Source organism: Protomyctophum parallelum, assembly GCF_964188405.1.
Source record: "Protomyctophum parallelum genome assembly, chromosome: 7".
NCBI lineage: Eukaryota > Metazoa > Chordata > Actinopteri > Myctophiformes > Myctophidae > Protomyctophum > Protomyctophum parallelum.
Genome location: NC_139705.1, coordinates 47256167 through 47317114, shown reverse-complemented (window position 1 = coordinate 47317114; position 60948 = coordinate 47256167). Strand labels below are relative to the sequence as shown.

The following is a 60948-nucleotide window of genomic DNA, read 5'->3' as shown; positions in this document are numbered from 1 at the left end:
ACAACAAAGAAAAGTTCAAATATATAGCATCCTCTTTCTGGGCATGTCATACATAGGGAAGCATACAGTGAAAGTAGCATATTGTAAGGCATTGTGTGCTTGTAGATCTGCTATTTTCAGCACAGAGATTAAGCATGGAGAGGGGAAATGTTGGGGACCAGAACCCCTGGGGGACCCCAGTCACCAAAGTATAGGCCTATGGGTTTAATAATGATTAATAGGTGATTCCCTAATGACCTAGTCCTGAGGCCCATGGTTCCCAAAGTAGGGTCTGGGGAGGCGGGGACCCCCAGGGGCCCTTGAGGGATTTCCAGGGGCAGGGACAGGGGCCTGGGGTCAGTAGGAACCAAATGGACCCTTATGGGTGTGTAACTCAGAGAGTTTACACACAGAACCAAACGCACCCATAAGGGTCCATTTGGTTCCTTGTGTACGCTCAGAGTTAAATTTACATTGATTGTACAATATAAATTGGGGCACCAGAGATTAAAATGCCATTAAAAGCGGGGTCCGTAGCCTAATGCGTGTGCAACTGTTGGAGTGGTGGTGCTTGAGATGAAAATGGTTGAGAATCACTGCTGCCTAGAACAGTATAATCTTCTCTTATGGGGGGCATATCTTTTCAAATGGGGGTCTGCATGCTAATAAATGTCGATTTAGGGGTCCTTGACATGAAAAGGTTGGAGAACCACTGTCCTAGGCTATATGTCATAAACAGAACCACTGTCCTAGGCTATATGTCATAAACAGAACCACTGTCCTAGGCTATATGTCATAAACAGAACCACTGTCCTAGGCTATATGTCATAAACAGAACCACTGTCCTAGGCTATATGTCATAAACAGAACCACTGTCCTAGGCTATATGTCATAAACAGAACCACTGTCCTAGGCTATATGTCATAAACAGAACCACTGTCCTAGGCTATATGTCATAAACAGAACCACTGTCCTAGGCTATATGTCATAAACATTATGGGGATAGGCCAAGGCAGGCTAATCAGTGGCGTGCACAGATAGACACTAGGGGGTGCTAGAGCACCCCCTGCCCTTTTGGAAATGTGCTCTTTTTCTTCTTAATTTGTAGTGTGTGGACCATGCGGTGACATTGATCAAATCTTGATAAAAAAACGCTTCTACTATATTATTTAGGCCCCCCACAATCTAAAGCTATGTTTCTATTTCAGTGGTTCTTCGATAAATAAATAAAATAGCAGACCTACAAGCTCGTAGCGCGCCACTCGGTGGCGCGCTATGAGCTTGTAGATCTGCTATTTTTCAATAGCTAAAGCACCAAAATGGGTTCCCGCCCCAAAATGCGCTGCACAGTCAAGGTGCCCTTTTTTTTCACTTGAGCACCTGCCCCTCTAAATGTCTGTGCACGCCACTGAGGCTAATAGGAAGAACGAAGAACTTGTACCCAGGTTTGTTAGTAGCAATAACGCAAGGTATATTTACTCTGTTACAATTAAACTACTTTTTTAAGTATTACATTTTTGACTTAAGGAAAAGTATAAAACTATTGGCATAATAAAATAGATAGGCCTACTTATAGCCTATAGCCTATACTTATACTATAGTCCTCCTACAGTACCAAAGTTATACTAAAGTAAATGTACCCGGAATTTGTATTTGAGTACAGTAGCCTACTTAAGAATAAATGTAGGCCTACCAATATTGATACTGGTCAGGGACCAGGGTGCCTATGGATAATTCCGTTAACTAGCCCTTACCCGAGATATTGCCCCACCCATAAATATCTTTAATTGCCGTTCATTAAGAAAAAAATACTTGATGTGATTTTTCGCATTTTCCCATGTAAGTGGATGGGACATTTTTTTATTCACTAATAAATTCATTATTAATTTATACTTTGTTAAATTGGAAAAAGGGCTACGTTAAGACCTCCATATTATTATGGGCAATGCCTGTGTGAGTAGTGGGAGCGATTGGTGCAGGCGGTGAGGAGATACGGCAGTGTTTCTAACTTTCTGACAGACATTCAGACATTAATTCAGACAGACATTGAGATAATTATAGTATATGATGATATGATATGATATGATTATAGTATGATATGATAAATCATAAATGAATGATTAAAGGTATATTCAGTGATTTCACTTAATTCAAATATCACTTATTTTTTTATTTTGTTGTGATAATCCTCCCTACTATAGAGTGTGCTGGCCATATAAGGAGTTCCTCCCTGTCCCCAGTTAACCCCTGGGGGTCAAAAAACCTTAGGTTTCGTTTTTGACTCTCTATCCTGATTGGACGAAAGGCTGGGTCCCACAGCCAAAAACGAAACCTAAGGTTTTTTGAGTGAAATCACTGAATATACCTTTAATGGTGCGAGTAAGCAAAACACGAACAAGAAAAGAGTTCTGCTGCTGTTCTGCCTCTGTCCTCTGGGTGTCGCTGTAAGGTTTCGTGCCAACCTTCTGACAAAAGACATGCAGGAACGTCGCACTCGCTCATTGGTCGCCGTGTGACGGGGTCAAACGACGTTGCGCGTGCGCAGACACTGACAGTCCGTGTTAAGCGTCTTGCTCTCGCCGCAACACTCTGTGTGAAATTGAGACGAGCAGTTTCTTATGTGCACAGTTTAAGGTTAATTATTGTAAGGCTATTCGCGACGTATTGATGCGTTTGTGTGCCGAGGGTATTGCCGCTGCGCTACTTTGTCGCGTCGTTTTTGTCTCCCGCTGGTTAAAACTACACTGAAAGAATGACGAACACGAACAATAATTCCAAGAAGAAAGAGGAAATGCATGTGGTGAATGGAGGGCTGAAACAGTCCACATGGAGCAAAGCCTTTAACAGTACCGCTGTCTGGGAGGAGAAGGTCAGATTATTCATCATGTTTTACTAATCACGTCACATTTTTTGCCCTCAGCCCAAACAGAGAAGTTTTGAACTACATGCACTGTGAAATCCCTAAAGCCATTGTAACGATAGATTTGGTTAAATAACTAAGTGTTAATTAGCTCTATAATTCAAAAGTTAAAGCTCTATAAATTGTTAGTATATACAAAGATATGAGTACTCTAAACACTAGTATACAGTAGTGTTTGCTCAGTAACAGGGGCCTCTCCCCTAATAAACTGATAAACTAGGATTATTTAATAACGAAAAATAACTAGACTAGTATAAACCCCAGATTGCGTTCGGAAAAACGTGTAATTGGATTATAGTCGGCCTACATTGTCAAGGAAGCTTGATTACATGTTTTGATATGACCATTTTCAACCCCCACCCCGCGAGAGCCCAGCAGGGCAGTGGGGCTTGTCTGCATTCTGCTGGCCATTTAAAATGACAATACTGACACAAACATTTATACTGTAATAATGACACTGCTTTGATTGATTGAATACTTTATTTCCAGTTTGCAAAAGGTACAGAGGTACAGTTCTAGCCTAGTACTAGCCCAAACATTTAGAGTTCTACAATAATGCTAAAATGGCTTGTTTCCATTGTCATCAAGACATATAAAGACAATAAATATAATATGACGTCCTATAGAGATCATCAATACTAGGATCAGTAGTTTGCTTAGCTGCAATTTGCAAAACTAGACAAAATAAATATATGTTGAGTTGCAACTTGCAACACAGACCATTGATTTGCCGATAACATCCAAACAGAAAAGTCTGATAAACAATGTTAAATTCGTCAACATTGAAGATGAATGGAAAGCTTGAATTATCCTCTTTCCAAGTTTTTGTTTAATGAAAATCCACCGTAGATAAATAAATGTATGTGCAACGCTATACAGTTAGATACTAGGACTTTTCTGTTTGGATGTATGGGCTGTCAATGGTTGCTGTTGCAATAAAAAACTAGTGTTGCAAATTGTGGCTATAGTTTGCTGTGGTCTTTGGGGGTTTGTCTAATTTGGTAAATGACTGATATTGTATCCTTTTCATTACTAGATAAGTAGATATATTGACTGGTTCTTTCCATGAGGGGAATGTATTCCCCATGGCAGTTAACAGCAAAGACAATAAGAATAGATAACGAGAACACAGCAGGAGAGAAAGATACAAGAGTCACATTAGTCCTTAGTCCACAGGGATAAGAGTAGCAATTACTAGAGTAATTTGACCACCACCAGTGACCACAGCCCAGGAGTGACACCATGTCTGTGACAAGTAGAATTAAGGGCTATTCAAACTGAGTAGTGAGTGCTATAACTAATAATAACTATACAAATATAGCTGTAAATATCATTCTCATTCAAGTGGATGGCAGAGTTCACACCAACTATATACATGTATAATATAAAAAATGTAGTATAGTGTATATATAGTTATCGTTCTAGTCATGAGTGTCAGATTGCCGCTTTAGTGTCATTGTACAGCTTCGTAGCATCCACCAGCTGCTATTAGTATCTTGTTGCTACTCTTCTACTACATTTCGTCTGTACCTGAGTCAGTCCCCGACTCCCAGCCTTTCTTAATCCAGAGCCCTAGTTTCCCAATCCTCGACTCAGCTCCTGAGTAACCTCTGACCCCTGTCCCCATCCCCCCCTCCTCTCACTCTGTTGTGAAGCCTCTCCAGCCGAGGCAAAGGGCAGGTGTTGTTGTCAGGCTGGGTGGTACCGTGGTGGGGTCTGGGTTCACCGGGGGAGGTGCTGGTTATGGTTTTAAGTTTACACATGTTGTTAACGCATGAAAAGCATATCTTATACAATGGTTTTCAGCCCTGTAACAAATTGAAAAGTACACCTTTAGTTAATACACAGTTTGTTTGTAAATACAACAAAGATGTGATTATAATCCATTAGTGGAGATAAAGCCTTGGCCTGGGAAAGAGAGGTCGACAGGTTTTCCCCAACCTTCTTAGATTGTTTCAACGCTCTACCACAACTCACTCCAGTTGGCGGGTCAGCAGTGATTGGCCAAATCACTGCCCATCTAGCTCGCCGCAGCCTACCGCTCCTTGGCTGTGGCTCACCCCTCCAAGAGATGGGTCAAATGCGGAGAACAAATTTCACTGCGGTAACGTGTGTGACAAAATCGTTTCCCCTCCCCATTCATTGAACATTTTGAGAATCTTGAAATCAATAGTCATCCCCACAATATTGTCTCACAATATCGATACATATTGAGCTATTTAGTCATATTTGATTTGGTTCATAATGCCCAGGCCTAATCTCTTGTACCATCAATGTTGGTCGCTAATATCAGTTATTTATATACTTAATGATTAGCTGTGTCAGGAATTAAACTTGGAACCCCAGCCCTAGCAATGGAATTCAACTGACAAATGCAACATTTGGTGAGGGGTGACATGGTAGAATTTTCTATCCACAGAAGGCACGACTTAAAATTTTGGTTTTACTTTTACAAGACAAATCTTGTAACTGAACTATTAACAATTTGACAACTGGCATCCCTATTTTTGCTGATAGGCGATCATTTAAAAAAATGTCAGTGGCTTTAAGGCTAATGTGTGAGTCCATTGGCATGGCAGCCGGAGTGCTCATCTTTCCCCCTAATCTGCATTAAAACTGATCAACATAATTGGATTATTTTTCTTGGTTAGGACTGATCATCATCACACATTACAAAAGCAGCATGAGAAGTTCAGTCATCCGTGAGAGACTGGGAGTAGAACCGTTGCTCCTTCACTTAGAAACCTTAGAAACCTGATGGGAGCATCTCTGGTATGGATTCCCGGTCTCCCTAGACAGGTCCTTGCTGCATGTCCCAATGGGAGGGAGACCCCCTGGCAGCCCGAGGACCAGATGGCCAGACTGGCCTTTGGACGCCTCAGGGTCCCCCAGAAGGAAGTGGCTATTCTTGTTCGGGAAAGGGAAGTCTGGAGCGCTCTGCTGGGACTGTTGCCCCCGCTCTGTATGAGCTGGAGACGTCTAAGGGCAGACTGATGCTTACATACAGTGAATTACAGTAATCGAGCCTTTGACGAGATAAATGCTTGGATTATCCTCTCTAGGTCGGGTCGGGAGAGAGAGGCCTTAATCCCAGGCCAGAAACCTAGTATGTTGGAAAAAGCTGGTTTTCTTTTGACCACGGAGTTGATCTGTTTATCAAACTTAAAATTGTTGCCAAGTATGAAGTATCACACCCAGGTTCTTTACTGAGAAGTGAATGCTAGCGCTGAGAGGGCCCAAGGTGGTAATAGAAGGGACTGACTGTTACTTGATCATGTTTTAACCCGCTTCTTCATTTCTTTTGAACAGGATGAGTTTTTAGATGTGATCTACTGGATCCGGCAAATCATTGCAATAATCCTTGGTGTCATATGGGGCGTGGCACCGCTGAAAGGATTCCTGGGGATAGCCATGTAAGTCGCTGTTGTCTCCATTTTTTAACTTCTTGTATTTTTTCGTAAATTAATACCCTACTTTAGCATATTACAGCATCGCACAAAAGTAGCGGATCTACAAGCTGTAGATCTGCTACTTTTGCTGTTTTTGAATTTGAATCCTAAAAGTAACAGTTTTGGACATAAGAGGTTTAATATCACCCGACAGACGATATTCAGAACAATCATTATCCCCTTCCTCCCCCCTCTTCTGCTGCATTTCATGATTTATTGCTGAGCATAGTTTTTAGATATGTTTGCTACACATTTTATTAGGTGGTGGGATTCATCTTTTGTTAAAATAACATTGAATGAATCAAGAATATAGAGCTTTAGCCTTTTAACTTGAATTGTTTTTTCTGGATCGTATGTCTGTGGGGGGCCAACTAGACATACAATGGCTTAAAGGGAAGAAAAAAAAAGGGGGAAACGTCAGAATATAATTCCCGAAATGGGTTCTGTGAAACCCGAGGTTGTTGGTCCTTGAAGAGGGACTGTAATTCCCAGAGTGTAGTGTGGACTGTACTGTAATTCCCAGAGTGTAGTGTGGACTGTACTGTAATTCCCAGAGTGTAGTGTACAACATTCTTAACGGTTCCATTTGTACACTCACTGGGTGTCCTTTGGAATGAAACAAAGTTTTGAGCATCGTCGTCCCTTTCTCTCTCCCCTGCTAGATTCTGCGTCATCAATGCTGGAGTTCTGTATGTGTACTTCAGCAGCTTCCAGCAGGTCGACGAGGAGGAGTATGGAGGCACGTGGGAGCTCACCAAAGAAGGCTTCATGACTTCTTTCGCGCTGTTTATGGTGAGGAGGACATCTTATTTCATTCATGTCTTTTTAAACAAGAATCGTGATCAAATTAAATCATGACGGCAGTGCCAATGCACACCTCTACCATACTTTGTAAAGTTCAGATGTGATTGTTTTGGGGGAAGTGAAGTTTGAGAACCACATGAATGCACTACTAGACTAGACTAGCGCATAGAAAAGGGGAGAGACTCCCTCATTGGACTGAAATTCCAACAGTAAGCCACTCTGACCTAGTTACTTACAGATGAACCCACTTGCATTCAAAACAGAAGTGAGAATGTTTTACTGGTAGACAACTGGATGAGGCATTTGTTATTATTATTTGCAGGTAAACTTAAAAATTAAAAACATAAAATGACAGTTACAGACAGTGCAAGGGTTCAGATATATCATTAATATACAAGATATTCCAGTCCATTTATGAATGTCCATCAGTTAACATTGGTGTCGTTCTGTTGATTTCTATATTCAGTCCATTTCTCCCATTTTTCAATGAATAGTTCCTCTTGTAGTCTCAATACATTAGTTAGTTTCTCCATTACAAATATCTCCTCCACAATGCTCAGCCACTGCTCACAAGCTGGAGGTTCTGGTTTGTACCATAGCCTTGTAATTGTTTTTTTTACGGATGAGGCATTTTTATGATATTGTGTGTGTGTGTGTCTCGCGCGTGTGTGCGCACACACACTTTTAGAATATCAAAGCTAGGCATTTCCCTTGTTTGTGAGTGATGGTACATTGATTATGTTACTGTTCCTGAGGCTTAGGATGTATTCATATTTTCTATGTATGTATTTTACTCCTGTCTCCATTAGGTGGTGTGGATAATATTTTACACAGCTCTTCATTATGACTGAGGGGAATGAATCCAGCACCAGAGGATACTAAAACATGAACATTTCCGTTGAAGTAACAAAGAAAGAAAAAAAAAAAAAAAATCAAGACAGAAAAGAGCGTAGAACTTCGTGGCGTGGCGATGGAATCCGACACTCCTACACAGGACTTTTTCCAGTGTGCAGTGATGCATTGTGGGACGTGTAGTAAGTTTGATGAATTGCAAGACACTACAAAGACCCATCATGATGACAATGTTCAAAATGCATATATGTGTACAGTACAGTGAAGGCTGCCTTTCAAAGGCACCGTAACATTATATGCTTCTAAATATGTTATAGTTCCTTCCTCCCATTGTTGACCACTGCTTAACCCATTAAGGCCTGCGGCTGATTCTACACATGCCTTCTAAATCAGTAGTTCTCAAACTTTCAAGATTAAAAAATAATAATAATAATAATAATGCAGATGTACAAGCTCACAGCGTGGCACAAAGTGACGAGCTGTGAGCTTGCATGTCTCCTATCTTTGAATAGCCAATGCACAGATATAAGCTCGGCAGTACTAGAAATGTTGGCTCTTGCACAGGGCCTCTGGGGTTGGAATCGCCAGAAGGAAAATAAAAACTTTAAACCCTATTGAAATACGGAAAGCACGGTTCTTCTGTAACCCACAATGCATGCCAGGAACTTCTCTTTGAAGCCATTGAGACCTGAGGCTACGAATCATACAAAGATTCTACAAATAACTTTGGAATCCGTAGTTCCGTAATTCCGTGCCAAGGACCCCCAAAATGTATTTGGCCGCATACCCCCATCTGAAATATTTTGTGCCAGCTGCCAGGTACCCCAGAAGAGAAGATTTGTGTAAAATATTATAAAAACAAACATTTCTTTTAATTGATGCACCGTGAACTTGTATATCTGCTATTTTTGAGAACCACCATTCTAATTCCCAAGAGTTTTCAGACAAAATGCTTTTCCGGTTTTTAATGGGTTAAGAGAGATCATCATCAACAGGGTCCTGTTATGGTTTTGAAATGGTTAACGGTTTCATTGGTTTTTACTTATATTCATCTGTGTTTCCTTCATGATTTGATCACTGCAGGAATAGGACTGTAAAAAATACTCAAAATTGGTCTGGTTGATGAATTATGATGATGAATTATCCAATGCCGACTGCTGGTGAAATGCATATCGTTGCTGTTGGCCAGAAAACTTGGATATTTCAACTTGTTAATGTCCTGTGATTGTTAGTCTTATAAATATTGAACCAATCCATATTTAATCGGGGAATGAGACATTACCCCAGGTGAAGGAGTTTAAGTATCTCAGGGTCTTGTTCACGATTGAGGGGAGGATTGAGAAGGAGATCAGCCGGGGAATCGGAGCAGCAGGGCGGTATTGCAGTCGCTGTACCGCACTGTTGTGACGAAAAGAGAGTTGAGCCAGAAGGCAAAGCTCTCTGTCTACCGAACAATCTTCGTTCCTACTCTCACCTATGGTCATGAAGTGTGGGTCATGAGTCATTCCGAAAGAATAAGGTTGCGAATACAAGCAACTGAAAGGGGTTTTCTTCGACGGGTGGCTGGCATCTCCCTTAGAGATGGGGTGAGAAGTTCAGTCACACGAGAGAGACTCAGAGTAGAGTCGCTGCTTCTTCGCCTGGAAAGGAGCCAGCTTAGGTGGTTCGGGCATCTGGGGGCACCCCTCAATGTCGTAACTCTATGGCTCTGGTGATACTCTATATTAGATCCATTGAAAAGTAATGTTTTTGGAAATTAAATGTTTCCAGTTTCCACCCAACCGCAACGATATGTATTTGGGTTATGATTATGTTAACCAACTGCTACAGTATCTCTACAGACAGTCAGAAACAGTGCAGTGAATGTGACTGTATTGTGCTGAAATCAACATTGTGTGTTTATTACACATTGTCTTCCACATAATACTGCATTGTGTAGTTGATTGGATGTAGGCAATATCCCGGATGAATATTAATGCCTATTGATATTTTTGGTAATACTATTGTATTACTAAGTTCTATATTCTGATGTGTGCTAGTTAACTTTGCCTTATCTAGTGTATAGTGTTTCAACAGTAATGGGTCTCCATGTCTCTCCGGCTGTTTGGTAAAGAAAAAATATATTCAGGTGGGATGCAAATGTCATCCAATCAGTGTCAGCTTGTGTTCCAGTTCCAATTTCACTTGTTTATCCTGTACCCCACATGAGTTCTCTCTCCTGATTGGGTGAAATTGGTAGCCCGACCTGAGAATGTGTTTTGTGTTTACTAAAGAGCTGGAGAGACTAGTGTTACTGAACGAACACTAGCTTTTCAACAGCGCTGTTAATCACCTATCCAGACAGACTAACATTTTTGGGGGAAGGAAACCTGCATATTGATTTGAGGAATCCATGTTCACACAATTCTGCTAAAAAATTTGCCTCATTGTATAATGGTGTCATGCTCCTACGATATGCGATCTACAAGCTCACAATGTGGTGAATTCACCACACTGTGAGCTTTTTAGGCTATGTTCGGTGCACAACACTGTATGTCAAAGTAAAAATCTGTCTTTGAGCTAAATAGTTCTGTGCACTGCCATGACTTGCTATTAGTATGTCGATGTAATTTATCATCAGTGTCATATCTATGTAGAGGATGGCATTAATTTAAAATGTTTGTTTTCATTCACATGTAGCTTCCAAGATCCAAATCTTACCTAATGTTCTGAGATTAATTTAAATATTCTCTGTAAATTCTGTACAATGTCAAAAAGTCCACATTGTATTATGTTGATTTATTTGTACGGTTATATCTTTCTTGATTGATGTAACATAATTCTCAGTATTTTATAGTGAGTATACATTTAAAAGAAAAAAACTGTTCTTGCAAGATGACTAATATTGTTCTATGACTATGGAATCACAAATGGCATTTGAGAGGATTGTATTTTCTGATTGAAATCTTTTGGCAATCACATTAAACATGGGCTTTGTTTAGTCTCCATTTTCAAAGATTCTGTTCACTGTTTATCATTAAACCGTTAGAATACTAAGGACAGGTGTATGTACTTGAATTATATTCACAGTATTTGATCACAGCCATCTTGGTGATTATAGATGGATAGATATCCACCCAATATATATATCATCTCTAAGTGGAAACCTTGGACACATCAGTGTTGTAAATCTGGAATCGTTGGGTGTTTCTGGGTCTTACAACACAGACACCCTCCTGAGTCCTCCAGGCGACCCGACCAGGGCTGATCAGACCCCGGCCTGTGTCCAAGTGGCATGCTACAGCCCCCGCTGTCTTCTGAGAGGCTGAGAGACAGTCAATGGTTGAGATGTTTGGCGACACTAAGAGGCTCCTGGCACTGTGGGGGGCGTCCGGGCCTGTCTCCTTCATCTGACCAGAAGTTGCGTTGTCGTTGCTGCTGCTGAACAGCACATATCTCATATATCAGCTTCGGTACAACTGGCTATACGATTACGAGCAGCCTCAAGCTGCACGGAGGCTGATTTTAAACCCTCCTTGCAAGTTTTACTGCAGTCTGGCTCTGTATCCTCCTCAGGGAGTGGTTTGGGCTGCCAACCCTCTCCACCCCCGATCGCCGTCTCTCTGGCCGTCCTCTGTGTTATCAGATGTCACCACCCTCTTCGTGGCCGTCACCCATCCAAAACGTACTTTTCAGGATTAAAATGTAGAAATAGCTAAAGTAGCAAAAGTAGGCTTAGTAGGGTGTTAATTTATGGGGGAAAAAATATGGAAGTAAGAGGCATAGGTGCCGGGGGGGTTCACACGGGTTCTGAAACGTTTCAAGTTATGGAAGATTCTGGGTTAACCTTTCGTGGTGGAAAAGAGCCTTTACATATACTGTAGTACAGGGGTTTTCAATGTTTTTCAGGCTAAGGAGAGAGAGAGATGAAACAGGGAACCACTACATGTTCTATAAAATTGTGTTGCAGATATGTTTTTCATAGATGGCTTCATAGACTTGTTTGACATCATTGGTGTTCAACCCTCAATACTTGGTAAACTTGACCTTTGGCTTTGGCTCTACACGACTACATAATGCATTGTTGAAATGCAAATTAGTATTCTTTTATTGGTTCCCAGTACTTCCCACCCAATGGCCGGCCCACCCCTCCTCCACACACACACACACACACACACACACACACACAGCATCCTATATAAATGCGCCACGTCTCCGCGTACGTGCGTACGTGTGTACGGTTGTAATGCACGTAACTCGCAGTGTGCCATCATCTCTGACATAGGTGCTGAGTCATCCACAGAGCCATGTTCATGAAGCCATCTGAGACAGCATCCACCTTGGACAGTGAGTGATGGTTCCCTGGGTACCACAGCATCCACCTTGGACAGTGAGTGATGGTTCCCTGGGTACCACAGCACCCGCACCGGGACCCGTAGCACTTTGTAGTAGCTCTGTAGTACTCCATTCCCTGCTTGTTAGGCACGCGCTTGTCATCCTCCCCCAACATGAGCAGTACTGGAGTCTTCACCTGTGCCACGTGTTTAATGGGAGATTTGTTCAGCATCTGTTCCTAGACGGCAGGCTGAGGAAGACAGTCTGTGGTGTATTCAAAACCATACACCAGTCTGGGATGTCTGTACTTCACATCATCGAGGCCATATTAGTGACAGGATTGCGAGCCACACACGCCTTATAGAACCCTGGGTTACTGGCCAATCAGATGAGAAGCAAGGCTTCAAAACCCAGGCCAGGGTATTGAGTGTTGTCTTGGTCTGAGGGAGGGTCAAAGCTCAGGATCTGCCAGCTGATATCGGACCGGCTCTGAGACTCCTCCAGAGTAACCCAGTCCACCTCTTGGGAAGAAGCCCCTCTCGGTGGCAGGAAGCCCACCCTGAGGCTATAGACGGGCGGTTTGGAGACGAGCAGCTGATCACCATCAAGTCTCTCTGCACATTCAGCAGCCACCAGTTACCCACGTCGGTCTTGTGAGATGTGAGCGAGGTGACGCTCCCTGTGGTCATATCTATCACCAGCAGGTCCTCGCGGCTGCGTTGGGGACAGGTGATGAGGACACGCTGGCTGTCGGCAGACCAGCACTGAGGGGACAACTGGGAGCTATAGATACCGACATAACCATCCAGTCCAGGTCTTTTCACCACGTCTACAACCACCAAGGCCTCCTTAGTGTACCAGTCATATATACAGAGCTTGCTACACTGCATGTGGGGACCGTAGACGCCACACTCCAGGTAGGCAATCCTACACTGGTCTGGGCTGAGTCTCGGGGAACACACCGCGCAGATGCCCGACGACAGCCTTTCACATTTCCCTCCTGCGAGATCCACATAGAACAAAGACGACCTCCTGTTGGGGCAGAGCTTGAGGCCGAGTCTGAAAGGCTCGTGCCACCAGCCCACAAAAACCACGCCCGTGGCGTTGGAGCCCAAAACGCCTGTCCCGGTGAAATACTGTCAAGTGTTCCCTCGAGCACAGAGACATTGCCGCCTTCGATGTCCAACACGCATAGCACTGGCCGGCTTTTATTGACGAGGGACTCTCCCCAGTCCTTATAAAAGACAAACTGGTCTCCCTTCGTGGCTGCTTTCTTCTCCATTTTCAAAGTATCCTCCCCGTCTCCAGTGGAGGACCACTCTGGTGACTCTGTCTGGAAAGAAGGACTCGGCCTTCGCTCTCTCCTGCTCTGCCACGTACAGGAGATGGGTCTCGGAATGGGACCATGCCAGGCAGCCGAACAGGTCGTCGCCGTAGACCTTGCCGTGCTTCTTTGAGGCGGTCAGGTTGATGCTCTTTGCCAAGGCGTTCTTACTCCAGATCTCCACAAACTGCTTGTCTTCCCCTCTCAGAGAGACGTCTCTGACCACCGCCTTCATCTCTCCAGAAGGTGAATCTTCACTTAGAAGCAGTTCTTCTGGCCCAGGCCGTAGCGTAACGGTCTGGGCACCGGACTGGTAATCCAGTCGCAGTGTGCCGCGGGTTCGACTCCCGGACCCGACACGGCCTTTACTGCATGTCATCCCCCCATCTCTCTCCCGTTTCCTGTCAGCCTACTGTCTGTCCCTTCAAAAATCAATAAAAGGCGTAAGCCGCAAAAAAACATCTTAAAAAAAAAAAAGCAGTTCTTCTCCCTTCATCTCGGTGCAGCTTCTGGAAGGTACGGACGGAGTAGACCACCGATGGATGTGTCGTCGTGGAACACGACGTACTGTCGGCAGAACTTGATATTGATGTTCCTTGCCAAGTCGCGTTGGCTCCATTCCGTGTAGACGTTGCTGTATTTGCCTCCATACGGAGAGGTGATGGCAGCTCCTACGTCAGAGCTCAGAGAGGGGAAGAGGCTGAGCTCTCTGTAGAGTTTGGAGATGTCCACTGGATTGGTCACGACATCAGGCGAGTCCATGCCGGTTTGTTCACTGTCCGTCAATATGGCAAGCCGGTTAGAGGTATTGCTTATTTTTTTGGTTAAAACGAAAAGGATTTTGTTAAAAGGTTAAAGCACTTATAGGCCGCCGCCTATTGTGAGTAATCATTGTAGTATAGTGTTTGTTAAGCATGCAACAGGGGTCTCCTTGTCTCTCTTTAATGAACAGAAAACACATTTTCAGGTAGGTGACATAATTTCAGCCAATCAAGAGAGAGTAGGCCTACCCATTTATCAGTAGACTCATGTTACTGAACAAACAGATAACATTTTAAAATGTTAAATCACGTATAGGTCTAGCCCTGTAAACATGACTCTCGTATTCCATGGCAGTCATGTTCCAGGGCTAGTATAGGTCTATCATAGCTTTAAACATTTAACAGTTAAACTGGATGATCATTTCAGTTCTTCCTATATCCACAATTTTAATTTCAGATGTCAATGATGTCCGAAGATGCCATGCCTATTTAGGCTTTCGTATTTCAGATATCCACAATAATAATAATAATAATAATATATATTTTTTATATCTTATTAGGGGATATCTTATTGTTAGTAGGTTGGACCAGAGCTAGGTTATTGTTTCTAACTGCTGAAGTCAAAGAGATCCCAAAGTATGACGTCATTCGTCGACGCGAACATGGCACGTGACGTAGAGGGCAAGATGGCGGCTTCCCCCGCCACGATGAAATTTTGGAAGCCGGGTAAGTGTGTCAATATCATACTAAATATCATATCAAACACCTCGCATGGGTGTCCAGTGTCTCCGAGAACGTCTTTGAACGGTAATCGCGTTAGTGGGAGCAACGTAACCGTAGCGTACTGTACGTATAAACTATTCTGACTGTAACGTTAGCTGCGTAAATCCGTATCTGCTGCGGGCTTCATTCATTCTGCAGCCGAGGATTAAATGCACATTATGCACATATTACATGTGATAAGATCAACGCGATGGCCACAATTGAATTGAAACACATGTCCATGGGTTAGCCTAATAAAGTAAAAGTAGCAAACCGTTAGGTATAACTCTTGAGTGTGTACAAATTAATAGCGGTTCCATTTTGTTGTTTTGTTTTAGTTTAAACGTGAAACCAAGATTGGTAATATAGTAACACTGGGGGGTCGTGGTGCAATAAGGAGCAGCATAGCCTATCTATGTTACCAGGATCTCCCTTTTGCAAAACCCAACCTGGTTTATAGTTATTAGGGTTTGGTTGGGTTATGGTTAGGGTGGTTTAATAGTGCCAGTTATGAACTTTTAGATCGGCTATTTCCGAGGGATGTTTGCAATAGCACCTGCCCACTGGAAAGAAATGGGATGCTGCGGTTCCCTTTAACCTATAGCAGTGTTTCTCAATGTGGGGGACACTTGCCTCTGTGAGGGGGTTCCAAATGGACTATACGTGTCTGTAAGAGTGTACAGACCTTTTGTATAAGAGTTATTTAGGTCTTAAGGTTCATGCATACTTTAAGTGATAACCTACTGACCACAGTGGTTGAGGAAAATTATATCATGACGTCACTGAGCCGTGGTGATAAGCGTCTCGCTGACCCCAACACATCTCTGTTTTTACTAACCACCGCTGTGGTTAGGTTAGCAAGTAAACACTGGAGTATGCGTCCCGCTTCATAGGACCAGCAGCAGCAGAAACAGCAGCTAAAATCATCAGCACTACAGAATGACCCAATCTCCATAACATCTACACCACTCGCTGTATGAAAAAAGCCCATAACATCATGGAAGACACCAGCCACCCCGCAAATACCCTGTTCAAACTACTCCCCTCCAAAAAACGCTACCAGAGCATCAAATCTCGTACCACCCGTCTCAGTAACAGTTTTTACCCCCAGGCAGTCAGGCTGCTGAACAGCTGACCTTGAACTGTATTGCACTTCACTTCACTTGCACTTTTCTTTTCCTGTTTTTGTCTTTTCTTGCACTATAGATGTTTGTTTATGTCCTGTGTATGTAAGACTGAGAGTGCTCTGAGCAAAATAAATGTCATTGTATGTATACTCTGTATCTATACAAATGACAAATAAACCTGAACCTGAACCTGACCCTGGGAACATATAGAGTGACCCCATTGTAACGGTATCTTTACCATCATCATCACGGTCAGGGTCTGAGGCACCTGGGATATCAGAGGAACGGGACCTGTCGAGCGAGACCACCGGCTCTCCCATCATCTTCAACCCTCACACCGCCCTGTCCATCGAGAAGCAGAGACAGAAACTCCCCGTCTTCAAGGTTGGTTAGTTAGTTGGCTGGCTGCCGCTTGCCTCGCTTGATGCTGTGACAGACATTACAAATTGAGTTGAAATGATTTGTGCTGCTGCGGCCATATGAAAAGGCGGTGTCACTAATTCCGGATGTCCTAAACTGCTATGTCGGTTCTGAAACCGTTTGCATTGTGTTGTGGTTCCTTCTTCCAGCACAGAAACAACATCTTATACTTGGTGGAAAGCTTCCAGACGGTCATCATTGTGGGAGAGACGGGATGTGGCAAGACAACGCAGATACCTCAGGTTAGTTTAGTAGTACAGCCAGATCCATCTACATACAGGTTAGTAGTACAGCCAGATCCATCTACATACAGGTTAGTAGTACAGCCAGATCCATCTACATACAGGTTCACAATGTGTTGCAATATAGGTTGTCCAATCCATTAGAATTTATTGTGCAATCTGCACCTTTTTTTTGATAAGGTCAAGCAAGGGTAATTGGTGTGCTAGGAATATTTGGGGTCGGCATCGGAGCCAGAACCGCCAAGCACTCGGTTACACAAATTTTGCGTCTTTCTTATATTATGAAATAATGTGGCCAATGTTTCACCAGTTTCTATAGTAGGCTATTTTAGACTTAGATTGAACAGCATTTGAACAGACTTATAGCATGTCATGTAGACAGCACAATAATTGCATTGTATATAGTCATAGCACTTCATAGTACATATGTATAGCATAGTATAGTAAATATGTATAGTTTATATGTATAGTGTCATGTAGATATGTTCTAGTTACGTTCTTAGCTTACGCATGTTTCATGATAAATGCATTTTATATATGTGATGTATTCCCATGCTTTTTTGTTCTTGCCTAAGTCGCTCTGGACTAAGAGCGTCTGCTAAATGCCTAAATTGTATGCACCAGGCTAGATAGCTGCAGCTGATGGTAGCACTGGACTGATATCCTTCATGTAGCCTAAACTCCCAGAGTGATTCAACACGACCTTGTCTTGTTGGAATGCTTTAGTAGCATATTTTTAGCAGGGTTTGGGAACAAATCATCATGTTCTACAGCAACACCACATTAGTCATTCATAATAAACACAAGAGCCCGGACCATCTGATGCTATCTTTATTTCTGTTTCTTCAACCCGTCTCATTTCAGTACCTCCTGGAAGCTGGATGGGCGGCAGAAGGGAAGGTGATCGGGGTCACTCAGCCCCGGCGTGTGGCTGCTATTTCAGTACGTAAATCGGTCCCACTGGAGCAGCAGTGTGACCAAAATGTGTAGTAAACAAAGACCTTGTGAAGTGATGTCCTACACTATTAAAGGGATAGTTCTGATTATTATTATTTTTACTTAAGCTGTATGAAATACTTATGAAATACATGTGATAGAGGGACCAAAAATTAACGAAAGTTGCACTAATATTTTAGAAATGGGTCAACAATACAAATGATGTTAGTTTTGTGGATTGATTTACTTTTAATGCGTGGCCCCCTGTGCCCTCCACAAAATGACCGGAACTACTTAATATTTCCAGAGCAGAACTCCCACCACGGGACTCGGGCAATCAATTAATACAGTTGCAACCACTATATTAATGGCAAGTATTTCATGCAGATTCATACAACCTTCAATGGATTGGTTGGCCAACCAATCTGAAATGTGCACATAGGAATATAGTCAGAGAGTCAGAGACTGAGGAAGCTCATTTATTTGTCTCAATTTCCCAAATTAAATTTGAGCGTGGGTTTTGGCGTACTGCACAACTCGAATGCGACCAAACAACATGGAACGCCAATAAGAATTAAGAAAAGACTTTCCATGCACCTCTTGCCTCGCTGCCTGTCATGTAAAATAATAAACATAATAATAATAATAAACTTGAGGTATGACCTAGTACTATAGATAGATAGATTCTTTATTTCTGTGTCATGCACCAAAGGCGCCCAGCCCACATGGACTTACAGGACACACCATAACATTGCTTCAATATTGCATTGTGTAAAAGAAACATTTTTACACAAACAAAACATTCTGCCTCATTTCCCACGATTTGCATAAAAAGTCTGCCAAAGCAAAAATACCCCTCCCAAAACAAAACTCCAGCTTCTCATAGTCTTCCAACCAGAAAAAGCCAGCACAGATGGTTGTCTTCTTACAAAACAATACATGTCTTAACTCTTCATATAAAGGGCAGTAAAACAAAAAATAATTTCATTTTCAATTTCTTTCAAATCACACACTAGACACACTCTAGTATGAATTTACTAGTAAGTAAATTTATCTCCTTCAATCCACACAACAGGTGGCTAACCGCCTAGCAGAAGAGAGGGGCGCCCTGCTCGGACACGAGGTGGGCTACACCATCCGATTTGATGATTGCTCGGACCCCCAGGCCACCCGGATCAAGGTAGTTACACCTGTCGTAAATAAAATGGTCATCACAATTTGAATACCTCAGGTTTCCTTCTAATCGTGTCTGTTGATGTCAGTTCCTAACAGATGGCATGCTGGTGCGAGAGATGATGTCGGATCCTCTGCTGAAGAAATACAGGTACATGATTTCATTGACATCTTACATACTTCATTGACTGGGGTTCACCAGGGGTCTCTCTTTGGCTCCCTCCTTTTGTCCCTCTATAGTCTATATCAGGGGTCCTCAACTAGAAATGATGAAGGTCCACAAATATTTTTTTGAATAAGACCGAGGTCCGGTCCCATGCGCGGCGTCCATCGGAGAACGGGGCTCTATGCCCGTTTAGTATGGTTAAGCCAAGCTTATACAAATCAGATCCCCTTCCACCCAACCAATAATGGGGTGCAGAGTGCAGGCCCGGAGTGGAACTCCAAATCAGGCCGGGAGTTATACGCCCTGGCAGGCCACACTGTGCGCGCGTAGCGCGCGCCAGAATTTTGGGGGCCCTTGGGGGACATTTTGGGGGCCTTTGCAGCAATTTCACATGAGAAATGTATACCATCTGATGTTATTTATATTATTAACTTAACATTTTTGGGTGGTCCGCAAAGAGGTGGTCCGCGGTCCGGTTGCGGACCGCGGTCCGCCAGTTGAGTACCCCTGGTCTATATGATTGATTGGTTGATTGTTTATTTATTTCCGTGTCCTGCACACAATGTGCCCAACCCTCATGGGTTTATAAGACACCATTTCACAATTGCATTTACAGCATGTTTACATTACATAATTCACGCATTTACAGCATGTTTACATTACATAATTCACGCATTTACAGCATGTTTACATTACATAATTCATTATATTACAACTCAGATTTATACAGAGTACTCCGTCTTCTTTCCCAAGCTTGACAAATAAAGTCTGCCACAACAAAAGTCCCTTTGAAAACGATGCATTGTAAACTTGTAGATCAGCTATAGAGTACCGACGTCAAAATCCCAACAGAGAAATCTTAGATTGCATGTGTATTCCAAAAATAAACAAATCACCCCGGCGATTATGTCGGGTATGTGACTCGTGTTACATTTGCACTTCGGTGCTGTATTTGTGCCAAATGTTTGGCAGTTTTCAACTTGTGTGTACTGTTCACATATTGTATTGTGCCCAGAATAGCTGAAGTTGGGGTTCAGAAGGAACCCTAGCCCTAAAGAAATGGTAGCGGTATTTCACCATTGTGCCCGTTTTGATATGTGATCGGTTTAATTTGCAGTAACTGTAACTGACCCTTGTGATGTTGTCATTCCCAGCGTTTTGATGTTAGACGAGGCACACGAGAGAACCCTGTACACAGACATAGCAATTGGACTGCTGAAAAAGGTGAATTTGACACTTGAATAAGTGACATTACATCTGTTATATCTGTTATATATATATATATATATATATTTTTGTTCTTTAGCTCCCAGTAATATTTTATTTAGGATTCAACGTTTCGACCCCATCGGGTCTTCATTCCTGATGAAGACGCGATGGGGTGGGAATGTTTAATCCTTAATAAAATACTACTGGGAGCTTATAAGAACGCTGTGCGGACATCCTACCTTCTTTCTGTATGTATATCTTTTGTTCAGCACCCGTTAACTTTTTTGAGATGTGCCTGTTTCCATTTTGGGTCTTCTTCAAATCAAATCAAATTTATTTATATAGCACATTTAAAAACAACTCTCATTGTACCAAAGTGCTTCACAAGGCAGAATATAGTGGAGTACAATACAATACAATAAAATGCAATACAATACAATACAATACAGTACAATACAGTACAATTCAGTGCAGAAGACGTCAATAATAGAACAACAGGAAAATAGGACAAAGTAATTTAAAAGGAAAGGTGCAAGATCATGTCGGTGATGCAAAGGCTTGTGAATATAAAAATGTTTTAAGTTGTGATTTAAAAGACTCAACGGAGGGCGCACACCTAACGGCGAGGGGAATGCTGTTCCACAGTGTGGGTCGGTCGCCCCTGAGCCTCTTTTTTTTGTGTGCGGAACCCCTAAGAGACCCCTGTCTGCTGACCTGAGGGTCCTGGTAGAGGGGGGGATAGGATAGGGCCCATTAAGGGCTTTGTATACAAACAGGAGGGTCAATTTTTCATAATGGCCCTTTTTTGTTTCCTCCTTTCACTCAATACTTTGTCCTTCCTGACCGTTCAATAGATCCAGAAGAAACGAAGAGACCTCAGATTGATCGTAGCCTCGGCCACGCTGGATGCCAAGGTGAGAGGGATGTGAGAGTGAGAGTGTGTGTGTGAGGTGAATAAAATGTTATTTTAATGAATCTGTATGGTAGAGAATAGTATAACTAACACAAATTCAGGGATTTGGAGGTGGTGATCTTGTTCCTCTTTTGAGGCATTTAAACGGTGGTGTCTTCACCCTTTGTCAAGTCCCGCCCGTGGTTGTGGCCCTCTTCGCACCCATCGGTGGCCGTTTCGTGGTTGGACAAAAATCCTTTCTCTCCATCCACTGCCATTGAAATAATGTGTTTTTCAAATGCTTCGTATTGATATTCTGTGCATTCAATTCTTGTTTTTAGTTTTTTCCAAAAATTATGTTTTAGCAAATTCAACATAAACAAGGCAGAAAGAGCCTGCTGGTTCGTCAGTCAGGGACCAATCAGAAGGCTGACAAATGGTGTGTTTGTTCGCATAGAGTCGCTCAACAAAGCCTGAAGCACCGCGGTGGATTCAAAGCCTGAAGCACCGCGGTGGATTCAAACTCACAATGTGGGCAGGGACTTTACCACTGCGCCACCTGAGCGTTTATGTATTTCTGCCATTTTATATTCAGTACTTTTATGCTCCAGTAAATTACGCACAATTGTGTATTCGGTAAGAGAAGCAGGGCTCTGTTGCGTTTGGTTTTGAAATAAAACATTGTGGTCTTCTAAATCTACATGATGCTTCTGTCTGGATGCAGAAATTCCAAGAGTTCTTCAACCTGAATGAGACTGATGATCCCAGCAAGGACACCTGTGGGATTCTGACGGTGGAGGGACGGACCTTCCCCGTGGACGTGTTCTACACGGTCAGGTACTGATTCTACCAGAGCCCCGGCCCATGACAGGTCAGGTACTGATTCTACCAGAGACCCGACCCATGACAGGTCAGGTACTGATTCTACCAGAGCCTCGACCCATGACAGGTCAGGTACTGATTCCACCAGAGCCCCGACCCATGACGGTCAGGTACTGATTCTACCAGAGCCCCGACCCATGACAGGTCAGGTACTGATTCCACCAGAGCCTCGACCCATGACAGAGTTAGGTACTGATTCTACCAGAGCCCCGACCCATGACGGTCAGGTACTGATTCTACCAGAGCCCCGACCCATGACAGGTCAGGTACTGATTCCACCAGAGCCTCGACCCATGACAGAGTTAGGTACTGATTCTACCAGAGCCCCGACCCATGACAGGTACTGATTCCACCAGAGCCCCGACCCATGACGGTCAGGTACTGATTCTACCAGAGCCCAGATCCATGACAGAGTTCTGAACAGAGTGCAAAATAATCGATTATTTTCAATTTGAAAAACGTCGTGATTTGAGGAACATCAGGTTTCTGCTCTATGTGAAGTTTATTGAGACAACTTGTAGTGATTAGTGGCACTATAATAATAAAATTGAATTGAATATGATGACATGCCCAAAATAGGGGCACCACCAGGTTGAAAGTGATTCATTCATATTGCCAGATTGCTGTCAATGTCTGTCTGAATGTGTGTCAGAAACACTGTCGTAGCTCCTCACTGCCTGCACCCATCACTCCCACTTGTCACACAGGCATTGACCATAATAATATGGAGGTCTTAACGAAGCCCTTTTCCCCATTTACCACATTCAAAATTAATAATTACTTTATTAGTGCATTAACATTTCCCCATCTACTTACATGGGAAAACGCGCAACCTCACACCTCCGCCCCCCTAGCGACACCTGCATCACAGGCCACCGTTCTCACTGTTACCCCACTGGCATGCTTCCTCTAGCTTCCGCCGCAACACAACAAAACTGGCCTATACAATTCTGCGCCGCCATCTTCCTCCTCCCCCTAGCGACACCTGCATCACAGGTGTGTGTGTGTGTCTCTGCTCTTAGCCCGGTGCCAGATTACGTGAAGGCCACGGTGGAGACCGTGATGAAGATCCATGAGACGGAGGAGGATGGAGACGTCTTGGCCTTCCTCACCGGGCAGGTTAGTGACCCACATTCACATTAATTCCCTACCAACAGCCATCAAAAAGGGCGACTCCCTCCTTCAAAACGGCCATTAATGAAGCACCTTTGATGATCTTGATGAATAGATTTAAATGACTATGTAAAAATGGAGATATGTTTTGCCAAAGGGACTTTTGTTGTGGAAGACTTTATTTGTCAAGCTTGGGAAAGAAGACAGAGTACCCTGTATAAATCAATGAGTTGTAATATAATAATAAATAAATAATGTAAACATGCTGTAAATGCGTGAATTATGTAATGTAAACATGCTGTAAATGCAATTGTGAAATGGTGTCTTATAAACCCATGAGGGTTGGGCACATTGTGTGCAGGACACGGAAATAAATAAACAATCAATCAATCAATAGAATACACACACAGTAGAGGTTTAGTGCCGTCAAACTGTTGTGTGTTTTATTGATGCTGTTGTAGGACGAGGTGGAAAAGGTGGCGTCTCTTCTTCAGGACCAGGCCAGGTCTCTGTCACGCCACGGCATGAAGAAATACCTGCGGGTTCTGCCCATGTACGCCGGTCTGCCTTACGCCGAGCAGATGAAGGTCTTCGAGAGGGCGCCCCATAACTGTCGGAAGGTGAATGTCACGCACTCCATTTGATTTCTTGTGAATAAAGGGCTGGAGTCCACCACACCAATATCCATGATGCTAATTCATGCTTTTAACTCGTTAAAGGCCTGAGGCCCATTCTAAGAATGTCTTCTGAATCTTAACAGTTTTCTGAAAAGCGTGTTGCTGTACAATGTACATGTTGCTTTATCAGTGGTGCTCAAACAGTTACCCCCCCCCCCCCCCAAATGACATGTATTTGGCCGTAGACCTAGCTGACAGCTGCCGCCCCAGTATTCTTGGAGTGGATGGCCCTTTAAATCTGAGATATTGTAAGACTTCGCTTATAGTAAAAGCGATTATAAAAAAATAAATCAACGGTACTACTCGGCACGATAGTGCTGTATTTTATTCATATTTTGGATTATAATGCATAATGTGACGCAATGCATTGTGCTACAGTTAAGCCTTCTTCACAATGCAAACATTAGGTAGAAAGTCAAGTTGCTGTGTTTATCAGTCTAATGGTATTCTCCATTTATAATGCTCTTCATATAAGTTTTGGCCGTTCGGGTGACGCAGTGTTAATAAATGTTTACCTGACCCTCTCTTCACATTCTCAGGTGATCGTGGCCACTAACATCGCGGAGACCTCCATCACCATAAACGGCGTCGTGTTTGTGATCGACTGTGCGTTCGTGAAGCTGCGAGCCTACAACCCTCGCACGGCCATCGAGTCCCTGGTGGTCACGCCCATCTCCAAGGCCTCGGCCAGTCAGAGGACGGGCAGAGGCGGGCGCAACCGCCCCGGCAAGTGTTTCAGACTGTACACAGGTATGTGTGAACTACCAGCGACAGTTGATCTAACTAATTAGTTATAGAAATAAAATGGAATCAGTTTGGGGTTACTGCATTGCCTATTTCTCGCTTCAAATGTTTTTACATGGCTACCGTGTTGGATAGCAGGTGCTCTGAGCTCTGGCAAGAAAACGCCTAGAGCAGGCGTCTCTTCCTAGTTTTTGAGGGGCTCTAGCCCATCCTATATACAGGTTTAATGTTTGTTTTAAAAACGCCATTGTCATCTTGTCCCTAACACAAACATTAAATGCCATTAACAATAAAGAGAATTTAATGTTTGTGTTGCCACTGTTTGTTTTACATCACCTAATCAACATGAATTAGACTTTAATATATTAGCGTCCCTCACTTCACACGGGTGTGATTTTTAAACAGCTGGTGGATGGAAATGACGCTCGCGCACGGCTTCTTGTAGCGTCAGCAAAGAGTTTCCGTTCTTTTGCCGACGCTACAAGTTGAAGCTGTGTGCAAGCGTCATTGGTGGCATGCATTCATCAACATGTCTCTATTAGAGAAATGCTGCATCAGTAAAGCTGCTTTTCCAGTGGAGCGGCACTGCAATCTGTCATGGCTCTCTACACTGTTTCTCTTTCTCCTCGTCTAGCCTGATTTATACTTAGTACAAGCTACAGAGGGAGGTATTACAAGCTACAGAGGGAGGTATTACAAGCTACAGAGGGAGGTATTACAAGCTACAGAGGGAGGTATTACAAGCTACAGAGGGAGGTATTACAAGCTACAGAGGGAGGTATTACAAGCTACAGAGGGAGGTATTACAAGCTACAGAGGGAGGTATTACAAGCTACAGAGGGAGGTATTACAAGCTACAGAGGGAGGTATTACAAGCTACAGAGGGAGGTATTACAAGCTACAGAGGGAGGTATCACAAGCTACAGAGGGAGGTATTACAAGCTACAGAGGGAGGTATTACAAGCTACAGAGGGAGGTATTACAAGCTACAGAGGGAGGTATTACAAGCTACAGAGGGAGGTATCACAAGCTACAGAGGGAGGTATCACAAGCTACAGAGGGAGGTATCACAAGCTACAGAGGGAGGTATTACAAGCTACAGAGGGAGGTATTACAAGCTACAGAGGGAGGTATTACAAGCTACAGAGGGAGGTATTACAAGCTACAGAGGGAGGTATTACAAGCTACAGAGGGAGGTATTACAAGCTACAGAGGGAGGTATTACAAGCTACAGAGGGAGGTATCACAAGCTACAGAGGGAGGTATTACAAGCTACAGAGGGAGGTATTACAAGCTACAGAGGGAGGTATTACAAGCTACAGAGGGAGGTATTACAAGCTACAGAGGGAGGTATTACAAGCTACAGAGGGAGGTATTACAAGCTACAGAGGGAGGTATTACAAGCTACAGAGGGAGGTATCAGGTATTACAAGCTACAGAGGGAGGTATTACAAGCTACAGAGGGAGGTATGCTGTGTGCATACAGTATAGCCCATTGAAGAGTTATTCTGTGTGCATACAGTATAGCCCATTGAAGAGTTATTCTGTGTGCATACAGTACAGCCCATTGAAGAGTTATTCTGTGTGCATACAGTATAGCCCATTGAAGAGTTATTCTGTGTGCATACAGTATAGCCCATTGACTTTCTCTCTGTGTGCATACAGTATAGCCCATTGACTTTCTCTCTGTGTGCATACAGTACAGCCCATTGACTCTCTCTCCCTCGTCCATCAGAGGAGGACTTTGAGAAGCTGCCGGCCACCACGGTGCCAGAGATGCAGCGCACCAACCTGGCGCCGGTCATCCTGCAGCTCAAAGCCCTGGGCATCGACAACGTGCTGCGCTTCAGCTTCCTCTCTGTGAGTACCTGACCCATGCTGGGCAGTAAGTAAGTAGCCTTGCCGAGCCATGAGGCCCATAGGGGCAGGAGCCTATCTCCTGTTTCTGTAGCGTGAGGCAGCTTGATGTACAAGTACACCCCCTGGACATGACGCTAGTATGCTGCAGGGACTTACCCCCAATCCAACCCTTGATGCTGAGTGTCATACAGGGAGGCATTGGGTCCCATTTTTACAGTCTTTGGTATGACCCGGCCGGGGATCGAACCCCGACCTCCCAGTCTCAGGGTGGACACTCTAACCACAAGGCCACTGAGCTGGTCAATGGCGGAGGAAAAAGTACTCACAGTTTTATATCAATACTACAATATAGAAAAACGTTTACGTCCGGAAATTCAAAATGTACAGTAAGAGTAAAAGTACAAAAGTACTTTTTTGGCTTTGAATGTTCGACCCAGAATAGGGGCACTAATAATGATAATTGTCTTTATTGTCTCCTCTGGTATATTCATCTTCACAGTCTGTTCCAACAGAAAAAACACAGAACCACATAGCACAGAACAACAACATATAAATAGGACACAACAGTCCCCAGTATCACTGGGGACTGTTGTGTTCTGTTTTGTTAAGTGCAGCTAATGGCTGAAGGGACAAAACTCTTACTAAAAATTAACCTTATGCCAATTCAAAGTTCTGTCCAGATATAGCACCAGGGGTTAATATGGTTAAAAATAAAGTGGGTTTAACTTTAAAGGCATGTGGCATTATATTTTTAAATTATAAACTTTTTAATTAAATTGCTGTACTTGACATAACCTCCGGTGTTGTAATTGAACAGCCTCCCCCAGCCCAGACGATGGTCCAGGCTCTGGAGCTGCTCTACGCTCTAGGAGGTAAGAAATTACTCATTATTTTTAATATCCCACGATTTTGCAACCCATTTTTCAACCGGTGTCAATTGCCTGAACTGTAATGCTGGGCGCTACTCTCCCTCTGCCAAACTCCCAGTTTGGCAGAGCGATATTTCATATAAAGGCAAAGGTTTAAGCCTCAATCTGCGATTTCTTCACCAGGTTGGTAGTACTGTCTGTAGAACAGCAGGAACAATTTGACTAATACATCACTTTGCATTGTGTTAATTGGGTAGGAAACAGTGCTGGGGCGGCACATTAGGACTTTGCCATACAAACATTTTCAGTTGTGAGATTTTATTTTGTTTTAATCCGTGTGTGTGTGTGTTGGCAGGCCTGGACCAGTATGGCCGGCTGACTGACCCCATGGGCGTGCGGATGGCAGAGTTCCCTCTCAGCCCCATGTTTGCCAAGATGCTCCTGGAGTCGGGGAACTTCGGCTGCTCCAAAGAGATCGTCACCATCGCCGCCATGATGCAGATCCAGAACATCTTTGTCGTGCCGCCCAATCAGAAGAAAGCTGCTGTGAGTTGAAACTGAGGGTTTTGTAAATCTGAAGCAATACTTTGGTACTGGGGAACCATAGTTCTAAATCTGAAGCAATACTTTGGTACTGGGGAACCATAGTTCTAAATCTGAAGCAATACTTTGTTACTGGGGAACCATAGTTCTAAATCTGAAGCAATATGTTGGTACTGGGGAACCATAGTTCTAAATCTGAAGCAATACTTTGGTACTGGGGAACCATAGTTCTAAATCTGAAGCAATACTTTGGTACTGGAGAACCATAGTTCTAAATCTGAAGCAATACTTTGGTACTGGGGAACCATAGTTCTAAATCTGAAGCAATACTTTGGTACTGGGGAACCATAGTTCTAAATCTGAAGCAATACTTTGGTACTGGGGAACCATAGTTCTAAATCTGAAGCAATACTTTGGTACTGGGGAACCATAGTTCTAAATCTGAAGCAATACTTTGGTACTGGGGAACCATAGTTTTAAATCTGAAGCAATACTTTGGTACTGGGGAACCATAGTTCTAAATCTGAAGCAATACTTTGGTACTGGAGAACCATAGTTCTAAATCTGAAGCAATACTTTGGTACTGGGGAACCATAGTTCTAAATCTGAAGCAATACATTGGTACTGGGGAACCATAGTTCTGAATCTGAAGCAATGCATTGGTACTGGGGAACCATAGTTCTGAATCTGAAGCAATGCATTGGTACTGGGGAACCATAGTTCCACCAGGGGTCCAAAATGGACCCCCATGGGTCTGTATAACTCCCAAGAGTGTAGTACAAATATACCCGTTTGTACACTCTCATAGTTAAATGAACACTCAATATTTTACAGTTTAGAGAGGGGACTCGGACGTCCTTGAAACTAATGCATATCAAACTGGGGGTCCTTGGGGAAAAGAAAAAAAGAAGAAATGAAAAAGGTTGAGAATCACTGGTGTGTACATGGTCACAGAGGAGTACTTCATAAAACATAACTACGTGTACATGGTCACAGAGGAGTACTTCATAAAACATAACCACATCTGTGATGTTTGGCTCTGTTGTGTACATGGTCACAGAGGAGTACTAATAAAACATAACCACATCTGTGATGTTTGACTCTGTTGTGTACATGGTCACAGAGGAGTACTAATAAAACATAACCACATCTGTGATGTTTGACTCTGTTGTGTACATCGTCACAGAGGAGTACTTCATAAAACATAACCACATCTGTGATGTTTGACTCTGCAGGCTAGAGAACACAGGAAGTTTGCAGTGGCTGAGGGAGATCATCTCACTATGCTGAACGTGTATGAAGCATTCATCAAGGTATGTGGAAAAAAGCCTTGATATGTGGCTGTGCAATACGGTACACAGGTACATAACAGTAACCTATGACAGAGAATCTCTCTTGTCCTGAGTGTACTGCGTAACACCAGTTAACACCCTGAACGCCTGGGGTTATTTAATCCATTAAATCATAGCGCCCAGTGATTTATAGCTGCGGAGCACTTTTACTGACGGACCGGATGTTATCCCGGATGTGGCTGAAGCAGCTAGATGTAGCCAAAACACTCTAGAGGCGATCGACAACAATGGGAGGTATGATTAATTCTACCGCGACTAGCGACAGGACCGTGGTGGGCCGTCTAACACATAATCTTTGCTTAAAATTGGACGGAATGATTTAGATCAAGAGTTATTAACGTTTTAAGATTTTCGGTCTCGTCGGCTAAACGGGGGGAACATTTTCAATGATGTCATGCTTTCATGCTTGCATGAAACCATAATGGTGCTGTTGGGCAGAACCCAGCTATGTCCAAAATGTTTTTAGAAAATCGGTATGGTGATTTTAAACATTGTCAGATACTTGAATGTGTCCTTGACTCCTTATTATTATATTATCATCACTTCACCCAAATACAGCTAAAGTGGATTCAAGAGCTATTTGACCATTAATGTGGTCATTCTAATAATCATTGATGGAAAAAACAACTATCTCCAATTTATATGTGCAGTACATCAACGGTATGCCAGTGGTCCACTTGGTTACACAATGTTTAGTAGGCCTTGTAGTGGTTGGAGTCCCTGGGTGGTTGTGTTCCATTGGCTAACCTTTGCTATGACCCTTGTCTCTCTCTCTGTTGTCTTCAGCACCAGAAGAGTTCCCAGTGGAGTCAGGAACACTTTCTATTGGCTAACCTTTGACCCTTGTCTCTCTCTCTGTTGTCTTCAGCACCAGAAGAGTTCCCAGTGGAGTCAGGAACACTTTCTATTGGCTAACCTTTGACCCTTGTCTCTCTCTCTGTTGTCTTCAGCACCAGAAGAGTTCCCAGTGGAGTCAGGAACACTTTCTATTGGCTAACCTTTGACCCTTGTCTCTCTCTGTCGTCTTCAGCACCAGAAGAGTTCCCAGTGGTGTCAGGAACACTTTCTATTGGCTAACCTTTGACCCTTGTCTCCCTCTGTTGTCTTCAGCACCAGAAGAGTTCCCAGTGGTGTCAGGAACACTTTCTATTGGCTAACCTTTGCCCCTTGTCTCTCTCTGTTCTCTCCAGCACCAGAAGAGTTCCCAGTGGTGTCAGGAACACTTTCTAAACTACAAGGGTCTCCTGCGAGCTGTGACGGTCAGAGAGCAGCTGCGCCGCCTCATGAACAAGTTCAAAGTGCCGCGTAACACCAGTGAAGGTGTGTGTGTTGTGAATAATTTCAGTCATTGGATTCCATAGAAGTATGTAGAACAGTAGCTCTGGTCCATAGCTTAGAGCTATGTTACTCTCAACTTCCGCCGCTCACATGAATGCAGACCAGCCTCTCCTCTTTAGCGTAAATAAAAAAAACGTTTTTGCTACTCACCAAAACAAAGGCGGGTTGTGTCATTAGAAAGCCTACTTTCCTTAGTAGAGCTATGGACAGAGCTAGTAGAACAGCAGGAACAGTATTACTAAAACGTCATAATTTGACCTATGGTGTAAATTGTTGAGGAAAGCACGCTAGTGTGGAGGACATCTTTCACACAGGATTTAGGACTGAAAATGTGGGATTTATTTTTTGCTTTCATCTGTCCCGTCATGTATTATCATGTGCCGTTCATTAATATTTCTGCCGTTTGTGTTGTCCAGGTGACCCTGATGTGATCCTGAAGTGCATTGCTGTCGGGTTCTTTGCCAACGCGGCCCGCATTCACCATTCAGGATCCTACAGGTATGAGACCTATATATTATTATTATTATTACAGGTAGGAGACCATGGAGAACGGAAGATAGATGATTTGCATTTGTCCGCACAATATTAAACTGTTGTCAGATGTAGGACGATGGCTGATCTAAGCAGTCACACATGGCCCGAATCAGAGCTAGAAGATGTGACGGCACACCTGTTGTGTCAGCCATCACCAAACACACACTCGGACCGGGTATTAAAATACCTTTTTAATACCTCTAAAATATATTTAAAAATGTAATTACAAGGCCATTACTGCATAAAAAATGATAGGTCAAACATTGTCCAAAATGTCAATTACATAAGGAAGAGCCAACGATAATAGCCGATCTACAAGCTCGCAATGCGAGGCGTTGTGATCTTGTAGATGGGCTATTTTCACTATAGTTTTTTTTTATTGGCCTAAAATATTGTCTATAATATAGACACAATATTGTCTATAATATAGACAATATTTTAGGCCAATAAAAAAGAATATAGTACATACATTGACATTCATGAATCCACTTGCTGACCGGTTGGCTGTATTGAGCTTTCTTTTTTTATAGGGGTTTATATGTGAACATACCATTAAAACGGTTTAGTAGCCAAAGACGTCAAGACGTCTAATTGCCTATTAAGTACCGGTAATGGATGCCACGGGCGTAAAGACGTCTTCCCTTGGGAATTCTTTTTTTCCCCCCCTATTCTTAAAAAATATATATATATATTTTTTTCATCTATAGTTTGAAAATTCCTCTAATCTGGTGTACAGGTGATGATGACATGCACATTACATGCATAATATAATTACAAATTATTTCTTTCTCTATAATGGGAGAATTGGCACTCAGAGCCTAAACTGGTGACCCCCAGGTGGCGCTGAAGGAGTTTTAACAGCCTATGTTCCAAGCATTAGTTTTGCACAAAAAACACTCCTTGGGCTAAAAACAGTCAGCACAAATGTGATGAGGTCAGCACATTTTGGGCACATTTGGGCAAGTGCAAGTTCTCCTCAGGGTGGGGTGTTCCCACTCCTCAGGGTGGGGTGTTCCCACTTCAGTTAAAATATGTTTTTTTGGCGGGGTCTCGGTCTGAAAAGTTTGAGAACCTAACTGATGACAACTATGGCGAGCTTGCTGTCTGATTGAAACAGTCACAATGATATGGTCCTGGTCTATAAACCACTGCCTCTCCCTCTCAGTATATTGAAACAGTCACAATGATATGACCCTGGCCTGTAATGATAATGATATTAATTTAATGATAATGATAATGATATGGTCCTGGTCTGTAAACCACTGCCTCTCCCTCTCAGGACTCTACGTGACGACCGTGAGCTCCTCGTCCACCCCAACTCTGTGCTGTTTGGGGAGACCCCTCCAAAATGGTACGTTATTTATTCTGTGTCATGTATGTCACGGATACATGTAAATATGTATTGTATTTCATACAATTCACATACACTATATTGTAGCATTTCATGACAAAATAGTAGTATTTTTATTATTTAACTTTTAACATTTTGGGGGATTTGTAAAATGAAAAATGTTTAATAAAAACTTGGTCATGGGCAGAACACAACTATGTTCGAAGTATTAACTTAAATACCAACTATTCTGTCCTTATCCAGGGTTATCTTCAATGAAGTGGTTCAGACTTCAAAGTACTACATGCGTGATGTGACTGCGGTTGAATCATCGTGGTTGGTTGAATTGGCGCCCCACTTCTACAAGCAGGCTAAGGTAGGCCAGAGAAACGAACACACTCATCCTGTGTTGTTTACTTGTGTTGCACCTCACCTGTCTGTGTCCACGACTGATTTCACTCATTTTAACACAGACAGTTTTCTGAAAAAGCTATGTTTCTGTCAGTGGTTCTTCGATTTTTCAAAAATAGCAGACCTACAAGCTCGTAGCGCGCCACTCGGTGGCGTGCTATGAGCTTGTAGATCTGCTATTTTTCAATAGCTAAAGTGTAACATAATGCTAACACCAAAAGGGGTTCCCGCCCAAAATGGGTTAATTCTATAGAATAACATGTCTTCAATGGAAGCAAGTCGCACAACGAAATTAGACGATCCATGTTCTCAATGCTTTCAAGCTTGTAGATGAGCTATTGTCGCTTATTATATTAAGATTCATTAGAACATTTGAAGTGGTCAAACTAGCTGCTAGCAATATGACCAGAAGCATCCCATCTCTTTGATTTCTTCACCTGGTTGGCAGTATGTAAAACAGCAGGAACAATATTACTAAACCCAACTTTACATATTTTGTTATTCTTTAGGAAACCTTTCAGTTGTGAGATTTGATTTTGTTTTAATCCACGGGCTGCTTATTTTCTTAGCGATCTAAATATTGATTACTTTTTTGGGATGAATGTACCGGTACTTTAAAAATAAATAAAAAATGTAACATTAACGTCCGACATTACAGGAGTTTTCATGTAATGCACAACTTGCCAGTTGGCAGATCTACAAGCTCTATAGCTCGTCACGAGCTTGTAATATAATGGTTATAGTATATAAAATACTTTTGATGGCCCCGGATCCCACTTTGAGAACATCAAAGTGTCTAAAATGACACGGATGCCTAGGATTGAACATGTCTCTTCTTTCTTTCAGCATGGGTCACTGGCCAGCAAGAGATCTCGGATCCTCTAAAGAAGTGGAGCCAGCCCAACACTCACTGCTATCTATGACAGAAAGAAATGGAGAGCACCTCATTTAACACACACTGTGCCCTATCCATCACACTGTATATAAAAAAAGATTGTACACTGTATTTATTTTACATCTCCATCCAAGGGCCCAAGCTTGCTGGAAAGGACACCAGTGAGTGGCACATCGTTGAGCCTCAACTTGGCTAAGTGTAGAATCTGTTCGTCTCAGTTTAATATCCGATTGTTGTTGATGAGCCTGTGCGGATGAAGATGAAGTGATAGTGTGTAGTATATCGACTGATTTAGTTGCAGGCTGCTGTCTCGCACTAAAAAGAGACTAGTCCATAACGACGCCGATGAGAATAACAGCACCGTCCTCCCAAAGTGCAAACTGCAACATCCAGAGGACGGGGGGGGGATTGAGTGGAATGAACTGGCATCAAGCTTGCATCTAACTGCCATTCAGTGGCCACATTACACTTAATGAACAGAATACTCAAGTAGATCATCTTTCTTTCGGTGGGAGACACAATGCACTGTCAAGTCTAAGTCGGGGCTTAAATGCTGATTGGTTCAGCATGTTCCCCACTGGTGTCCATCCTAGCTTTGGCCATACAGTAGTGACCTGTGTACATATCAGAGCAAGGCTGAGATCCAGGGAATGAGCTGGGTTCTCAGCTTCCATTTTTATTTTTTTAATGCTGTAGGTATTTTTGTTGTTCTTCCAGTTGGCATCAGCGTAACTCGGAAAATAAACTGAAGACAAAGTGAAGATGTTATATTTTGAGCGACTTAACGTGGTTTATCTTTCGGTTTTAAAGGTTCAAAGTTTGCTTTATCCCAAATTCGCCTGGGTGCCTTTATGTTTATTAATTGGTTTGCGATATCAACATGTTGGATACAGAAACGAAGCTTCAAATCAGATCTCATACCTTCATTCTGCCCCCCCCTCCTCCCCCCCCCCCCCCCGAGATTTAAGACCTTTTCAGGACTTTTTCTGGAGTGGAAACTGTGTAATGCGGTTTTCTTTGTTTGGAAGATTGTACAGCTGATGAAAACTGTGAAAGAAGCACTTGGGACAGTTTGTCCGATAACTCTTTCTTGCCACTTAACTTCTGACTAGTTCAAAACACAGTGGCCTTTCTACCTCTTGGTGCCAATTCTTTTCTATTAGCCATGATATTTCACATTTCATGTTCATATGGAATGTGCAAATATACCGCGCAAATACAAAGCAGTGCAATCAAAACAACTCACTATACTAATCAAGTGCCATTTTGTTCCTATGATGATGTGAAGCAACAAATGAAACAATAGCGCTCATGTTTTTAGCCATGTCTGTTTGGCCAATCGCGACAGTGGTTATTTTTCCATCACAATCACATTGTCATGCGCATTTCATTAATTAATACTGCCACAATCGTGTATTTGGTATTATAATGAGTCACCATTTTTGCCTCTTCCATTCCATAACGGCAACAATTCCATGCATTTTACATTCCTACGTTTGCCTTTATTTGTATACTTAGTAAATGTTAAGTTGGAGAAGTATTTGGCTCTGAAAACTTCAGAAAGTCTCAGTGAGCAATTGAAAAGGGTGTCATTTTTTATCCATATTAGGACCTGCTTTCATATCGGTAAAGGTTACTGTCCTGACCTTTTTGACTTATGTCTGCATGGTTTCCATAACAGTAGGTTAACTTCAGACCAGTGAAACACGCTAATCAAACTTGAGAAATAACGCCATCAAAATAAGTGCAATCCAATTAAGTCGAGTCTATTAAGTGGAAGCACTCTTGCATGTTAAAATGGTACTCCTAAGGTACACTTTAAGATCACCATGTAGCTTTAAAAAAAAAAATGTAGCCAAACATGTAGCCGCAAAACAAAAGAAGAAATTGTTTACTCCCATTTGTGTTCATACTCCCGAACGTGTGTGCAGAGTAGACAACACTGTCTGTCACGCAATCTGTAGAACTGTAGTTGACTCAACTCCTGAGGAAAGATATCTGTAATCCTTGACATCTCTAAAACACACATCTTCAAATAAAGCCTTATGGTCGTGCACTGAAATACCTGATCCTAGTCTTTTATTCACAGTTGTTCTCAAAGTGGCCGGGGGGATTCGGGAACCTCCACGTTTTGAAATTGTATAGGTCAGCTATTAATGACAATAATGTAGAATATCTTCTCTTCTGGGTGGGTCCCTGAAACAAAATCTTTTAAAATAAATGGGGTGCACCCCAGCCAAAATACATATGAAAGTGGGGCTCCTTGACTTTAAAACGTTTGATAACCACTGGCTTTTAATATTACATTTAATTTAATACATCCAATGTCACTGTCTTGACAGTTGTTTGGTTGTTGTTGTTTTTTTTACCAGAAGGTGGCAGTGTTCAATCATAAATGTGAAGTTTCTCCAGTGTATGTGATGATTTTGGAGGAGTATACTGTATTTTCACTGCAAAAGGCGCCCTATTAAAAATGTCTGTACTTCTGTCTATGGCAGGGGTCTTCAACAGGGGGTCCTCAGAGTTACTACAGGGGGCCCTGCACCAAATCTTTGTGTGATAGCTAGGCTATATTTTATTTTTACATTAACCACTTGAACCCTATAGAATCCCTATTCTGAGAAGACCTTTAGTAAAAAATAGCCAATCTACAAGCTCACATGTGGGTTTGTAGATCTGTTATTTTTGTTAAAGAGGTTTGATGTAGATGGAAAAAAGAGCATGGCAGTTAGAGCCAAAGGTCAAGTTTACTACGTATTGAGTGATTAAGACAAGTGGTTAAATGTGACAAATGTCTGACTGAAATAAACAAAAAACATGAATTTACAAATCTATAAAAAGGTTTAATCTGCAACAATTGTATACAATATATGTAGTGGGGTTCCCTGCTTCATCTCTCAGCTATTAAAGGGGTCCTTGGCCTGACAAATGTTGAAGACTACTGGTCTATGATATTGGTTCCAACACATGACACCATCTTATCTACGCACTAATTCCAGTAAGTCACCTGCCTTGGTGACGGCAGACTGCTGGGCGAGCGCTGGCGCTTTGGAATGGGGGGTCAGTCAGATCAACATATATGGAATGAATTCTGTACTGGCCATATATGGAGTGTGTCTTGAGTGTACAGGGTTTGATGAGGTCAGATCAACATATGGAATGTCAGAACGGGAAGGACGGGTGGGGAAGGATCAATTCAACATAATGGAACAGTCAGAACAGGTGAGCTCCATATATGGAGATATAGGTGATGATGGTTATCCAGGGTTGGTCAGTGTCGTGATCTTCATATACTGTATGGAGATGGCCATATATGGTGGCGTGACGTGTCATGAGGCGTGATCTCACAAGGTGATGCATGAACATATTACATATATGGAGGTGTAATGTCACAAGGCGTGACCGACCATATATGTGGCCCCCACCCACCCTCCCACGAAAAAAATAGAAGAAAACAAAGGATAAGTGGGGAGTGGATATGCGCAGCAAGCCGTGGATATGCACGGCTTGGGATACACTGCCATGTCTTCCTTCTCAGAATGCATTTCTTTCATGTGGATTCCAAGGGATTCGATTTCCCAAAAGTTGCGTAAAACTGATCTGACAGTGCCTGTTCCTCTCCGATGCTGATGTGCATACAGTATAGGCATCCTTTCCTCAGTCAGATTCCAGCTGTGTGAGAGTGAGACCGACCAGACAGGACCAGTGGTTTTCTTAAAGTACCGGTATATTTATTTCCATTAACCTTTGGCATAGAAGACATGTAGTGTTTTTATTTGATTCTGTCACTAAATTGTTTTCGTCCGTCCTCGACTCCCATGCAGCTCGTGCCAGCCAGGAGGTATGGTGGTGATGGTGAGTGCAGTGCAGTCACGTCAAGCAAAGTTACTACCAGTCCAGACAAAAGTAGGCTATAGGCTATTATTGTCCTGATAAAGGATTTTACATGACATTCATTACTTATGATATTCTGTGCGCCTATAGCTGTGCCGCTCAAAACTCTGTTTGGAGAGAGAGCTGACGTCTGTGTGTGTGTGTGTGTGTGTGTGTGTGTGCGTGTGTGTGTGACGTCAGTGCGTGCACAGTGCGTGCATGATGTATTGTGGCGGCGCCGGTAGTGTGTAACCTCGCCCACCAGGTGCTGTGGTGAGGAACTGCACGACACAACACAATGCACTGCACTGCACTGCACTGCACACGTGTGTTCGAACACAAAGCGGGTAGTTGTATAAACTGTGTGTGGACCATTCTCCTGTCCCGCGGATTGACAACTCGAATGTTATGTCACACGCCCACAGGTGAGCAAATTAACGTCACAAAACAAACAAACAAACAGTTGGCCAACTAACGCCAGGGCTCCACTGGGCGCGTTGCGTCACGCGTGCGTGCGTCAAAAAACGAACCGGTTCAATTTTATGGTGACGGAGACGCGACGCAACGCGGGCAGTGGAGCCACCCTCCATTGATTAAAAGGGCACATTCCCGACACTGACGGAGACGCGACGCAAACGCGCCGCAGACGCGCCGCAGACGCGCCCAGTGGAGCCCTGGCGTTAGCTATAGCCTGCATGGGTTCCAGACCACGGCGGAACAGGCTGGTGGAACCCAGAGGCTACAATTTAGCCTTCCGCAAGTAAACATTTTAAAGTTGCTTAATGTAGCCAACTCACGAGCAAACTATTTCATTTAGGCTACTTTTAGCCCTATATTTGCTGCTGCTGCTGGTTTGACAAGATATAGGAACTGATAGGCATAGGCATGCTAGGCTAATAACATTGAATTAACATTGTATTGGCCTAACATGCCTATGCATATCAGTTCCTAGGCCAGTGTCCATGGGGGGGTGCCCTGTGGCCAGGTTAGAGTAATATAGTAAGAGTGGCGACACTAGCGTTGACTCATTGTAACAATGCGTCGCCAAAATGGGGACGCTAAGGTTCAAAATGGTTAAATTAATTTTAAATGTATTTCTTTAGCCGAGCTAATAGCCTGCTGGAAGTATCTGTAATGAAGTGTTTCACACCAAAAGAGGTTCCCGCCCAAAATGGGTGAAACTTTCACCCATTTTGGGCGGGAACCTCTTTTGGTGTTTAAGCATTATGTTATGCTTTAGCTATTGAAAAATAGCAGATCTACAAGCTCATAGCGCGCACTACGAGCTTGTAGGTCTGCTATTTTTTGAAAAATCGTGAAAATGCGGCACAAATCTTTGAATATATATTATTTCAGAAGACTTTTATTTTTCTCGACGTCAGGCCTGTAAAGATGGCATCTACAGTTTAAACTAACATGCTTGGTCATATATGTACTTTGTAGACATCTACAGTTTAAACTAACATGCTTGGTCATATATGTACTTTGTAGACATCCCTGGAAATGCAGAGGAAGAGGATACTACACATCCCTGGAGAGGCGGAGGAAGAGGATACTAGTGAAGTTTCCTGTGACTGTTCCTTATTGGAGGTGAAGAAGGAGGCTCCTCTTTCCTGCACTGCACAGCAAGCAGGTAAGAAGAGAACACAAACTTATACTTACTTCTGTCTTGTTTCTTTCGAGGGTTCTTTCTCCGGTGCATGTGCGGGGCTAATGCTCCGGTTCGGTCTCTATATCCTTTTATTACTCTATGGATAGTTCCAGCCATAGGAGCAATGTTTGGAACTATAGCCCATAGGCACCCGCTTTGTGGCGAGATCAAAGCGTGTCGCTACTCTATACACTCTGGGCCAGGTGATCGAGGTGATTGATCGATTGAATTATTTATTTTACAGATTGGATAATTACAGTACATTTCAAGCACAACTTAATACAAAACTGTTAACTGTGGACGACACCATAAAGCATTACACTTGTTTACAATAGGTACCACCATGTTCAATTCATCATAACATTTAGAGATGTACAAATAAACACTATATAGCCAAATATTCATAGAGGAGGTAAAAAGGGAAAAAAAACATATACAGTGAGGGGGGGGGGAAAGGGGTGGGGATTCAGATTTTACGGGGGCCAGTTTCTAATTGCAGCCGTCCGTAGGTGCCCTTTGAGAGCGGTTTTGAAGGAGTCAAGGGATTTGCATGTCTTAATGACTGTTGGTTCCACATTTTGGTGGCATAGGAGCGAAATTAATTTAGTCCCTTGTTTATGCTGGATCTGGGTTGCACATGGTTTGTTGAACTCCCTCTGGTGTTGTGGGTGTGGATGATGATGTGAATGTGGATGATGGCCATGACATATCATGAATAGCATGCATTGTCATGTTTCTGTCATGTTCCTTCAGGTGTTGTTAATGATAACAATCAAGGCTCTGTTCCATTTAGATTGTGTCAGTGTCATGTCGGCTCAAGTGCTTTTGTGGTGGCCAAGATGGAAAGCCTGGTGACTAAATAATTCGTGCCAACTGCCGCGGACCCCCACATAGATATAGGCCTATAGATTTGGCCGCGGACCCCCACCTGCAAATGTTTTGTGGCAGGGACCCCTCAAAAGAGAAGAAAAAATATTATATTCAAAATGTCAAGATTTATCAAAAATGTTCAAATTAATCTTGTACACACTCGGGACAAAGTGACATGCTGTGAGGTTTTAGTATACCTGCTATTTAGCCAAGGTAGCACATTTTTCTGGGGACCCCCTGGAACCCACTCAAGTACCCCATGGGGGATCCCAGGACCCCACTTTGAGAACCACTGTCATGGCTAACTCATTTGAAGGAGGAAGAAGTGTCCCTTGTCCAATTTGACAGTGTTCTGCTGCTATTCTCAAGAAAACATTTTTAACAACACTAACCTTCAAGTAAATTCATTGTAAAATCCATTTGGTTGTGAATTTGATCTCTATCCATCGCCTCATGTCGCTCACAGCCATAAGCTTTAAATTACAACTCAACTGTGATAAACTATATTTAGTTTAAGAAACAATCTAATTATGTACTTTTCGGTTCAGTTGCGTTCAGTCAGCGTCTTGCTCAAGGACACTTTCGACACTAACCTGCAGAGTCAGAGTGACCCGGCCGGGATTGAACATTGAACAAGTGGCCACTTTTATCTCCTGAGACACTGTGACTACCACTGGACTACTCTGGACTGCTAGGAAATGAATGGTGTAACATTGGAGTGGATTAGTTTGAAAGAGTGTGTCTGAGTGACATTCTTGTTTTGCTCTCCAATCAGTCAGTGATGGTGTGCCCCCCCGAGGGGGGGGGGGGGGGGGGTCCAAGGAGACAGAGAGGTAGACAATCAGACACTAAGGCGAGACGAGTCTATGAGGCTTGGAGAAGAAACGTCTACATCTGAGAGGACTGGACTACATGTTGTCTCAGTATCTCCACAAGGAGGAGCAGTGCAGCAAAGCATTATGGTCATTGTAGGAATTCAGCAATCCAGTCAAACCCTATAGTCAAACACACAGACTACATTATCTTTCTGGCCATATAGGGTGCAAATTTCAGATTGTGCTACACATATCTACTACAAATACTATTAACATTGATTGACTGTAATTTCTCCCCCAGCGGTGAAATGTCCCTTTAACGGTTAGCTCAATCTCATTGTATTTAATGAGAAATGTACGGTATACATTTTATTCCAGGTTTAGCGGCTACTACTGCTTTAAATGTCCCATGCTGCAGTAGCCACTATAGACCGATTCCGTACCGGTTTCATGGTCGCAGCCTACGTATTTCCTGTAGGCGGATCCGCCATAGCTGCGGGGGAGATCAGCACGTCTTTCATTACAGTGAATGTAAAGTGTCTTGTTTTCGTTGGCTCACGTTACGCTAATTGATAACTCTATAACGTTACAAAGATGCCCAAAAAATCGGGACGAACGTGTGCAGTTCATGGCTGCTCCAACAGTAGTGGCAAAATCCAACTCTGGAAAGAAACTGAATGTCAAAAACACAAACCTCTACATCATGAAGATTGTCCATGCCAAAAGCCATACGGTTTGCACAGATTCCCTGGGCGTGCAGAGGACAATGACGTGCGCCAGATGTGGATCAAAAACATCAACATAAAGGACTTTGTTCCCACAAAGAACAGCACGGTAACTTTTGGATACTTTTTGTTAGTTATACCATTAATGCTAGCATGCAGCCCCCATTGAGGAGTGAAATGTTATCTCAACTAGTTCATCATTGTTAGTAAATAAGTCACCTGTGGCTTGACATTATTGTGATTAAATACTAGGCTATTTGGACAAACTATGACAGTCTAATGAACACAAATACTGCAGGACACAGTTGTATGGTAGGGTTCTACACATAAACAAACTTCATGGAAAGTTGGAAACATCTGGGTCTAAATTAGACCCAAGTAGTGAGTCACAACAGTGGCTGAATGTTGACAATCTAGTCTACCCCCTATGAAATGGTGCAAAGCAATGTACGTCCACTCTATGAAATGGCTATGCCACCATTTAGTGGACAGTATTTTCTGAATCAGAATAAATCTTTATCACATCACAAGGTGGGTAAAATTATTAGTTGAGAAGGCGTTTTTGCAGTCAAAATAGAGGCATAAAGTGCATAATATAACTAATTGCATAACATGATACATGAAACCATTTAGTGGACAGTATTTTCTAAATCAGAATAAATCTTTATCACATCACAAGGTGGGTAAAATTATTAGTTGAGAAGGCGTTTTTGCAGTCAAGATAGAGGCATAAAGTGCATAATATAACTAAATTGCATAACATGAAACCATTTAGTGGACAGTATTTTAATGCATTATGAGTTATATCTGGTAGCCTACCAGTATTTACTATTCATCCTAATTATTCTATCTTTAGGTGTGTGGAGTACACTTCCCAGATGGGAGGCCAACAAAAGAACACCCGTATCCAGTTCTGCAACTAGGATATAAACATGTACGTTTGATTCTCCCCTTCAAATTGACAGTTTGATGTGATTGTTTTTGGTTCAACAGATTAGGTTTATTTTGAATAAAACAATAACTTGTAGTGCATCGTTTCTTTTCCTTTCACAGGGGAGAATGACATCTGGTAGAGCCCCCCCTAAGAGAAGAGGCCTTCGGTCATCAAGCAGCAGCAGCACACAAAACGCAACAACATCAACAACAACAGAATTAAACGCAACAACATCAACAACAACAGAATTAAGAGCAGGACCTGAAGACACCAGTGATATCGGAATGGAACATATTGCAGACCACAATTACTTCTGTATCAACTCAAGGGCAAACAGTGCAACACAAACTGATGTCATGCCTCTGAAGCGTGATATTGGAATCCAGTGTCCAGAAATTATTACAGACCACAGCTACTCTACCATAAAGTTAACAAACCGTGCAACACAAACTGATCCTACACCATCATTGTCAGCCTATGACCTAGATGACAAAGATGCAAGGTTTCACACGGGCATAGGTATTGCAAGTTTTTGGCAGCTTTTACATTCCCTCATAGCTTTTCACCCACCTCCAAAGATGACCAGATTAGCAGTCCATGACCAGCTGTTACTCGTTTTAACTAGGCTACGTCTTTGTTTGATGTTCACAGACTTGGCTAAAAGATTTGGAATAAGCAAGACCTCAGCATGTGTGATCTTTTCACTTTGGAGACCAATACTTGCTAGGTTTATGAGGGAAAATGTGATTGCGTGGTTGCCTAGGGATACTCTCAGAAGAATAATGCCATCATGTTTCAGTAAAAATTATCCCAAAGCAACATGCATAATAGACTGTACAGAAATATTTGTCCAAAGGCCAAAACACTTAAGAAAGCGATCCCAAACATTCAGCAACTACAAACATCATAACACTTACAAATTATTATATTGTATTGCCCCCAATGGTTATGTGATGTTCACATCAAAACTATTTGGTGGACGGGCCAGTGACACTTTCATCACAAAGAACAGTGGTCTTCTTGAACTTCTGATTCCTGGTGATCAAATCCTAGCAGACCGTGGGTTCACCATCTCAGATGTGTTGCCTCCAGGGGTGACTCTGGCTCTCCCAGCTTTTACTCGCGGCCTCAAAGAACTTCCTGGGCATGATGTTGTGGCAACACGGCGCCTAGCAAATGTCAGAATCCATGTAGAGCGTGCAATTAGAAGGTTCAAAGGTTTTAAAATGGTCAGTTATGTCATTCAAGGTAGTATAAAACATGTTGATGACATTGTGAGTATTTGTGCTGGGCTATGTAATTTGCAACCCAAGTTAATTCAGACTGAAACTGAGCAACAAGAAACATCTGATATTGAGGAAGAAGAGGAATGTGATGTGGATGAGGATGTAAGCCTAGATGAGCATGACATGACTTGATCCTCTTTACCCCATCGAGGGGCATAGGGCGTCCACCAGAGCTCTCCATCTCAATCTCCTGGGCCTGGGCTTTTGCTTCCTGCCAGCTCATTCCAATGTTCTTTAGGTCTTGGAGAGTCTCTACTCTCCAGGTGTTTCTCAGCCTACCCAGATTCCTATTCCCCTGAGAAAGAGAAAGATGGAAAAAATTATAAACAATTATTATTAATTCTCAGTTTCCCTCCTCATGCACAATAAGTAAAATGTTTATTAGAATACCTGTATCCCTGTATCCTCTTCAAACCACTTTGTTGTCAAAGGCTCCGATGTTTGGTCATGCCTAGTGGCTACCAGCAAAGGTGCCATTCAATTTTCGTTCCACCCAGTTTTGTGGATTTTCTTTTTTGGGCACTTCAGAGGCTACTGATGATTCAGATTTCCTTTAATTTACTCCAAATAAACTACTCTGGCCCTTTGTTTGTGCAGCAATTGTCTCCCTCTCATGTTTCCCACATATCACATTTATTTTCATTACAAAGTTTACATTTGTGTTGAGCTCATGACATGCTCATGACATGGTGAGTTTTTCATTTGCTTTGTTTTGTGGCTGTGCAGTCAACACGTTATGCAAAAGAGTTCCAGGTATTTTGGATAGACCAGCCATCTCAGGGGATTGCATCCGTCTCAAAAGCTGTTACTTTCATCGAGGTCCCTGGTCTGGCCCCCTGATGTTGTCAACTGCATCAGGCCTCACATTGTCACATTGTCATCTGTGCATGCTGTGCCTGTGTGGCTGGCCGCATCTTTGATTTTGTACAGTATCCCTGCTGAATGACTGCAGCTCTTCCCTTAAGTTGGTTGGCCTAGCAGTCGCAGTTCACATCCACCACTTTGCCATCCCTCCTCTGCAAAGTTACTTCAACATGATGGTACATGATAATGTCCTGTGAGTAACACAGGTCCTTTCAGAACTGTGCTCATCATTTGGTAGCATGTGGAGTATCTTGTCAAAGTCAGGGGCCAGATAACAGTGATTGGCTTGATTGGGCACCCTCTGGGTGCACACCCTGTAGGTGCATAAATTGATTCCCTTGGCGTCTGGCTGGTGTTTGGCTGCTGCTACCATACCAGTCTTTATCTGCTTGGTTTACCAAAACCTAACTCGGTCGGTTGTGACAGCCAGCGACTAACAGAATGAGTACCTGGATTGACGACGTCAGACAGTGGCCTCCAGTTACTGATAAAGGTAATTAATTGATGGCAATCGCCAATCAGTGCTTAAACCACTGTCTTATTATTACACTGTCTAGTAGACTAGACTAGCTTTGACTATTTTCCTACACCATCTCTTTGCCAGAAAGTCACCATGGCATGCATGCGGTTAAGTTAGTATTTATCCCAATGCTGGGGTGGTTAACTTGTGTTTACTGTTTGTTGTTTGTTTGCATAATAAAAATTATGAAATGCAAATCTTAATGATCTAAGACTGTGTATTTCCTAATCATTACAGATAAGTGGTATTAATCCTATTAAAAAAACAAATGTTTTTATTTATTTTTATGATAGGTATTCAAGAATATTTCCTTCACCGACTGGCATGTGATGAACAACCCAATGCCAACTACAGGTCCCTGATAGAGGGTCAAAATTACCTGAGCTCCGGATGGGTTGGCCAGATACTCCACAGGCTACCAGATGAGGAGCACATACTCTTGAAAGGACCTGTTCGCTACTCACAGGACATTAAACAGTACCATCATGTTGAACTGACCTTGCAGAGGAGGGATGGCAAAGTGGTGGATGTGAACTGTGACTGCATGGCCAACCAAGGGAAGAGCTGCAGTCATTCAGCAGGGATACTGTACAAAATCAAAGATGCTGCCAGTCAGGGGTTCACAGGCACAGCAAGCACCGATGAGGCTTGTGTCTGGAACAGTTCCACGTGTGACAATGTGATGCCTGATACAGTCGAGAACATCAGGGGGCCAGACCAGGGACCTCGGAAAAAAATGAAAATAAAGTCAACAGCATTTGAGAAAGATGCAGATGTCATTCAGCACCTCACATCCCCTGAGATGGCTGGTCTATCCAACATACCTGGTACCCTTTTGCATGATCTGTTGACTGCACAGCCACAAACCAAAGAGGTTATTGATAAACTGCCCACATGTCACGAGCAATGTGCTCAACAAAAATGTCAACTTTGCAACTGTATTTTTGAAAGACATGTGTTATGTGGGAAACGTGAGAGGGAGAGAATTCTTGTACAATCCAAGGGCCAGAATAATCAATTTTGGCTAGATCAACGAAAAATAAGAATCACAAGTAGTGAGGCCTCTCAAGTGCCCAAAAAGGTTGACCCACAAAACTGGGTGGAACGAAAATTGAATGGCACCTTTGCCGGAAATACAGCCACTAGGCATGGCCAAACATCCGAGCCTTTGGCAAGAAAGTGGTTTGAGGAGACCACAGGAATAACTGTGGAGTGTACAGGACTTGTTGTACATGAAGAGGAAAACTGGCTTGGTGCCAGCCTTGATGGTATTATAGATGCCGATACCATCATTGAAATTAAATGTCCTACAGCCAAAAAACTTGTGGCACACAATGGCAGTCTGCTAAAAATGATTGACTCTAACAAGTACGATGTGAGGCATAAGGATGGAAAATATATTCTGAGGGAAACGGCATCAGGATTAGGGTACTATTACCAGGTACAAGTGGCGATGCATTGTGCTAAAAAAAAAAATTGTAAATTCATTGTCTGGACTCCAAATGAGCAGATCATTGCAGATGTCCCATACAATGAAGAGTGGATTACAGAGAAAATCAGCCACCTGAAGGACGTGTATTTTCAGCACTTACTTCCAGCAATATCCACAAGGATAGCCCACGGGGTAATGAAAGTGGATGGACTAAAGTAAACTAGCCCTCTTTTGAATTTAATGAGTTTCAGTTGAGAAAATGTTTTCTGTTTTTTCTTTATTGCTCTGTAAAGCACTTTGCGCTGCATTAATGTCATCAAAGAATCCAAAAGATGCTATATTAAGTATATTATTAAGTAAAATAAATATTTTTTTGATCTGCACATGCCTGTATCTCCAACTTCATGCACAGAGGCATAACATTTTCCACATTGGATGCTGTGTCTTCACTTCAGGCCCTGCTGCTGCTTTATGACTGAATGCCTCTTCTCTTGGGGGGGGGGGGGGGCTGCATTCTCCTCTGTGAAAGAAAAATAAACAGTGCTTACCTTTCTTTTTTTAAATTATTGGTTTTCAAAAGAAACCAAATATTAAATGAAAACAATCACACCAGACAGTAAATTTTAAGGGGGAAATTATATTTTTATCCTAGTTGCAGAACTATGGGTGTTCTTTCAATGGCCTCCCATCTGGGAAGTGTACTCAACACACCTAAAGATAGAACGATGAGGATGAATAGCTGGTACCACATAATAACAGACTCAATAACGCATAAAACATATTTTCCACTAATTTTGGGCAGATTAGTCATATGATGCACTTTATTCCTCTATCTTTTTACAGTAGCCTTCAATGAGTGAATCTTCTCAACTGATAATTAATCACAATTATGCCACGCGGCCCACGCCGCATGTGACTTATTTTGAGGAGCAGCTTAGCCTACTAAAAATTATGTTTTGATGAATTGAACAAGGTGGACCCTGTTGTAAACAAGTGTAAACAGTAATGTTTAATTGGGTCGTCCACTCACAGTTAACAGTCTTTGTATTGAGTTTGTGCTTGAAATATACTGTAATTCTGCAAACTGTTTTCAATCAATCAATCAATCAATCAATCAATCAATGTTATTAGCGTTAGCTTAGCCATTGTTCACATGACGCTACTGCAGTCTGTTTTACGCGATCGTTACATTTAGAGTGAAAACGTGTACATAAACATTCAGATTTCAAATATGAAGTACTCACCACGTGGGGCACGGGTGTTAGAAATGTGCTGGTACGGCGATTAGCATTGCTGCATCCCGCGTTGTTTAATAAAAGGCATTTTATCCGAGCAGTTTTTTTGTCAGGTCGAGGAAGGAGTGTTGCGCTCTGAAACAGTGGGTGTGTTCGATATATTCACGCTGACCGCACTGCCAATACAAACTAATGAGAGAGTGCGCTCCCGGTGAGAAACTGTGTATTTTCCGAACGCACCCCGTTTGAGAAAAATAACGAGGCGCTTGGATAAAAATGCCATTTATTAAACTACGTGGAATGCAGCAGTGCTAATCGCTGTACCAGCACATTTATAACACCCGTGGCACACGTAGTGAGTACTTTATATTTGAAATCTGAATGTTTATGAACACGTTTTCACTGTAAATGTAACGATCGGCGCCACGTGTTTCGCTAGCTGGACAGTGAACAGTTATTAATGACATGTAACATATTTCACCACTCAATGGGGGCTGCATGCTAGTATTATATTAATGGTAGTTAATGGCAACTAACGAAAAGTCTCAAACTTACCATGCTGTTCTTTGTGCCTGGGAAGTGGGAACAAAGTCCTCGCTTTTTGACCCACTTCTGGCGAACATCTGTCCTCTGCACTCGCAGGGAATCTAATGGCTGCCGGCGCTGCGCAGCCTGCGCTCATAGACAATCGTCATGATGAGTCAGGACGTAGAATTTGTCTCCTCCTAAGTGCATGAATTTTGCCACTACTGTTGGAGCAGGCATAAACTACACACGTTCGTCCCGATTTTTCAGGCATCTTTGTAAAGTTGTAGTGTTAGTAATTAGCGTAACGTGAGCCAACGAACACAAGTCACTTTACATTCACTGTAGTGAAAGACGTGCTGATCTCCCCCGCAGCTATGGCGGATCCGCCTACAGGAAATACGTAGGCTGCGACCATGAAACCGGTACAGAATCGGTCTATACTTAGCCTGGGGCTCTGCTGTTAGCCTCCGCCGCCGTCTGATCATTGTATTTAATGTATACTTTGACTGCGTGTCGTCATGCTCATTTGAGCACAGGTAGATAGCCTACATGTGTTTGGGGATGTTAAGTTATTTCGTCAGCTGACACCCAAGCCATACAGCCTTTATTTGATATCTCCGACACACAAACGCACTGCCCTATAGGCTCTAGCTTGGCTAACGGCTAACAACACACTACTAGACAGATCCAAAGTCATCAAAGATAGTACTAGAGAGATGGAATATCGTGTACACTGTACATAGTCCGAGACTATACAGATTGACGTTTACAAACAACATGGCATCGAAAGTGGGATGCTATATTAACACATTTTGCTGGGGAACCCCCCCCCCCCCCCAAGGACCCCGGAGGGTCCCCGGATCCCACTTTGAGAACCCCACTGTAAAATCTAAAATGACACGGATGCTTTCCCGGATTGAATGGGTTAACCCTTCTGTTTGCTGCAATATTTGTCAAGGAAAGTCATTTACTCCCCATCCATTGTCAGTTAATTGGCAACATGTGCTACTTTACGACATAATTAATTGTAATAATCGTGATTTAATTGTAACAATTAAGACAAATCGTAGGCCAAAGGCTCACATAATGAGGTTATTTAATTACACGCAGTGTCATGGATAATATTCATGTTCAGTGTGTTTGTGAAACAGTAGAACCAGCCAATTGCTATAAGCTGGTAGATTATTGGTATTTTTGTACTTTTGAATACGAATGCATTGAAAGCAATTACTTTAAACTCAAGTGCAAATTTCCACTATTTTTGAAAATGTTCTGAATATTCTTCAACATGGAAATAAATTTGGCAATTATGCAGAAAGAAATGGTTCATATTATCTCAAATAACCCATTCTGACCGGGCACCCATTTTGGTGTCGGCATCATGTTATGCTTTAGCTATTGAAAAATAGCAGATCTACAAGCTCATATCGCGCCACCGAGTGGCGCGATACGAGCTTGTAGGTCTGCTATTTTTTGAAAAATCGAAGAACGACTGACATTTTTTAGAATCTGATCTCAGGTCAGAATGGGTTCATCAGACCAGTGTGTGTCCGGCGGAAACCTCGTATGAATCTGATCTCAGGTCAGAATGGGATAATTGCGATTAGGTGATTATAATGTGACGGACCTAAATATGTCCAATAATGACACCCACGGTCTCTCGTACCGTACTTCGTTTGATAATCGTTATCATTTATCGTGATACAAAAAAACACTCACAATAATCGTATAGTGGAGATTTGAATTCATCAGGAAATTGTCCTTTGTCATACATTACGATGAATTAACTTTTGTTGAGCTGCAAATTCAGTGCCATTTAAACCCTACCTGTAAACGGACCTGTAAAGAGCACATTTGGTATGCTCACTCTAGCCTACACAAAGCCATTGTAAATCTGCTATTTTTGACGAACTTTCCCCCCAGAATATAGGGACGCTGGGTTTTGAGGTGGTTAACAAAAGTGCCATTTTAAGTTTTAAGCATATTTTTATTAGGCTATGGCAATATCGTTTTGCCAATTACTTTTTGGCTGTTACTGTTACTTTTCAGGATTCAAATAAAAAAATGGCAAGATTTACAAAATGGCACATCTACAAGCTCACATTGGCTTGTAGTTTTTTCTTTTTTACCAAATGTTGACCCCAGAATGGGGACGCTAAGGTTCAAAATGGTTATTATTTTTAGATGTTTTTCTTTAGCCGAGCTAATAGCCTGCTGGAAGTATCTTTAATGAAGTGTTTAACCCATTTTGGGCGGGAACTCCTTTTGGTGTTAGCATCATGTCATGCTTTAGCTATTGAAAAATAGCAGATCTACAAGCTTGTAGGTCTGCTATTTTTGAAAAATCGTGAAAATATTTATTTCAGAAAACTGGAGGATTTAGATGTTTTTTTTTTTTTTAATTTCGAGGTCAGGCCTAAATGGCATCTACAGTTTAAACAAGGTCATATATGTACTTTGTAGACATCCCTGGAAATGCAGAGGAAGAGGATACTACACATCCCTGGAGATGCAGAGGAAGAGGCTACTATCCCATCCCTGGAGAGGCGGAGGAAGAGGATACTAGTGAAGTTTCCTGTGACTGTTCCTTATTGGAGGTGAAGAAGGGGTCTCCTCTTTCCTGTGCTGCACAGCAAGCAGGTAAGAAGAGAACACAAACTTACTTTTACTTCTTGACTTGTTTCTTTTCTCAGGTTCCGCTCAGTTGCCCAGTGTTGTTGTGAAACCATAGACATGATGGGAGGGCCTGACAGCCACAGATATCAGTGATTAATAGCATGCATGTGATTTGGACGAGGCAGCACTTTGAACAGGTTGCGTGTATGATGCTTGAGTGTTCCTCCTCTCTCTCTCTCTCTCTGTCTCTCTCGCTCCCTCTCTGATAAGCTGTTCTTCCTGTGTCTTCAGAAAAGGAAAAAGGAAAGAAAAAAAAATCATTGACATGTCCTGTGCCGTTTTGAAGAATGTTTAACTGTTTTAAAAGACCTGATGGGAAAGCGAGTCATGTGTGAATTGTAATTACCCCCTGTTCAAAGTTTATACGTGTTTTGAGAGAAAGCAATCTGGTTAATTTTTCTCCCCCCTGCACACCCTGACCAGCCAAGTGAGACATTCTGTGGTGTCCATTTTGTCAAATGGTCTTGTCGTTCTGTCACACAGACAAAAAACCGAGTTACATTTTGAAGCGAGGTCAACGCAATGATTATATGATCTGGTGTGCATAGAGGACTTGTGGCAGGTACCCAGCATTACTGCTACCAAAAATACAGAATACAAAAAAAAAACTAATTCTGGTTAAAACTTTTTTCTTCTTTTTTTTAAAGTTGAAGCTCTATATTCGGATAGTAGTATCATTGCTACAGAGTGTTTCTTCAGCAACAGGGGCCTTCCCATCTCCCCAGCTCTTACTAAACAGAAAAGTCTGTTTCATGCATGTCGGTTGACAATGTCATCCAGTCAGGAGAGAGAGAGAGAGAGAACGCATTTATCACATTCAATTTTAAAATGTTCCAATTTTGTCTAGTGTTTTTGTTTTTGCTTCATCACTTCTAATTTCACTTGTTTATCCCAAAATAGCCAGACTACAAGCTCACAGCGCGTTGTCACGTCGACACACTGTGAGCTTGTAGAGTGGCTATTTTAGGATAAAACATATCTGCTGTTTATTACACTGTTACTCTATAAGTTCACTAAGCTTTCCCGGCCTTGTCATGCCCGAATGGGAACTTTGATAAGCACAGTTAAACAGAAACAGACTCATGTATCTTTCTGTCCTATTTGACCACATATTAACCTATTGGCAGCATAGTACAAAGACTCTGTCTGCAGTGGGGAAGGGTACTCGTGTTCTATTCTGTATGAGTGGTTGTACTGTCAGTATTGCCATGGCATGTACTTGGGCTTGTTTTTTTCTGTAAAGTCGTTTAAATGTTTTGTGGTTTTTGGGGCTTTTCTCAAATAAGTGTAGTTGCTATTGTGGCCCTAAAGTTCTTCCTTTTTAGGCTTGTTTTCATAGACCTGACTCGTTTCTCTCTCAAAATCTGGCAATACTGTTCTGTATATGTGTGGTTTCTCACATTACTGTAAGTGTGATTTGTTTTAGAGGTGGCATTGTATTGGGCGACAATTCATACTTTTATAAATTAAAAATAAGTTTACAACATATGTTTTGGGGTGTCATCCACACAGTATACACCATCAAATCCCCAGTGTTAATTAAACTGAGTGTGTAACTAAAAACTGACCCATTTAACTCTTAAGGGGGGGGGGGGAATTAGGACAGCTGCGATTTTTCTCCGGCAGCATTTATAATTTATACTCTGTTGGTGACAAATGTACACGTTTGTAGATCGGACTATTTTGGGCGCATGACACATGAATTGGGATCCAAAGTGACACAACACAAGATCACATGCACATTCATCAGCCACACATGCAAAGTTGTCAATATTCACGTTGGGTGGTTATTTATGACCGAACACACGTAATGGCGGGTCATGGATTGTCTTCAGGTCCATTCACCTTTTGTATCCAGTGAAGCATTATTATGGTTCTCAGAACATTTTCATGTCAGGGGACAGATTTACTGTGGACTCCCCAATGCAGAGAGTCTCTGCCAGGGATGGCCCCCAGGAGAGAATGTTTCATAATTATTCCAGAAGGTTCCACAATTCTTCAGACGTTGGCAGCAAAGAGATTTGGAGTTGAGGGTTAAAACCACAGGTGCTGCCCCAGTATAGACCCCTGAGGGACCCCCTGCTTCACTTCACTATATGGTTTATGTGGTTAAGGGTCCATTTTAACAACTCGCAGCACAGTTAAATGAACACTGAGTATTCCACTGTGTAGTGTAGTCTATATTCCACTGAAAAGCGCCTCGCTGATAAATGTTAAGTAGTTGTAAAAATGAAAAGGGGAGAAAAAATGAAACACGAATAGATTTCAAGCCCTGGAGGAATTTTTACATTTGGGCAAACGGGAGAGGGGAGAGAGGAGGATGCAATCAGTCGCATGGGGGGACTCGCATGGGAAGAGAGAGGCCTCCTTCCCCGGGGTGACAAATTGAAAGTGTCTCGCTCTACTTTATAGCCCCTGATCAGGTCAAACGAAAAATATTGGAGGTCCGGGGCGGGCGGGCGGGGGAGACAGAGACAGGCCCGCCTGCCTGGGTCTGCTGCAGATAAATGGACTGATCATTTCTTATTGAGAAACAATTCCTAAAAGGTAGTTTACTGTGTGACTGTGGGGGGAAGAGGAGAAGAGAGGAGAAGGGAAGCGCGGCGAGCACATGAGCCAGGAGAGGAGAGCCTCGTAGCAGTCAGTAGAACACTGCACTTCCCCTTCCTGACCCCAGCCCTCCGCAGCCGGAATTAAATGGATAGAGAGAACGCAACGTTTCTGATGGCACTCCTCCGCCGGAGAGACACTCCATTTGTTATGAAGCGGGGGTCCTGATGAAGTGTAGGGGAGGAGAGGGGGGGTGGGGGGGGGGGGGGGAGATCTCTCCCTCCCACCTTCCCCCCCCCCTCTCTTCATCCCTCCTTTTCTCAGGCTGGAGCTACAAGGCCGGCCTTCAGTTCAGTGTCTGCCTCACATGAAATGGATGGAAGGAGCCGATTGAATTTTACACTCGTCTGGCCATGATTAATGTGTTTGGCGTTTTGGTTTCGGGGTGGGGGGGTGGGGGGGTGGAGGGGGGGGGGTGTCTTCTAGCGGCGTGCAGTGGAGCCCTGTGGCCACTAGCTGGTGCTGATGCGCCTCTACTGGGCCGTCGCCTGAGGGCTGTGGGTTGGAAAGTAACTGAGTACATTTACTTAAAGGTATAATAGGGTATAAGTGATATTGTTTTGGTTAAAACAAAAAGTTTCTTTGTTTAACCCATTCTGACCTGAGATCAGATTCAAAAAATGTCTTCTACATCCTGACAGCTTTCTGAAAAAGCTATGTTTCTATATGTCAGTTGTTCTTCGATTTTTCAAAATCCTACAAGCATAACATAATGCTAACACCAAAAGGGGTTCCTCCCGCCCAGAATGCATTAAAGGTTAAGGCTCTATATTCTACATTAATATCAGCTTTATCAGTGTTCCAGTTCTAATTTTGTCTGCTCATTTCTTTGTGTCATCGCTTCCAATTTAACTTGGTTTAATCTGCATCCAGACTCCATACTGATTGGATCAAATTGGCATCCTAACCTGAAAATGCATTTTCTGTTTAATACATTATTAAATAGCTGGACAGACATGAAGACTCCTGTTGCGTAAGACCCTGTCAATGAGTACTTTCAGAATATAGAGAAATTAGAGCTATACACTTATTTGATTAAAATAATCTACCCTACCTTTACATACCTACCTTTAACACAATCAGTCCCGGGATTCCTTCCAAATAGGAGCTCTGGGTTTGCTGGGAAAACATGGCCGCTTTGACCCCCCCCCCCCCCACCCCCCCCGCCCCTGGAAACAATCCGGAAAAAAAACCAGAAATATTTTGCTAGTTTACCTTGCTCTCGTTTCCATTATATCGCGAAATAATCCAAAGCGTTCATTTTTGAACGAGAGGCGGAGGAGAAGTCAGAAATGAAGCGCTTAGTATATCCATCAGATCAAAACCACAGAGAGCGTCCTAGATTAGCCCATTCTGACCTGAGATCAGATTCATACGAGGTTTCCACTGGGACACACACTGGTCTGATTAACCCATTCTGACCTGAGATCAGATTCTAAAAAATGTCAGTCGTTCTTTGATTTTTCAAAAATAGCAGACCTACAAGCTCGTAGCGCGCCACTCGGTGGCGCGCTATGAGCTTGTAGATCTGCTATTTTTCAATAGATAAAGCGTAACATGATGCCAACACCAAAATGGGTTCCCGTTCAGGATAGGATAGGAGAGACGAGGCATTCTTTCTGCAGCGGTGAACGGGAAGTAAACGGGACCGCGCGTGAACGAAGAGCGAAGCCTATGGTTGTCTTAGAGTCAAACTTAAAAATAAATAATATCTGGCCTGATATCATTGAAGATGCACTAGGACGTGTACAGTACACACGTCCTTTTGAATCCGTCGGTTGGATTCCCTAGGATGTGTGGACACGTCGGATGGACGGAAATGGTTAATGTACAATATTGACTTATTGAAGTATTTTACTTTAATTTAGTCTTTTCATTTTTTTTGCTGCTTTATAATTCTATCCAAATACATCTCACAGACAAATATTGTAACTTTTTTTTAGTCCACTAAAATCATTTGACATCTTTGGTTACTAAATTAACCAATTTAAGGCCAGGGAGGAGTGCTACAGCACGAGTACAGTACAGTACAGTGCAGCACCACTCACTTCAGACTGATCTGATTTTCTTTTCTTTTTCATTTAGAGTAGCCAATTATTTTTCTTCTGATCCCAATTTCGTCATTATGCCAATTGATTCCTCCTCACACTCATTGCTATCTTGTCATGCTAACCTCCCAGTGAGGAGCCCCCACTGGGAGGTTAGTCCCAGTGAGGAGCCCCCACTGGGAGGTTAGTCCCAGTGAGGAGCCCCCACTGGGAGGTTAGTCCCAGTGAGGAGCCCCCACTGGGAGGTTAGTCCCAGTGAGGAGCCCCCACTGGGAAAAGGCCGTCGGGATTGGGAGTCAAACCCGCGGCACACTGCCAGACTGGACTATACCAGCCAAGGTGCCTGGACCGCTGAGCCACAGCCCAGGCCGTATTGCTTTACTTTTAAGTAAAAAATAATCTGAGTACCTCTTCCACTATACTTGTCAATGGGAGGGTGGGTTATAAACTGGTGGGCGGTGGTTTGCGATAAATGGAGGGGGGGGGGGGGGGGGTTCTTTTTGTATTTATTTTTTCGCTCCAGAGATGGGTCCTCTCCTCAACCCCGTTAACTCATCTCCCCCTGGTGTTAATAGAAAATCCGTGGCTCTTGCCCACTCCCTTGTTATTACTTCACGGTCAGTTTCTCGGCTCTCTCTCTCTCTCTCTCTCTCTCTCTCTCTCTCTCTCTCTCTCTCCAACCCCTGTGTAACTTGGCAGGCCACGCTGTAAATGTCAGTTTATCACTTAACCCATTGTTAAAGGGTGAGAGGCCTAATAAAAGATGCCAGGTCATGTTAGCGGATTTCCTAACAGATGCTCACACACACACACACACACATACGGCGGTGTGCTTTGGTTTGCTTATTCATTCACAGCTCATGTGTGTGGTGTCGGTGACTACTAGACATTATACTGGATCTCTCTAAGCTCTGGGTCGTTCATCTGTGGGAGTTGTTTTGGGGTTTATTTCTTTTAGAGGAGGTTAAAAGGGTTTTCTGTCCTCCTCTCTTCTTTTTTTCATATAATGAATGTCCGTTCAGTGTTTGTTTTTTGCTCCCTTTGAGGTTCCTGGATCATATTCAAGGTTTGAAACGATGGAAGAGGCCAAATAAACTATAGGGAAAATACACTGTATCTTGACATAAAGTAGATTTTAACCACTCAAACACTATATTTATATATATACTGCACGTATGTACGTTGTTGGGCTCCCACAGGGGCCTATACTTTTTTCCTTCTACACCAGATCTGTATTTAACCCATTCTGAACGGGCACCCATTTTGGTGTTGGCACTATGTTGTGCTTTAGCTATTGAAAAATAGCAGATCTACAAGCTCATATCGCGCCACCGAGTGGCGCGATACGAGCTTGTAGGTCTGCTATTTTTGAAAAATCGAAGAGCGACTGACATTTCTAGAATCTGATCTCAGGTCAGAATGGGTTAATCAGACCAGTGTGTGTCCAGCGGAAACCTCGTATTAATCTGATCTCAGGTCAGAATGGGTTAAGACATGTCGAGAACATATAGGGACGCTATTGTTCAAGTGGTTTAACAAGCCGACATATCCTCGTGATAAAGACAATCAAGTAAATGAGCAAAGAAAACAGAACGACCAGCACATCATGACCACGACTGAGCCACCCATGGCCGATCTGGCCGAAGTGGTGAGAGAGTATATATCTGGTGATAAAGAAGGGACACGCGTTTAACCCATTCTGACCTGAGATCAGATTCTAAAAATGTCTTCTATACACACTGACAGTTTTCTGAAAAAGCTATGTTTCTGACCTGACATCAGATTCTAAAAAAGCTGTTTCTATGTCAGTCGTTCTTCGATTTTTCAAAAATAGCAGACCTACAAGCTCATAGCGCGCCACTCGGTGGCGCGCTATGAGCTTGTAGATCTGCTATTTTTCAATAGCTAAAGCATAACATAATGCTAACACCAAAAGAGGTTCCCCGCCTAGAATGGTTTAATGGTATTGATGGCAGCAGGGCCAGGACGGGAACAGACTGGATTTACGGAAGCGCTCCGGACGAGAGATCAATAAAGAGGTGACTTGGCTGGACGAGACGAGACAGACTATATGCAGGAACGGGAGCGGATTTAATTTTGCATAAATAATGTGGACGACGAGGAGAGAGATGGAAAGGTAGAGAGGTCCTAACTCGTTCCCTCATTTAATAATTTATGCTTTGTCCGATATTGAGACAAGACATATTTAATTTCAGCCCTATCGCTCAAGCCTGATTTATCCCATTTTCGGCGGGAACACCTTTTGGTGTTTAATAGCATTATGTTATGCTTTAGCTGTTGAAAAAATAGCAGATCTACAAGCTCATAGCGCGCCACCGAGTGGCACGGTAAGAGCTTGTAGGTCTGCTATTTTTTGAAAAATCGAAGAACGACTGACATAGAAACATAGCTTTTTCAGAAAACTGTCAGGATGTAGAAGACATTTTTAGAATCTGATCTTATTCTCGGGTCAAAATGGGTTATGCTAAGTTGCGCAGCAAGTCTGTACTTTGTTCTGTGCAAACCATAAGTACAGACGCAGTACAGTATAGGTCAGGCATCAGAAGATGCCCGCAAAGAGATCCCCTCCTCCCCACAATCCGGTAGTTATAATAGCCATATTGCATTTCCCTTTTACCGTCCATCTCCCCATTAACCCATTCTGAGCGGGCACCCGTTTTGGTGTCAGCATCATGTTATGCTTTAGCTATTGAAAAATAGCAGATCTACAAGCTCATAGCGCGCCACCGAGTGGCGCGCTACGAGCTTGTAGGTCTGCTATTTTGAAAAATCGAAGAACGACTGCATTTTTTTAAATCTGATCTCAGGTCAGAATGGGTTCATCAGACCAGTGTGTGTCCGGCGGAAACCTCGTATGAATCTGATCTCAGGTCAGAATGGATTAATTTGACCCATGTAAACCGGATTAAACGTGCTGTTTATACGGTTAAGAGTTCCGTTGAAGCGCTGCTGTAAACTGATGCTGTGTGTGTGTGTGTGTGTGTAGCCGGCTGTCTGCTGATCCCAGGTCTGTAAACTGATGGTGTGTGTGTGTGTGTGTGTGTGTGTGTGTAGCCGGCTGTCTGCTGATCCCAGGTCTGTAAACTGATGTGTGTGTGTGTGTGTGTGTGTGTGTGTGTGTGTGTGTGTTGCCGGCTGTCTGCTGATCCCAGGTCTGTAAACTGATGGTGTGTGTGTGTGTGTGTGTGTGTGCTGATCCCAGTGCATGCTGGTCTCTCGCACAAAAACCCTGCCTAGAACGTCATCAGGACCACGGGGCGATGATGGATGGAGCTGTCTCCTCCCAGGGTGTCATAGCATCTGTTGCTTGGATACTTCAGCACACATAGACGCACGCACGCACACACACACCCACACATGTGCATTGTGCATACGCGCTCATGCTCAATGCACACATTATAGAGTATACTAGTATAGGCCTATATATACACCTGCACAATTTACTGTACACTTTAAAATCATTAGAGTGTTAATTTAAGTCAGGGAGTGTACAAATTGATTGATTTAATACTTTATTAGTCAGAAATGTAAACGGCACAAGGTGGACAAGAAGAGCACAAAAGAAAATCCTGAGGACTTGTTTCCATTGTAGTTCTATGTGTTCAATTCATCAAGATAGCATAACAAATTATAACACAATATAATACATGTCGTCAACAAATACAAAACACTACTGTATGATGTCATCAACAAATACAAAACACTACTGTATGATGTCATCAACAAATACAAAACACTACTGTATGATGTCATCAACAAATACAAAACACTACTGTATGATGTACACAGGAGAAAAAGAAAAATCAGCAGCAGTGAGTGACACGTCCTTTCTATGGAAATTCGCATTTACATCCCCTTGTGGTCTCCTGATGACTTTTCATACCAATCTTTAACCCATTCTGACCTGAGATCAGATTCATACGAGGTTTCCACTGGACACACACTGGTCTGATTAACCCATTCTGACCTGAGATCAGATTCTAAAAATGTCAGTCGTTCTTCGATTTTTCAAAAATAGCAGACCTACAAGCTCGTAGCGCGCCACTCGGTGGCGCGCTATGAGCTTGTAGATCTGCTATTTTTCAATAGCTAAAGCATAACATGATGCCAACACCAAAATGGGTGCCCTGTAAGAATGGGTTAAAGAAAACGGTGATACATCTTTTAATGGATGGTGTCGGGGGTCACAATGTCATTCGACATTGTGAGTGTAGTAGAATGCAACCTAATTAGGTTTAATTTGTCGTGTGTGCGTGCGTGTGTGTGTGTGTGTGTGTGTGTGTGTGTGTGTGTGTGTGCGTGCGTGCGTGCGACTTTGCGTGCGTGTGTTTGTGTTGGATGGTGACATGTCATCTCAGTTTCTCTTAATTTAACTTTATTTTTTTATTTCCTTGAAACCAACATGCCTGGATTATTATGTCCGCTCAGGAATTGTTGGAAGAGTGAAAAAAGTAATCTTAACTTTTAAGGAGTTGAACAGTGATTTGAAGTCTTCCTCCTGAAGTAAAAAGGGGAACTACAGTATATGAGAACCTAAATATACTGTACACTTATATATATATATATTTTTTTTGGTTACAACATAAAGTGAGCTATAAAGTGGGTGCCATGATGTTACACATTTTAGTGTGTGTGTGTGTGTGTGTGTGTGTGTGTGTGTGTGTGTGTGTGTGTGTGTGTGTGTGTGTGTGTGTGTGTGTGTGTGTGTGTGTGTGTGTGTGTGTGTGTGTGTGTGTGTGTGTGTGTGTGTGTGTGTGTGTGTGTGTGTGCGTGTGCGCGTGTGCGGGGATAATATTTCACCTCAGCTCTCCTTCTTAAAGAGATGATGGCGATGAAGCAGAAAATCGTTCCCTTGGGACTCTGAGTCCCACACTCGTAACCGAATGGGTGTCCGGCGGGGTTTGGAACGATTCTAAAATGGCGGACATGAGGACCCCCTCGTCAAGGGGGGGGGGGGGGGGGGGAAGAGAAGGAGAACAGGA

The 60948-nt window shown here is 42.8% G+C and overlaps 3 protein-coding genes and 1 pseudogene across 5 annotated transcripts; 2 read left to right on the top strand and 2 right to left on the bottom strand.

Moving 5' to 3' along the window:
• Positions 1 to 2547: 2547 nt before the first annotated feature.
• rab5if (RAB5 interacting factor) lies at positions 2548 to 10999 on the top strand. The gene is made up of 4 exons (XM_083768757.1): positions 2548 to 2848; positions 6209 to 6312; positions 7011 to 7140; positions 7962 to 10999. The coding sequence occupies exons 1-4, from the start codon at positions 2732 to 2734 to the stop codon at positions 8001 to 8003; spliced, it is 393 nt and encodes a 130-aa protein (XP_083624883.1). The 5' UTR covers positions 2548 to 2731; the 3' UTR covers positions 8004 to 10999.
• A 1703-nt stretch (positions 11000 to 12702) lies between these two features.
• Positions 12703 to 14404, bottom strand: LOC310861290 (acylamino-acid-releasing enzyme-like; annotated as a pseudogene). Its single transcript has 2 exons — positions 14179 to 14404; positions 12703 to 13915 (listed from the first exon to the last, which is right to left on the bottom strand). The product of its transcript is annotated as an acylamino-acid-releasing enzyme-like (transcript).
• A 676-nt stretch (positions 14405 to 15080) lies between these two features.
• Positions 15081 to 35940, top strand: dhx35 (DEAH-box helicase 35). The gene is made up of 21 exons (XM_083768261.1): positions 15081 to 15129; positions 16549 to 16676; positions 16862 to 16954; positions 17819 to 17896; positions 18966 to 19070; positions 19153 to 19214; positions 20384 to 20453; positions 21293 to 21352; positions 22055 to 22167; positions 23235 to 23331; positions 23787 to 23945; positions 24542 to 24752; positions 26482 to 26606; positions 27424 to 27478; positions 27831 to 28021; positions 29254 to 29331; positions 30561 to 30690; positions 31125 to 31206; positions 32522 to 32593; positions 32837 to 32948; positions 33830 to 35940. The coding sequence occupies exons 1-21, from the start codon at positions 15090 to 15092 to the stop codon at positions 33866 to 33868; spliced, it is 2100 nt and encodes a 699-aa protein (XP_083624387.1). The 5' UTR covers positions 15081 to 15089; the 3' UTR covers positions 33869 to 35940.
• Positions 35941 to 43819: 7879 nt separating this feature from the next.
• On the bottom strand, positions 43820 to 46253 carry LOC310861024 (uncharacterized protein; the record flags this gene model as incomplete). 2 transcript variants are annotated; one of them, XM_083768278.1, is made up of 3 exons in its annotated part: positions 44423 to 44561; positions 44175 to 44327; positions 43820 to 43915 (listed from the first exon to the last, which is right to left on the bottom strand). In XM_083768278.1, the coding sequence occupies exons 1-3, from the start codon at positions 44507 to 44509 to the stop codon at positions 43820 to 43822; spliced, it is 336 nt and encodes a 111-aa protein (XP_083624404.1). In that variant the 5' UTR covers positions 44510 to 44561. The 2 variants fall into 2 exon arrangements, 1 of the variants encoding a protein (XP_083624404.1); XR_014569451.1 differs by lacking the exons at positions 43820 to 43915; positions 44423 to 44561 and adding an exon at positions 45915 to 46253 and having other exon boundaries at positions 44192 to 44327.
• Between the last annotated feature and the right edge of the window lie 14695 nt (positions 46254 to 60948).

Excerpts from the sequence above, each read along its gene's own strand:
- rab5if (XM_083768757.1), top strand. The coding sequence starts at position 2,732 with ATGACGAACACGAACAATAATTCCAAGAAGAAAGAGGAAATGCATGTG. Across the intron at positions 2,849-6,208 it reads CCGCTGTCTGGGAGGAGAAG|GATGAGTTTTTAGATGTGAT; the intron begins GTCAGATTATTC and ends TCTTTTGAACAG. Across the intron at positions 7,141-7,961 it reads CTTCTTTCGCGCTGTTTATG|GTGGTGTGGATAATATTTTA; the intron begins GTGAGGAGGACA and ends TGTCTCCATTAG.
- dhx35 (XM_083768261.1), top strand. The coding sequence starts at position 15,090 with ATGGCGGCTTCCCCCGCCACGATGAAATTTTGGAAGCCGG. Across the intron at positions 19,215-20,383 it reads CCTCTGCTGAAGAAATACAG|CGTTTTGATGTTAGACGAGG; the intron begins GTACATGATTTC and ends TGTCATTCCCAG. Across the intron at positions 28,022-29,253 it reads CCAATCAGAAGAAAGCTGCT|GCTAGAGAACACAGGAAGTT; the intron begins GTGAGTTGAAAC and ends TTGACTCTGCAG.